The 68,638-nt window shown below is 48.3% G+C and overlaps 4 protein-coding genes and 1 long non-coding RNA gene across 13 annotated transcripts in view; 2 read left to right on the forward strand and 3 right to left on the reverse strand.

Moving 5' to 3' along the window:
• The first annotated feature begins 2,865 nt into the window (after window positions 1-2,865).
• ypel1 (yippee-like 1) lies at window positions 2,866-19,682 on the forward strand. Of its 3 annotated transcripts, none has more exons than XM_023958065.2 (5): window positions 2,866-3,326; window positions 7,908-8,192; window positions 10,308-10,351; window positions 10,807-10,915; window positions 16,444-19,682. In XM_023958065.2, exons 2-5 carry the CDS (start codon window positions 8,076-8,078, stop codon window positions 16,531-16,533), a joined length of 360 nt encoding a protein of 119 aa, XP_023813833.1. In that variant the 5' UTR covers window positions 2,866-3,326; window positions 7,908-8,075; the 3' UTR covers window positions 16,534-19,682. The 3 variants fall into 3 exon arrangements, with proteins under 3 accessions (XP_023813833.1, XP_023813834.1, NP_001188433.1); XM_023958066.2 differs by lacking the exon at window positions 2,866-3,326 and adding an exon at window positions 5,293-5,526; NM_001201504.1 differs by lacking the exon at window positions 2,866-3,326 and having other exon boundaries at window positions 8,033-8,192; window positions 16,444-16,595.
• Window positions 19,683-20,446: 764 nt separating this feature from the next.
• Window positions 20,447-21,087, reverse strand: LOC110014159 (uncharacterized). The gene is made up of 3 exons (XR_002289282.3): window positions 20,919-21,087; window positions 20,672-20,790; window positions 20,447-20,581 (listed from the first exon to the last, which is right to left on the reverse strand). It is a non-coding gene; the product is annotated as an uncharacterized LOC110014159 (long non-coding RNA).
• A 3,378-nt stretch (window positions 21,088-24,465) lies between these two features.
• On the reverse strand, window positions 24,466-35,356 carry ppil2 (peptidylprolyl isomerase (cyclophilin)-like 2). Of its 2 annotated transcripts, XM_023958113.2 has the most exons (20): window positions 35,191-35,356; window positions 34,976-35,025; window positions 33,871-33,916; window positions 33,727-33,789; window positions 33,599-33,650; window positions 33,464-33,515; window positions 33,282-33,373; window positions 32,619-32,708; window positions 32,470-32,545; window positions 32,228-32,388; window positions 28,503-28,578; window positions 27,820-27,926; window positions 27,455-27,544; window positions 26,353-26,386; window positions 25,607-25,724; window positions 25,429-25,485; window positions 25,285-25,357; window positions 25,104-25,166; window positions 24,712-24,854; window positions 24,466-24,635 (listed from the first exon to the last, which is right to left on the reverse strand). In XM_023958113.2, the coding sequence occupies exons 1-20, from the start codon at window positions 35,220-35,222 to the stop codon at window positions 24,533-24,535; spliced, it is 1,578 nt and encodes a 525-aa protein (XP_023813881.1). In that variant the 5' UTR covers window positions 35,223-35,356; the 3' UTR covers window positions 24,466-24,532. The 2 variants fall into 2 exon arrangements, with proteins under 2 accessions (XP_023813881.1, XP_078809544.1); XM_078953418.1 differs by lacking the exon at window positions 27,455-27,544.
• A 688-nt stretch (window positions 35,357-36,044) lies between these two features.
• Window positions 36,045-47,487, reverse strand: LOC101159405 (STAM-binding protein-like A). 4 transcript variants are annotated; one of them, XR_013658240.1, is made up of 10 exons: window positions 47,323-47,481; window positions 40,069-40,294; window positions 39,921-39,996; window positions 39,743-39,838; window positions 39,238-39,625; window positions 39,045-39,169; window positions 38,573-38,710; window positions 37,793-37,905; window positions 37,475-37,727; window positions 36,045-36,591 (listed from the first exon to the last, which is right to left on the reverse strand). XR_013658240.1 is itself a non-coding variant. In XM_023958114.2 (10 exons), exons 2-10 carry the CDS (start codon window positions 40,269-40,271, stop codon window positions 36,535-36,537), a joined length of 1,296 nt encoding a protein of 431 aa, XP_023813882.1. In that variant the 5' UTR covers window positions 40,272-40,294; window positions 47,323-47,487; the 3' UTR covers window positions 36,045-36,534. The 4 variants fall into 4 exon arrangements, 2 of the variants coding, with proteins under 2 accessions (XP_023813882.1, XP_023813883.1); XM_023958114.2 differs by having other exon boundaries at window positions 37,628-37,727; window positions 47,323-47,487; XR_013658241.1 differs by lacking the exon at window positions 39,743-39,838 and having other exon boundaries at window positions 47,323-47,474.
• A 4,020-nt stretch (window positions 47,488-51,507) lies between these two features.
• The window catches only part of slc39a14 (solute carrier family 39 member 14), a 19,178-nt gene continuing 2,047 nt past the window's right edge, over window positions 51,508-68,638 (forward strand). Inside the window, exons 1-10 of one of the 3 annotated variants that reach the window (XM_078953426.1) lie at window positions 51,508-51,717; window positions 58,125-58,234; window positions 58,825-59,130; window positions 60,826-61,003; window positions 62,611-62,780; window positions 66,320-66,442; window positions 67,371-67,523; window positions 67,597-67,828; window positions 67,908-68,092; window positions 68,489-68,638. The exon at window positions 68,489-68,638 is cut by the window's right edge and continues 2,047 nt beyond it. In XM_078953426.1, the coding sequence (XP_078809552.1) occupies window positions 58,840-59,130; window positions 60,826-61,003; window positions 62,611-62,780; window positions 66,320-66,442; window positions 67,371-67,523; window positions 67,597-67,828; window positions 67,908-68,092; window positions 68,489-68,638 (1,482 nt within the window). In that variant the 5' untranslated portion in view covers window positions 51,508-51,717; window positions 58,125-58,234; window positions 58,825-58,839. Of the gene's footprint in view, window positions 51,718-57,924; window positions 58,047-58,124; window positions 58,235-58,824; window positions 59,131-60,825; window positions 61,004-62,110; window positions 62,281-62,610; window positions 62,781-66,319; window positions 66,443-67,370; window positions 67,524-67,596; window positions 67,829-67,907; window positions 68,093-68,488 lie in introns of those variants that run through there. The other 2 variants (XM_023958112.2, XM_023958110.2) reach the window with 2 other exon arrangements.

Here is a 68,638-nt window from a genome sequence, read left to right on the forward strand (position 1 = left end):
GAACTAAATCATGGTAATTAGGAAATACAAATAAATTAGATAGAGAAATGTATTCAAAATAAAAACTGAAACTCAAAACTAAAATTGAAATTATTTCAAAATGTGGTTTTGAGATTATTTTACACAAAAAAGTATTTGACCTACACTACCTTAAAAATCTTTTTTTTTTTCCAGCCAAGACCACTTCAATTTGTTTTTTATCGTCTTCTCACAACTGAGGTCGTGACCACGCTCAATAATGACGATGCCTGCCATTATTTTAACACAAATTTGATCGCAAACTCTTCAGATGTGTTTGTGAAAGTTTAGCGTGGGTCCGCCAGTTTTGGTCTCTAGGGAAGCAAGTCACGCTGACCACGTGGTGCAGACAGAGCCAATCAGACCCGTCGACGCATCCGAAAGCAACTAAAACGTCCCGTCATTGGTCAATTAGGCCGGGAAGACGAGAGATGGCCACGACCATAGAGGAAGCGATCTGCGGAGAAATATAGAAAATAAAGCTAAAATTAGCTGATTTCAGACCATTTTCTAATCCGGAAAGCGATTTGTCCGTAGAGATCAGGTCTTTATTTCCCGGAAAGTACGTTCGGTTTGCTCAAAAACCCGGATTTCCGGGAATTCCCGGAAGACTTTCATCACTGGATCTGGAAAGGAGGAGAATGAAGGTCAGCTGACGGAAGGCGGAGCATCTCTGTGGGAATGAGAGGAGAACCTCTGCTCCCTGGAACCCCCCCCCCCCCCCCCCCTTTCCTCTCATGCAGGTGGAGGACTTTAAGTTCTTAGAGGTGGAGAGACGTGTGAAGCAGGCTGGAGGTTTCAGCCTGAGGAACCAGGATGGATCATTGAATCCATCCGAAGATCACATCATGGTGGATGTTCTGGAGATCAGTGCACGTTTGAGAGGAGGAGCAGTGATGATGATGATGAACGGATGCTGAAGGTGGAGCTACCACCGAAGAGGAGGTTGATGGATGAGGAGGATGCAGACAGATGGAGGATTGACTGTGGCGCCCCCTAAAGGAGGCAGCAGGAAGAAAAAACGTGAGAGGAAGAAGAGAAAGGAACATTGACGGGATATAAAGTGCAACAGATGTTAATGCGTAGAACGCAACTTTATTCAAATCAAAATCTACATTTTGAGGGAATAATCTCCCCAAACCGTCCTCTGAAATAATGACGATAGGAGAAAATGTAGACCGAGAGAAAAGTTCATGTTGACGATCTTTATGATGTAAACGGGAAGCTTTACAGGATCTGGTTCTTTTGATCCTGTAACAGTCATGAAAGTTGATCCCACGAGATTAAATCTTTGATCAGATTTAATTCTGAGACGTATCGTAACCCTTGTTCTATCCTAGGCACTTTAACATTGGGAGTGGGGTCATCTAGACCCACTAGACAGTGCTCTGAACCTTTCTTCTTCAATGATTTGTGATCTTCACTGGTGTCCATGGATTACATGAAATCTTTCCACCTTTATCCACCTTTGTCATGGTAGGGAGAACCAATGAGTTATATCATAGGATAGCACACGGGGTAAAGTGAAGAATGCTGAAAAAAAGATGGAGAAAGCCTCAGGAAACATAACTGTTAACAGTTTGTTTCCCTTTGTGGACTTTCAGGATAATAACGTTTTGCAGTAAAGAGTGAAATGAACCGACTGAGAGGCTGAACCATGTTTGTCTTTGAGTTCATGGCTGGAGAAGCTGTCAACGTTTGTTCCAAACAGGAGAAAAAGCCTTTCCTCCTCCGAGGCTCCACGTCATGTCGGGTCCTTCCAAAGCCGATCAGAAAAAGAACCGAACTGAGTCGCATTGTGAGTTTGAACCTGTCCGTTAGGGGGCGCTGTTCCCAAACCAACCAAACCCTGCAGTGAACCGGAACCCGATGAAACATATTTTCTAAATCCTGAACTGTTCTTTCTTTTCCTTAATCTGACTGTTATTACGTCATGATTTTACCCGGGAAACATCAATTAAATCTGTCAGATTGGGGAGGGGGGAGCCCGTTGTTTACCTTCTCTTTCGACCACGTGCTCATGTTGCGGCCGCGCGTGTGTCTTTAGACAACAATCGGCCTCATGGGCGCGCAGCCTCTTCCTCATTGGCTAAGGTCTCAGTGGCCCCGCCTCCTCTCGGTTTGGATTGTTGGCCTGGATATTGTTCTTGTCTCTGATTGGATGGTATTTCTGGAGCAGGCTTTGTAGCTATGCTGCTGCTGCCTTCACGGACACATGGGGTTTATCAGATTACACGTTACTGGTTGTTTACAAACATTGGTTCCTTTTGTAAACAAAGATAAAGTTTTGTATTTTAGAATGAATCATGGCGGACGGAAGCGATCGGGGAAAAGTTTCCCAGCGGGGTCTTTTAGGGACCGTCAACAAATGAACGTGATTTTACATCAAACCCAAGAATAAATGCTTTGCAGTAAGAAAGAAATTACAGTAAAACATCCTTTGATGTTAATGTCTTATTTATTTTGCAATGTTTGTATAAGAAAAATGGTTTCAAGTTAATGTTCTGATATTTGTCAATAGCTTCCAAACCACGTGACCTTCTGATTCCACATAGATGCCGGATGCTGGTGTTATTTAACCACTGAGTGCTGTTTTGCATTGTTGCGTATTGAATTGTCACATTTAATAAAGTTCGTTAAAAAAAACTCTGAGTCTTTAATTTCTGATATGAACAAAGATTAATAAAGATGAAAATCAGAAAAATACTTAACTTAATACCAGCAGAAGTATTTTGTCCGAATAATCTGACAAATGTTAGAAAATGTTTTTGACTTTCGACCGTCGCAAAATGAAGACGATGTTTTCATGTTTTGGTTTCCGGATGTCCCACAGCCCGTGAAGGCAGCAGTGTTTGTGAAAATAAAGCCTCTTTCCTGCACGTTTCCTCCACGTTCGTCCCCTCCAACAGCGGCGACTGACCCACCAAACGCGGGCTGCAGGCGGCGCGGGCGTGCGTGGATTCTTCACCGCATCCCGGACACTCCGGATTCGGGTCCAGACCGGGCCGCAGACGGAACCGATCGGCCTGTGCAGCTGCTGAGGGGCTGGAAGCTGGAGGCGACCAGCATGCACCCCCGCTGAGACCCCTCTCGGACGGGTCTCCTGTCGGCCGACCGCGGGTTCGCTTCACCGGGAAGAACCGGGACAGACGCGGGAGTTCGGGGCGCCTTTCCACCCGCCGCGGGCTGCATTCATGGGACCGTGAAGGAGACCTGTCCGATGAGAGGCGGCCTCCCGCGGGACATAGACGCGTCCTCACCGGGCTGTTGCGGTTCCCGAGGCGGGGAAGGAGCGGAGTTTTTGTGGGGTGAGTGAATCCGGTGACCCGCTGGCGGACGCGCGCAGGTTTCTAAAACTCCGTGTTTGTCAGAGAAAACCGGGTTTTCTGTTGGAATCAGTGTCCGGTTATGTGATGTTCGGTCTGTGCTTCATGTGTGACATGAAACTTGAACCTTCCTGCTCTCAGCCTCAGAAATTCCACAGCAGAATTCCCGGTTCGGCTGGATTCGGCCTAAATATTTCATAACCTGCTGCATAAATCATAAAGGTCAGAACATCCGCCTCAGCGCGGAGATGCGTTCAGGAGCGGACCTGAGTTCAGGAGTGGAGATGCGTTCAGGAACCCGAACGCGGTGGAGCCGCAGTGCTCCACATCACTGGGGGGGGGGGGGGGGGGGGGGTAAACTGCCACGTGAGCAGGCTACGACACAGCGCATTTCATAACATTCACGCGCACGGAGCGCGCGCGTATGGAGGGACCTGCGAAGCAATGGCTCACGCGCCAGCATCCTGACCGAGCCGGACAGCACTGAGCGCGCGCGCTGTTTTCCCAGCTTCATCAGACGAGTAAAAAGTGACGCAACGCGTGAACAAAAATAGGAACCGAGCCGAAGCGCGCGGCCGACAGAATAACTGAGCGGGCGGTGGTTGGATGGGGGGGAGTGGGGGTGTCACAAAGACCCTTGTCCCGCATCAGCTGCGGTTTCTAAGCAGCGTGTTTGATTTTGGACCGATCAGGAGTGAAAAGGGTGAAAAGAATCTGTCCGGTTCTCTGGACCTCAGATTTGCTGCAATGATCTGACTGAAGATCTGTGCTCAAACTTCAAACGGCTATGGACATAAATAAACTAAAAATGTTGTTTAAAAAACTTTGAACTTCCATCAGTGACTGAAAAACGTTCATTTGTGATGTTGGTTACCAGAAACAGACGCTAGTTTTAAGGAAAAACGACATGAACGTTGTAGAAAAAGACAGTTAGAAATGTAAAAAGATGTGAAATAATATGCAGATGATGTCGATCTCTCCAGTTTAGGCAGAAAAGCTTTGTTCTCTTCCAGCCGCTGCCTTCAGGGGGCGTCACAGAGCATCACCCCATTTGCCTGCAGAGACTTTGGCTTTTCTGACCCAACCCACACTTAGGCTCCAACTCTTCCCGGCTTGGGACAAGCACATGGAAAATAACCTCTGCATAAAAAATAAAAATGAGAATCACACGCTGACCTGGCAAAAAGGAAACCTAAATCATGTTAAAAATCCAAATTAAACGCTGGATTATGAAACAGCTAAGAAAGTCTGAAGACAAACACAAAACCGGAACCGAATAATGAAGCTTTGATGCTGAACGACGAGAAAAACTGAGACTAAAAACCGAAACAACAAACTCAGAAACGGATCCTCGGTGGGAAAACGTTGCAGAAACACAAAGAATTTTCTCCTCAAAACAATCAGAACATTTTGATCTTAAAGAACAAAAAACTGATCTTGTTCATGAACATCCTGAGCGCCCCCCACCCCCTCACCATAAGGTGGTGCGTTCAGGCTACATGGGAAACTCCAAACCACAACACATTTTTGTTACTTGGTGCAGAAAAATGTAAGGATTCTTGTAAAAACGTATTATTTGTTTTTAATCGTTTGTTTTGACATTTGTTGTTTGGTTTGCATTGTGATCATTTTATTTATGAAGAACCACAAACGGAACATCAAGAATGAAATCAAAGATGGCGTTTGGTTTGGTTTGTGGAAAAAATGTTTGTCCTTTTCTTTCATTAATGTTTATAAACGTCAGACTTAATTATCAGAAATTAAAAACTAAAAAAAAAAGAAAGAACTTTTTGGTTTTTACAAAAACCGGATAAACAAACGAAACCGTCTTGAACGCTGCTCTAGAAGACCGTGAATGCACCCTCGGCGCCCATTGGTCAATCTCCGTGTCAATCAGAGCGCGCGCTCCTCCCACACGCTGACGTCCTCTCTCCAAAGTAAGCAGACCAGTCCGTCACGCACACAAAGACAACAAAAGCCGCACTGGTAAAAATGATGCCTGCCAGCTCCCGCAGGACCCGCAGGAAGTTCTGACGCGGTGGGATCACGCGCGGAGCAGCGCGTGCGACGACGACAACCATTCATTTCCCTGACCGCATCACAACAACAACAACAACAAACGTCCCGCTGTCCGTCCGTCAGCACGCGCGTCCCGCCGAGCCGCGGTTCTCCGAGCCTGCTGGTGAGTACAGCAGCTGCAACCCAAAGCTGATCGGAACCGGACGGGGTTCTGCTGGCGTGGTGACTTCACGGTCCGCTCCGGGCTTCGGAAAAAGCATCAAACAACGCGAACAGCTGATGTGCGCTGTTGCTGTGCGGAGACCGAGGAGGAGGAGGGAAAAGTGGATCAGGGGGATTGCGGGCGCGTGTCACGAGACGATAAGCTCGTGCGGACGCGGCTCCGTGGAATCGTCGCTCGTGTTTTGGTCACGAGGGAGCGGGTCTTTGTTTGGACTCTGCGCCGTGCAGCCTCTTTGTCTGCGCCGCTTCACCTGCAGGATCAGCGGTTCTGATCCCAGAACCGAACCGAGCGAGCCAGAAACGAGTGTAAAGATCAAAGAGGCCGCCGCGTTTCCGCTAGAAAAAACAAAATGTTTAATCAAGAAAAAAAAAAGTTGTGGAGGGAGGGAGCTACTGCGCATGACAGGAACCCCATGAGGAAGAGTTCAGGTTTCTCTTCTGTAGACAGTTTCAACCAACACGGTGATCACTGGTGAAGCTCGTGCGCCTGCAGAGTGTTTACCTCTCTCGTGCACGTGCAGACTAAACTGTTCTGATGGGGAGGCGGGATTTATTCCTTTTCATTCAGGGATTAGGGCTGCAGCACCAGTGCCGACTAGGAAGTATCTCTTACCGCCTCCACAGAGCTCCTGCCGGGTCTTTGGAGCGCCTATTGGCTCCTCGGAGCTCCTGCCGGCTCCCTGAGGTCCTGCCGCCTCCCCAGAGCTCCTGCTCAGACAGGAAGCTCCTTTGTTTGTGCTGTGGCTGCTGTCTGGCCGGCTCTTCCTGTTTCAGATTGGAGTCGACCTGGAAGCTTCCAGAGCGGCTGCAGTTGTTCTAACTGTGCTGCAGCCTTTGTGATGAACACAGAGGCTGGTTCAGGACACAGGCATGTCCGTTACTTCCATACTGGAGTACAGATTACTATATACTATAGTATACTAGAGTACAGCATTACTATATATTATGATGTACTATAGCACAACTATACTGTATAGTATAGAATAACTACACTATACTACAGTATAATGTATGTCATTATACTATAGAACACAGTAGGGTCATGGCTCAACACACATGAGGATGTCTTGTTTCAGAACAGAACCAGAACCTTCAGAAAGCAGAACCCAGATGAACAGACAGACGCCGAGGCGTCAGACGGGCCTGAAGGCTCCGATGAGGAAGCTGAACAGGAAGTTCAGTTACTGCCGCTGAAACGTCTTTCTGCTGTTTCTGACACCTTCCTCTAGCATTTCCTCCAGATGGACATTAATAAAGACTGTTAAGATTAAAATCCTTTTCTGAGTATTTCTTTATTCAAGTCGTCGTGAATCCGGTGAAGACGAAGAAAAGGTCGTTGGAAAACGTTTGTAGTCGTTACGTACAGACGACGGTCAGCGGGCCGAAGTCTCCGTTCTGATGCTTCCAGCTCCAAACAAATGAAGTCCTCGTTTCCATGGCAACCACTCCCACCAATCAGGAGTGAGCTTGTCTGAAGGCCACACCCCTACCACTTGAAAGTGGGCTACACCAAATCCTTCAAACATTTTGGACGTGGGGGCCAGCAGGCTCCACCCACCATTATTGAGGCATCTGATTGGTCAGTTCATACATTGATTAACTTGAAAAAAGAGGATTATTAAGTTGGATCAAAGTATCAGATCCAGAAAGGTAGAAGTCTGTGGGATTTTGGCTTCTTGGAGCCACTTCCTGTTTAGAACGCCAGGGGGCGGGGCCACCCAGTCCAGGTCCCATATGCCGTCAGTTGAACCAGAGGAGGTATTGAACATGGAACAAATTAAATCTTGAAAAGCATTTGATGCCTTAAGATACAGCGTTACAGTAAAAAGTCATGCCCCCCCCCCCCCCCCCCCCCCCCCCCAACATGAAGCTCCTTTGACTGTTCAGAGGTCAGAGGTCATGAGTCTCCTAAACCCAGTAACAGCTCTCCTACAATCACGAGAATCACAGTCTTGGACGGTCAGAAAACGGACATGGGCCGTTGCCGTGGTTACAGTGTTGTTAAACAGACCAGTGTTCTGGATCCACGCGTTTATCTGACCTGGACATGAAGACGTGGCGCTGGTTTGATTGAACCGCCGCGGTTTTCCCGCCCCGGACACATGTTGACCTGCAGGCCCCCGCATGGATGACATGTGTCTGTTAGGGTCAGACTGTCCGGTACCAAGTGGGTTTGGGTTTAGGCGGCGCCGCGGATGGGCCGCAAACGCTTACCTGAGAGACGATTGTCATGACTGCGCTCAGACGGGAAGTGCAGTCATGCCCATGGGGTCTATAAATAGGACGCACGCCTCTCACCTCTGTGCCCCCCCTCTCTTGCAGGCTTGATTTTCTCCTGTGGCGTCTGTGTGGAGCGTCCCACACACCCACTCCACAACAACGACGGCTTTTGCCTGCATCTTCCAGTGTTTCTTCTGTCAGCAAGTCCAGCAGAGCTGCAACTCTTCCAGTGCCAGCCCTGACGCCTGCGAGGAGCCCCGCCCCACTGACATGGTAAAGATGACCAAGTCCAAGACCTTCCAGGCGTACCTGCCGTCCTGCCACCGCACCTACAGCTGCATCCACTGCCGGGCGCACCTGGCCAACCACGACGAGCTCATCTCAAAGGTACGCCGCCGCTCCGCTCCGCCGGTTCTTCCAGCTTTCCAAGAAGTCTGGATTTGCATGTAGGGTGGGGGTGGGGGTTAAAGCTCTGCTGCCCCGTTTGGGAGGTGAAAAAGGTCTAAAAATACCCCCATCAGCTGAGCCCGGGCTCCAAAGACAAGCGTGATGGAGCAAAACAAGCCAATGTAGGTCAGTGTGACGGCCGCCGCCGCCACCGTGCGCTCAGGGTCCGAACCCTACAGTGACACCAGAACAAGCCGGTTCTGTGAGCCCCCAACACGACCCGGATGAGCCCAAGTCCTCAAACGGGAAACAGGAAGGTCCTTTACGATCAGATTCCTGCTGGAAGCAGCTCCAGTTTTCTGTGTCCCCAGTCATTACAGAGTCAGGACTCGTCAACGAGTCAGGAGTCATTACAGAGTCAGGACTTGGTGCACAGCTTGGTGTTTGAGGTCTGAAGTCTTTTCCTCCATGACGATCAAATGTGCTGAAGCTCAGCTTCTTCCAGCCTTTGTTTGTGGTCCAGCAGCTTCTCCACCTCAGCGAGGAGATTCTTCCTCAAAGGTCATGTCAAAGGTCATGTCAAAGGTCAGGTCTTTGTCTAATGGGACTTGTGATGCGTTCGCTGTCACTGCAGCAGGAATGCTGGGAAACCTGTAGCTCCACGGAGCCTCAAGCTGCTCGTCAGAAGGTCTGAGTTTCCCACGCGGCAGAAATGTGGATCTGACAGACATGATGTTCCAGAACACGGACAGGAAGACAGCAGACCTGTTTGTGCAGAGGGAGGTGTGTTTCCATGGAAACACAGAAATCTGGGATCTTTTTTCTAGAATCAGTCTCAGGTTAACCGTCTAAAATGCATTTTTGTGGAACAGAGACGGATATTTTTGATAAGATTAAAAGTTTTTTTGTATATTTTTTCCAAAAGTTGAACAGTTCTGGTTGGACTGAATGGAGACTGGAGGTGCAACCAGCCCTCTAGTGGTGATCTCTGGAACTGAACTGGCTGCAGTCTTCACCCCACCCCCCCCCCCCCCCCCAACTGCAGAGGAAGTCTAGACCGACGTCTCTGGAAGGGTTCTTGCATCCATCCGGGCCTCAGTGGAGTTCTGGTTCTGGTTCTCCTGAAGGCTTCACTGCGGTGACATTTGTGGACCTCCTGGTCTGCGTTTGCTGCAGAACCATGAACGCAGCGTCTTCAGATGTTTTGGGTTTTTGCGGCGACCTTTATGCCGCAGCGAGCCCTAAAAAAGCTTCTTCCTGTTGCTTCCTATCTGGCTCGCCGGCGGTGGGCGGCGAGCGGCGAGCGGCGGTTCTCAGCATCAACCTCCTAAGCTGATTATGTTACTTAGAAGAAGATGACACCGCCGTCTTTCCACTGACTGCTGCCAAGGCCGCTCGCAGTGTCGGACTTTCTCACCGCTCCTTCTGGGACGACCGAGCTTCCAACCACACTCACTGCAGGTCAGCCCCCCCACCCGCGGTGCTGAGTGTCCACGGCGAGCCAGGAGGCGGGGCTGCGTGCAGATGGAGCGGCCCGAAGCAGAGGATTAACCCGAAGACAGAAGGAAGGCGAGCGGCCTCAGCATCCAGCCAGCCCCCCGATGGCGGACGGAGGAAAAGTCGCCGTCACGGAGCGCCGCGTGGATCATGGGGGGGTGAAAAGCTGCTGGAAGCTTCAGCTTCTGACCTTTAACCCGATCTTTGTAGACAACTCAAAGTCATCCGTTCCATCACCTGATGACCAGAACGCCGTCCAACCGCCGCGCCAGAAAACAGACCGAAACTCCAACTTCAGACCGACTCTTTGATTTGGTCCAAAATGGACGTTTTTGAGCTTCTGACTTTGCTGAGACCGGGTTCTGGGGGTTCGGTTCCTCATCACAGAACAACCGAACCCCCCAGCACCTGGGGGTTGGACGTCTGCTCTTTAAGTCTCCTGAGGATGAGACCTGGTCTGGCGAGACGAGGGTCTGAGGTCCAGTTCAGAAGGCGGGTTTGGGTCTTCAGGGCAACAGTCGGTGTAGGAACCGGACACGTGGGATTGAATTCTGTCTGCTGTGGTGCAGCGTCTGCTCACATGGCTGCAGCTTCATGCTCTCTCTCTCTCTCTTGCAGTCGTTCCAAGGCAGCCAAGGTCGAGCTTACCTGTTCAACTCTGTGTAAGTCTGGGGGCGGCGGGCAGATCCAGAACTGTGTGAAAAGTCAATCTTTAGAGGACAAATCCTAAAACATGAAGAATCAGAATGTTGAAAACTGTTAAACAGATTTGACAAAAATACATTTGGAAATCATTTCAGAATTTCAACAATAAATAAAGATTTCAGAAAATAAAGTGAATATTTTAAGAAATAACTTCTTTAAATGATCAAAAGCTAAACCTAAAAAAGTCCAAGAACAAAGTGAAAATCTGGAGAACTGATGAGCAGAAATCCATAAAATGTTGAAACCTGAAAATGTGGAGACAGGCGTCCGAACATTCGGGGACAGAGTCCGGATCCGACCTCTGAGAAATATTTCCTGAAGATCATCATCCAGAGTCCCAGAGAACCAGAACTGCATGGAGGAGAGTCTGTTGAGACCCCATGCTGACCTGAACCATCTGGTCTTCCTGCAGGGTGAATGTGGGCTGCGGTCCGGCGGAGGAGCGGGTTCTCCTCACAGGTCTGCACGCCGTGGCTGACATCTACTGTGAAAACTGTAAAACCACGCTGGGCTGGAAATACGTGAGTTTCCCTGCAGAACACGGTCCTTCCACACGGATCACGGTGTCTGCTCACGCGTAGAACTGTTCACCGCAGGATCCCAACGCACTTTTGGCCATTATGTTCATGTTTTGGATGGTTTGGTAGTGCAGTCGGTTGAAAAAAGTTAAAAGAAGGACCTTGACCAATATATTCATCCATAATACCAATATATTTAGAGTACAGTGTAGACGTTTGGGGAAATACTTCTGGAGGCATCTGATTGGTCAATCTATAACTTGAAGGACAGTTTCTGATTCTTTTTCCTGAGTTTGTAGTTCATAAAAAAATTCTCCTGAAAAACATCCGATTTGTTTGACTAAAGCAACAGTTCGGCATGACTCAACAGTTCTTTATATCATCATTCTACGCAAACGATGACGCCCGACGAGGCGCAAGCGACGTTAAGAAATTACTGGACGAGTTGTCAGGCATTGCTTACGTAACATCTTTGATTGTAGAAAGAAACACTGTGTACGTATTAGCGCGAGGGCGTTAGTGTGAACGCGTTAGTGTAAACACATTAGCCTGAACGCGTTAGCGCGAGGGCGTTAGTGTGAACGCATTAGTGTAAACGCATTAGCCTGAACGCGTTAGCGCGAGGGCATTAGCCTGAACACATTAGTGTGAACGCATTAGCCTGAACGCATTAGTGCGAGGGCGTTAGTGTGAACGCGTTAGTGTAAACACATTAGCCTGAACGCATTAGCGCGAGGGCATTAGCCTGAACGCATTAGCCTGAACGCATTAGCGCGAGGGCGTTAGTGTGAACGCGTTAGTGTAAACACATTAGCCTGAACGCATTAGCGCGAGGGCATTAGCCTGAACGCATTAGTGTGAACGCATTAGCCTGAACGCATTAGCGCGAGGGCGTTAGTGTGAACGCGTTAGCTTGAACGCGTTAGCGCGAGGGCATTAGTGTAAACCCATTAGCCTGAACGCGTTAGCGCAAGGACATTAATGTAAACGCATTAGTGTGAACGCATTAGCCTGAACGCATTAGTGCGAGGGCGTTAGTGTGAACGCGTTAGCCTGAACGCGTTAGCGCGAGAGCATTAGTGTAAACCCATTAGCCTGAACGCGTTAGCGCAAGGGCATTAATGTAAACGCATTAGTGTGAACGCATTAGCCTGAACGCATTAGTGCGAGGGCGTTAGCCTGAACGCGTTAGCGCGAGGGCATTAGTGTAAACCCATTAGCCTGAATGCATAAGCGCGAGGGCATTAATCTAAACGCATTAGTGTGAACGCATTAGCCTGAACGCGTTAGTGCGAGGGGCGTTAGTGTGAACGCGTTAGCCTGAACGCTTTAGCGCGAGGGCATTAGCCTGAACGCATTACTGTGAACGCATTAGCCTGAACGCATTAGCGCGAGGGCATTAGCCTGAACGCATTAGTGTGAACGCATTAGCCTGAACGCATTAGCGCGAGGGCGTTAGTGTGAACGCGTTAGTGTAAACACATTAGCCTGAATGCGTTAGCGCGAGGGCGTTAGTGTGAACGCGTTAGCTTGAACGCGTTAGCGCGAGGGCATTAGTGTAAACCCATTAGCCTGAACGCGTTAGCGCAAGGGCATTAATGTAAACGCATTAGTGTGAACGCATTAGCCTGAACGCATTAGCGCGAGGGCGTTAGTGTGAATGCGTTAGCCTGAACGCGTTAGCGCGAGGGCATTAGTGTAAACCCATTAGCCTGAACGCGTTAGCGCAAGGGCTTTAATGTAAACGCATTATTGTGAACGCATTAGCCTGAACGCGTTAGCGCAAGGGCATTAATGTAAATGCATTAGTGTGAACGCATTAGCCTGAACGCATTAGTGCGAGGGCGTTAGTGTGAACGCGTTAGTCTGAACGCGTTAGCGCGAGGGCATTAACCTGAACACATTAGTGTGAACGCATTAGCCTGAACGCATTAGTGCGAGGGCGTTAGTGTGAACGCGTTAGTGTAAACACATTAGCCTGAACGCATTAGCGCGAGGGCATTAGCCTGAACGCATTAGTGTGAACGCATTAGCCTGAACGCATTAGCGCGAGAGCGTTAGTGTGAACGCGTTAGTGTAAACACATTAGCCTGAACGCATTAGCGCGAGGGCATTAGCCTGAACGCATTAGTGTGAACGCATTAGCCTGAACGCATTAGCGCGAGGGCGTTAGTGTGAACGCGTTAGCTTGAACGCGTTAGCGCGAGGGCATTAGTGTAAACCCATTAGCCTGAACGCGTTAGCGCAAGGACATTAATGTAAACGCATTAGTGTGAACGCATTAGCCTGAACGCATTAGTGCGAGGGCGTTAGTGTGAACGCGTTAGCCTGAACGCGTTAGCGCGAGAGCATTAGTGTAAACCCATTAGCCTGAACGCGTTAGCGCAAGGGCATTAATGTAAACGCATTAGTGTGAACGCATTAGCCTGAACGCATTAGTGCGAGGGCGTTAGCCTGAACGCGTTAGCGCGAGGGCATTAGTGTAAACCCATTAGCCTGAATGCATTAGCGCGAGGGCATTAATCTAAACGCATTAGTGTGAACGCATTAGCCTGAACGCGTTAGCGCGAGGGCATTAGTGTAAACCCATTAGCCTGAACGCGTTAGCGCAAGGGCATTAATGTAAACGCATTATTGTGAACGCATTAGCCTGAACGCGTTAGTGTAAACACATTAGCCTGAAAGCGTTAGCGCGAGGGCGTTAGTGTGAACGTGTTAGTGTAAACACATTAGCCTGAACGCGTTAGCGCGAGGGCGTTAGTGTGAACGCGTTAGTGTAAACACATTAGCCTGAACGCATTAGCGCGAGGGCGTTAGTGTGAACGCGTTAGCTTGAACGCGTTAGCGCGAGGGCATTAGTGTAAACCCATTAGCCTGAACGCGTTAGCGCAAGGGCATTAATGTAAATGCATTAGTGTGAACGCATTAGCCTGAACGCATTAGCGCGAGGGCATTAGCCTGAACGCATTAGTGTGAACGCATTAGCCTGAACGCATTAGCGCGAGGGCGTTAGTGTGAACGCGTTAGTGTAAACACATTAGCCTGAACGCATTAGCCTGAACGCATTAGTGTGAACGCGTTAGCTTGAACGCGTTAGCGCGAGGGCATTAGTGTAAACCCATTAGCCTGAACGCGTTAGCGCAAGGGCATTAATGTAAACGCATTAGTGTGAACGCATTAGCCTGAATGCATAAGTGCGAGGGCGTTAGTGTGAACGCGTTAGCCTGAACGCGTTAGCGCGAGGGCATTAGTGTAAACCCATTAGCCTGAACGCGTTAGCGCAAGGGCATTAATGTAAACGCATTAGTGTGAACGCATTAGCCTGAACGCATTAGTGCGAGGGCGTTATTGTGAACGCGTTAGCCTGAACGCGTTAGCGCGAGGGCATTAGTGTAAACCCATTAGCCTGAACGCATTAGTGCGAGGGCGTTAGTGTGAACGCGTTAGCCTGAACGCGTTAGCGCGAGAGCATTAGTGTAAACCCATTAGCCTGAACGCGTTAGCGCAAGGGCATTAATGTAAACGCATTAGTGTGAACGCATTAGCCTGAACGCATTAGCGCGAGGGCATTAGCCTGAACGCATTAGTGTGAACGCATTAGCCTGAACGCATTAGCGCGAGGGCGTTAGTGTGAACGCATTAGCCTGAACGCATTAGCGCGAGGGCGTTAGTGTGAACGCGTTAGCTTGAACGCGTTAGCGCGAGGGCATTAGTGTAAACCCATTAGCCTGAACGCGTTAGCGCAAGGACATTAATGTAAACGCATTAGTGTGAACGCATTAGCCTGAACGCATTAGTGCGAGGGCGTTAGTGTGAACGCGTTACCCTGAACGCGTTAGCGCGAGAGCATTAGTGTAAACCCATTAGCCTGAACGCGTTAGCGCAAGGGCATTAATGTAAACGCATTAGTGTGAACGCATTAGCCTGAACGCATTAGTGCGAGGGCGTTAGCCTGAACGCGTTAGCGCGAGGGCATTAGTGTAAACCCATTAGCCTGAATGCATTAGCGCGAGGGCATTAATCTAAACGCATTAGTGTGAACGCATTAGCCTGAACGCGTTAGTGCGAGGGGCGTTAGTGTGAACGCGTTAGCCTGAACGCGTTAGCGCGAGGGCATTAGCCTGAACGCATTACTGTGAACGCATTAGCCTGAACGCATTAGCGCGAGGGCATTAGCCTGAACGCATTAGTGTGAACGCATTAGCCTGAACGCATTAGCGCGAGGGCGTTAGTGTGAACGCGTTAGTGTAAACACATTAGCCTGAACGCGTTTGCGCGAGGGCGTTAGTGTGAACGCGTTAGCTTGAACGCGTTAGCGCGAGGGCATTAGTGTAAACCCATTAGCCTGAACGCGTTAGCGCAAGGGCATTAATGTAAACGCATTAGTGTGAACGCATTAGCCTGAACGCATTAGTGCGAGGGCGTTAGTGTGAATGCGTTAGCCTGAACGCGTTAGCGCGAGGGCATTAGTGTAAACCCATTAGCCTGAACGCGTTAGCGCAAGGGCTTTAATGTAAACGCATTATTGTGAACGCATTAGCCTGAACGCATTAGTGCGAGGGCGTTAATGTGAACGCGTTAGCCTGAACGCGTTAGCGCGAGGGCATTAGTGTAAACCCATTAGCCTGAACTCATTAGCGCGAGGGCATTAATCTAAACGCATTAGTGTGAACGCATTAGCCTGAACGCGTTAGTGCGAGGGGCGTTAGTGTGAACGCGTTAGCCTGAACGCGTTAGCGCGAGGGCATTAATCTAAACGCATTAGTGTGAACGCATTAGCCTGAACGCGTTAGTGTAAACACATTAGCCTGAAAGCGTTAGCGCGAGGGCGTTAGTGTGAACGTGTTAGTTCAAACACATTAGCCTGAACGCGTTAGCGCGAGGGCGTTAGTGTGAACGCGTTAGTGTAAACACATTAGCCTGAACGCATTAGCGCGAGGGCGTTAGTGTGAACGCGTTAGCTTGAACGCGTTAGCGCGAGGGCATTAGTGTAAACCCATTAGCCTGAACGCGTTAGCGCAAGGGCATTAATGTAAATGCATTAGTGTGAACGCATTAGCCTGAACGCATTAGTGCGAGGGCGTTAGTGTGAACGCGTTAGTCTGAACGCGTTAGCGCGAGGGCATTAACCTGAACACATTAGTGTGAACGCATTAGCCTGAACGCATTAGTGCGAGGGCGTTAGTGTGAACGCGTTAGTGTAAACACATTAGCCTGAACGCATTAGCGCGAGGGCATTAGCCTGAACGCATTAGTGTGAACGCATTAGCCTGAACGCATTAGCGCGAGAGCGTTAGTGTGAACCCGGCGAGTTAGCGTTCAGGCTAACTCGTTAGCGCGAGGCCGTTAGCGTGAATAGGTTAGTGTAAGGTTGTTAGCGTAAACGAATACTATCTGTGAATCCTCTTCAGGAGAATCTAAAGCTGTATTTGATGACAAGAGTCCTGGTCACGTGATCTGGGGGGGTTGGTTGAGGTAAGGGGGGTGTCTGTTGTGTGGGGTGATGCTGACCCGGGTCTCTGCCCCCCCAGGAGCACGCCTTTGAGAGCAGTCAGAAGTACAAGGAGGGGAAGTTCATCATCGAGCTGGCTCACATGATCAAGGACAACGGCTGGGAGTGACGCCCACTTCCAGTTTGTGGAACTGTACACCCCCACCCACACTTTCCAGGTTCATGATGAGGACAGCCATGAACCTGCACACCCCCCTCCTTCACGTGCACACCCCTACGTTCTCATGGTGGAGACGGTCAGAGCGTTTGAGAGGGGAGCCCAGCAGCTGAGGAGCACTCTGACACCCCCCCCGACCATCTGAGTGTGGGGGGGGGGGGGGGTTTAGAGCTTTCTGCTGGTGTTTGGGGGTGTGGTCTCAGATGTTACTGGTTAAGCTTCTCTCTGCTAACCAGTGATGGGGGGGTTGAGAGGGGGGGTCTATTGTAATGTAGCAGAAATGTTTTCATTTATTAGGGGTGGGGTCGATGAGTTTTGGGGGTTTTATCTTCCTTTGGTTCCTTTCTGCACCAATACTCATCGTTTGAAAGAGATGGCTTTATACAGACATATATACATAAATACACACACACATATATATATATATATATAGATATCTATGGATATAAATATACATATAGAAGTATTTGTAGTGTTTTGCTGATTGCGATTGTGGCTGGCCCCATTTTGCAGAAGCACCAGAGGAGAACATCCGTGTCCACATGAACATGATGATGACATCATCACATCCATGACGTGGGGACCTTTGCCGTCGTGCACATGCGTGTACATGCATCTGGGGTGTGTGCATACTTGAACGACTGCTTTGTTTGCACTTTGAGGAGGCCTGCGGTCCATCTGGGTTTGAGGGGAGGGGCTTGTGCAGGAGGGGTCACTGTTTTTTGGGTGGGGGGAGCAGGTTGGGTTTTTTTTGGCGGTCTGTTGGAAACCTCTAAGCCAAATGGATCCAGTGCCTCTTCAAAACACAAATGCCCCCCACCCCACCCCCGTTTCTTGTGGGTTGTTGTGCAGCGCATAACTACAGTTGTGTCTCCCCTCCCCCTTTAAAGCTCCGCCCCCTGAGGGTTATATTTTCTACTGGAGGTCAAATGTATTTAAAGGGATTGAACTGTGACCGCAGGTGAGGGTGGGCGGGGCTGCAGTGATTGATTACTTTGCCGGCGAGGTCAGTCACGTCACACGACCTTTTTTGGTTAAACAAAGACAATGCAAACCCTTCTTAGCTACTTGAAGACGTGCGTACGGCGGCGGCAGAGGCGCCTCGCCGCCTCCGTCACACATTTAAGGTTTTATACAGATTTCTACGGCTTACGTTTGTTTCCCAAGTAGAAGCACTTTTGTTCACTGTAGCTCCGTGCGTGTGCACGTGTGTGTGCACGTGTGTGTGTGAGCGCTCACAGTGAATGTTTCCTCCCGCGTTCCTCCGTGGCGGTTTTCGGCTCTGAATCCTTCGCGCTCCTTTTGGTTTGTTAGCTTCCGGAGCGTGTGTGCGGGGGGGGGGGGGCGGTCCGGGGTCGGTGCCCGGGGCCGGTGCCCGGGGCCCTGCTGATCTTTGTAGACTTTCAGGGCGAGCTGGTATCTCCCATCATGTTGCAGGGGGGGCTTTCACCCCCGCAGGGTGGGGGTGACGCGGCCGCGGTGAAGGTCCACTGTATCTGACCACACCGGCAGTCCATGTCTGATTGTATCTCCAAACATGCATGCCGGATTTCACCCAAACAACCATGATTGTAGAGTTTGCCTTCTGATACCCCCATCCCCCAAAAAGAGTCAGACCAGCCTAGGGAGCCTCACCAGGCTGCAGGGGCCCTCACCAGGCTGCAGGGGCCTTCACCTGGCTGCAGGGGCCCTTAGCAGGCTGCAGGGGCCCTCAGCAGGATGCAGGGGCCTTCACCTGGCTGCAGGGGCCTTCACCTGGCTGCAGGGGCCCTCAGGAGGCTGCAGGGGCCCTCACCTGGCTGCAGGGGCCCTCACCAGGCTGCAGGGGCCTTCACCTGGCTGCAGGGGCCCTTAGCAGGCTGCAGGGGCCTTCACCTGGCTGCAGGGGCCTTCACCTGGCTGCAGGGGCCCTCAGGAGGCTGCAGGGGCCCTCACCTGGCTGCAGGGGCCCTCAGCTGGCTGCAGGGGCCTATAGCAGGCTGCAGGGGCCTTCACCTGGCTGCAGGGGCCTTTAGCAGGCTGCAGGGGCCCTCAGCAGGCTGCAGGGGCCCTCAGCAGGCTGCAGGGGCCTTCACCAGGCTGCAGGGGCCTTCACCTGGCTGCAGGGGCCTTCACCAGGCTGCAGGGGCCTTCACCTGGCTGCAGGGGCCTTCACCTGGCTGCAGGGGCCCTCAGCAGGCTGCAGGGGCCCTCACCTGGCTGCAGGGGCCCTCACCTGGCTGCAGGGGCCCTCACCTGGCTGCAGGGGCCTTCACTTGGCTGCAGGGGCCCTCACCTGGCTGCAGGGGCCCTCACCTGGCTGCAGGGGCCTTCACTTGGCTGCAGGGGCCTTTAGCAGGCTGCAGGGGCCCTCAGCAGGCTGCAGGGGCCCTCACCTGGCTGCAGGGGCCTTCAGCAGGCTGCAGGGGCCTTCATCTGGCTGCAGGGGCCCTCACCAGGCTGCAGGGGCCCTCACCAGGCTGCAGGGGCCCTCACCAGGCTGCAGGGGCCTTCACCCCTCAGCAGGCTGCAGGGGCTTTGATGAGACTCCCGATGGTCACTAAATCTGGACGTTCAAGCTGTTACACGCCGGTTTGCCCACACCGACCTCCACGGCGGCGCCGGTTCCTCCATGTTTTTCCCGTTCGATCCGTCAGAGCTGAAGCCACAGCCGCCACCGTGTCACTGCGTACCAAATGAAAAAAACCAGGCTCCGGCGAGCGCGGGCGCCTGACCAAAACCCGGAGAATGTGGTTTCTGAACTGATCCCGGCAGCCCGGAGGACAGATGTAGAAACTCGCTGCTGACAACGTTTACGGTTCCTGTTCTGTCTCCGGTGACGCCGGCGAGCGACGCTTGAGCCGTTTCAAAGCAGAGCGTCTGTCGGAGGCGGGAACGTTCTGAGGCCTGTGAAACTTTGCTTTAAGGTCTACCGCATGTTGTATTTATAAAGGCTGGATGTGGTGCCTGTTTTTCTTTCTCTCCTGAGTTTACAGATGAATTCTATTTGCTTTTCTTGAACTCCACGGCTTTGCATTGAGTCTTAGGACAGCCGCGTCACTCGTCTGTTTTCACTCTAATGTAAACTATCAGATATCACAATAAATTTTCAGTGGCATCCAGTCGTTGGTCGTCTTTTCTTCTAGATCTTTTTGATAGTGATGTCACACTTTCAAGAAAAGCAGATAAAAACATTTAGACATCTGTTGAGCTCTGGGTTGCCATGACAACAACAGGTGGTTGGCCAAGCCGGTAATCTGGTTACCAGTTTGGAAGTTTATAGTCGGTTCTGGATATGAGATGAGATGAAAGACACAGCAGACCTCCACTGAAACCACTGACGTATATGAGAACTAGACCCCGCCCCCCTGGCGTTCCAAACAGGAAGTGGCTTCATGGAGCCAAACTCCCACAGAGAACCAAACAGCTGTTCCTCAGACATTCTGTTGGTCAGAAGAACCGTTCTGGACCGGATTTACCTTTTTACCTTCTTCTTGATAATCCTGATTTTGTAACCCTTGTGCTATCTTAGATGACCCCCCCTTCCATTGAGGTGTTCTCCCTACCATGACAAAGGTGAATAAAGGTGGAAAGATTTCATGTAATCCATGGACACCAGTGAAGATCACAAATCATTGAAGAAAAAAGGTTCAGAGCACTGTCTAGTGGGTCTAGATGACCCTACTGCCAATGTCAAAGTGCCTAGGATAGAACAAGGGTTAAGCTTTTTCAAACAGGTCAGTTTATCTCTACTGTGCTAGAAAATGAACATTCCTTCAACCAAACAATGAAACCTTCTTAAGTCACTAAACCTGCTGCTTTCCACTCGGCAGAAGAGCAGAAAAGAGCGTCATCTGCATGACGTTTGGTAGAAAGTCGGCCGGAACGCCGTCATGGAGACCATGGTGAGGAAGACCTTGGCAGTTCTGCGTCAGGGCTCCTGCCCAAACGCTGCCTTACGGGCGCTGTGAAGCAGCGGCTGCCTCGTCGTGTCCTTAACATTTTCATGGAGCGACGACATCTGCAGGGGAAGAAGGGAACTGAGTTTGGACCTTCTGGTTGTTGTTGGCGTTAGTCGCGAGTTCAGAGGATCCAGATCACATGACCTCACCTGTTCCACTGCAGCAGCTGACAGGTCAGACTTCCAGGTAAACTGATCATCTAAACAGGGGGACGGTGGAAAAGACTGAAGGGTTCTGGACCTCCAGAACCTTCATGACAGAACCTCACCTGCTCATTTCAGCAGAAGAAATAGATTTTACTCAACGTTTGTGGTTTGCTTTTAGGGCTGTGGGGGGGTCACGTTGGTTTGAGGCAGTCAGCCCCGTGAGGTCAGCAGCAGATCTGAAGTGACTCACGTTCCAGTCTGAACGGTTCCTGCAGCCAGTGACGGATGAATCATCTGCTGGAGAACATCCTGACGACACTTCTTCTCTGGACACTCGTTGCCATGGCGGCTGGAAGCAGCCGGACGTGTTCCAGGGTCTGCTTTGACGAGGTGCTGGACCGGGCCGGAACTCCAGCTTTAGAAGAATCTATCTGTTTTGACCAGAAAAACAGACATCATTGAAATGATGCAAAGGAGGGGGCGGTGCCATAGCAGCAGGTGGCTCCTCCCCCTAAGCTCTGAGAGTCAGAATGAGCCTCCAGTGGCTGCTTTCTCTGCAGGCGAGCCGATGGAAAACTCTGGAGGTTCTCTGAGAACCAAAATGTTAAAAACCTCTTTTTAGATTAAAGTAAAAGCTGGGATATTTGCTCTCACAGCATCGGCCTTCATGCCCTAGGCCCTCCCTCCAGCTACCCTGGGCTGCAGGCCTCTGCAGGCTCCCATTAAGCTGATGCTATTTCCAGCTGTGTGATGTCATCTGACGGGGGGGCAGTGAGTCACCGTGCCAACAGGGATGCAGAGCGGGACAGCATCCTCATCATCCTCACCTGAGGTTCTGAGGAGAAACAGAGGAGTTATTGATCTTCGGATGCTGCAGCAAAAAGAAAGAAATGGTTAGAAAATATTCAAATGTTTTCCATAAATCCATGAAGGATCCTTCCAGATCAGCTGATGGCAGAAATGAAAAGATCACTTTATTGTCAAACTTTACAGAAAACTAGCTCATGCTTTGGGTCACATGACCTGATGTCATCATTAGCGCTTAAAATGCATCTTTCTTTTCCTGATACACGTCTCAGATTAGACAAAACGTAATCCCTGTTGGAGGCGGGAAAAGTTCTGTTCTGAGGCCTAACCCTCCCCAAAAGAAAATGTCATGTCATGTGTAAAAACCAGGCTCCGCCCACGTGGGGGCTCCGCCTCCCGTCAGCCGCCTGATTCGCTCAGGATCTGGTTTGTTTCCGGAGACGTGAAACCATCAAACCAAAGAGTGACGGCCTGTAAACATGGCCGCCTCACCTGTAGACGAACACCTGTAAGACCTCGTCTGATCCACCACCACGGGGGGGCTGACTAAACAATGACACCAGCACAGACCGCCATCAGCCCCCACCAGGAGAACACCCCCCCCCCCCCCCCCATTTTAAAGTGACCAACATGTTTTCTTCTCCTGAACCCTGAAGGAGTCTCAGACTGGAAGAGGTGACGTGCCTCCTGTCCACATTTCCTGCGTCTGAGCTGCAGCAGACAGCCAATGACTGGGGGGGGGGTCTGTTCTCTGACGCCTGAATCTGTCCCCCAACATCCAGAGCCTTAAGTGTCTGTGGAAACATCCAGAACATCAAAGATGCTTCCAGCAGACTCATGAGCAGGCCTTGTTTTGTTCCCGTCTGCCTGGATGATGTCATCCCCATTCAGACTCTGCCTCCACTCAGCATCCACTGTTGCCATGGATACTGCCCAGCTCCCACTGGCTGCCATTGGTAGGTGTGGCATAGTGGCAGCGGTTTGGTCCAATGACAGGGCCAGTGAGTGACCACATCAGGAGAGGGGACTGAGGCGGAGATGCTGCTGACGCACCACCTTCAGATGAGAGACTCCATGCATTTTCCTTCATGACAGCATCGTCTCAGCGGGCTTCACCAACCGCCAAAAACCTAAAACCTCATCTAAAGTCGCTGTCCTCCTTGATCAGCTGATGCTGCGGTTTGACTGGATTCACTCCAGTCCAGGATGATCCCACTGTAGGGCGTGGGATGGGGGTGTGGGGGGCTATTACACAAGTGGACAGGTCAGAATGGTTCTGAGCTTTGCAGACAAAGCTGTGGTCTCTTCTCTGACATCACTTCCTCCCTGAGCTGCACAGGAAACTCTCAGAGATAAAAAGGTTCAGGTTGATGAAATCTGTTCTGAAAACGAGTCGTTTTCTTTTCTGGAAACTCGGAACAGATTTCTTCATCCTCTGCTGATGGAGGAAGAGGCTTTAACCAGAAAATAAATCAACGACATGAACTTCCAGTTTTAAGAAACTATTACATGATTTTAGAGAAAAAGATGTGACGTCCCAGACTGAGCTGATGCAGAATGATGGTTTCATGCCAAGAAAGAGAACTACAGATGGAATCTTTGCTTTGAGGATGTTGATGGAGAAGAGGTCAGAGAGAGGTGGGGGGGTGGGGGCTGTAGGGGGACAGAGGAGTTCTAAGTGGAGGTGGGATCACATCAGGGATCAGCTCTGAGCCACTTCCTGTTTGCAGTGGTGATGGACAGACTGACAGATGAGGTTAGACAGGAACGACCATGTTTGCAGACGATACTGTGATTTGTAGAGGGAGCAGAGAACAGGTGGAGGAGAAGCTAGAGAGGTGGAGGTTTGTCCTGGAAAGGAGAGGAATGAAGGTCAGTGGCAGTAAGACGGAGAACATGTGTGTGAATGAGAGGAACCCAAGAGGAAGAGTGAGGTTACAGGAAGAAGAGATGAAGAAGGACGATAGGAAGGATCTCCAAAGTAATGGAAAGAGTGGAAAAGTGAAGGAGAGAGGAGCCATGTTGTTGGACACAGAGACACTGAGGAAGACAGGAAGCAGAGATGAAGATGCTGAGGTTCAGCATGGATCAGGAAGGAGGACATCAGAGGAACAGGACATGGTAGAGGTTCTGGAGATGAAGCCAGACTGAGATGGTTGAGACTGAAGGATGCTGAGTCTAGAGCTGCCAGAGGTCTAGAGGAAGACCAGAGAGGAGGATTCTGGATGAAGATGAAGACATGAAGGTAGCTGCTGGTAGATGATGATGAAGACATGAAGGTAGCTGCTGGTAGAGGATGATGAAGATATGAAGGTAGCTGCTGGTAGATGATGAAGAAGACATGAAGGTAGCTGCTGGTAGATGATGATGAAGACATGAAGGTAGCTGCTGGTAGAGGATGATGAAGACATGAAGGTAGCTGCTGGTAGAGGATGATGAAGACATGAAGGTAGCTGCTGGTAGAGGATGATGAAGACATGAAGGTAGCTGCTGGTAGATGATGATGAAGACATGAAGGTAGCTGCTGGTAGAGGATGATGAAGATATGAAGGTAGCTGCTGGTAGATGATGAAGAAGACATGAAGGTAGCTGCTGGTAGATGATGATGAAGACATGAAGGTAGCTGCTGGTAGAGGATGATGAAGACATGAAGGTAGCTGCTGGTAGAGGATGATGAAGACATGAAGGTAGCTGCTGGTAGAGGATGATGAAGACATGAAGGTAGCTGCTGGTAGATGATGATGAAGACATGAAGGTAGCTGCTGGTAGAGGATGATGAAGACATGAAGGTAGCTGCTGGTAGATGATGAAGAAGACAGACGGAGGAAGCTGATTGGCTGTGGAGACATGAAGGGAGACGACTAGAGGAGGGGAGGACAGATTTCTGCCCCGACCGTCTCCTTTCCAGAATCTAAGATTCAGACTTTATGTTTTCAGCAAAACATGTTAGAGGGAAACTAAACTGCAGTGTCAGCATAAATACAACAAACTTCAGTTTAAAAGCAGCTTTATTTACAGCTCAGAAAACATTTGCTCCAAAGTGGATCTGAACTTCTGCTACCAGGAGCTGAAGTCTCCAAAGCCACTCTTCCCTTTGGGCTTCTTGGCTCCTCCTCCGCTTGTGGACGGCGCGACGTCGTCCTCAGGAGCTGAACGCTTTCTGAGAAGGAAGCAGATGTTAAACCAAGCCATCAGGGCTCCCCCCGTGAGGACGTTCTCATGCCGCCTGTGCTTACGAGGGGGTGGGGTTGATGTATTTGCCCACTCCTTCCTTGAACGCCTTGGGTTTCTGCTCCTCCTTGGCCTTCTTCAGGTTCACATCAGCCTTCTGCGCCTCCTCCTGCTGCTTCTGCGTCTCCTTTTCCCGCTCTGCTGCGATCTAAAGAGCAACAGCGGCGTAAATCCACCGCCGCCTTCTCTCTGACAACATGCTACGTCTACAGACTGAAGTTTGAGTGACGGCGTTTCCATGCCGATGGAGGCAGAGGAGCTTCTGAGCTCAGGAGGAAAACATCAAACTGTCCGTCACTTCAAACAGCGAGAAGCAAAAGCAGCTTCAGCTCGCCATCCATCTGGGCGAGTTCTTTCCCCGACGCTCTGCAGACCTTCCCTCCATTCAGGGCGGTACCTGAGCATCAGCCTCTTCGTACGGATCCACGAACACCGTCGCACTCAGGAGCTGGATGTCCGTCTGGCGAGGGAAAAGCAAAGGTTTCCATGCAGAGCTGGTCCAGTTTCAGAGAAAACAAATGCATGGACAGCTTCACACCCTGTAGAAACGTGACCCCCCATGTTTGAAACCCCCCCACCTTTGGTTTGTCCGTTTTAGGGTCACAGGCGACGTTCTCCATGGCCGTGAGCGTCTCGAACCCACCCACGATTCTGCAGAGAAGACGACCAATCAGAGCAGCCCCAAAGCTGGATCTGTGGGAGATCAGCCTCTGGAAAGGTACCTTCCAAATATGGTGTGCTTCCTGTCCAGGTGGGGGCAGGACCGGAATGTGATGAAGCTGAGGAGGAGGAGGAGACGTTGAAGAAGATCTGCTCCAGGCTGCAGCCCAGAGAACATGAAGAACATAGATTCAGTTTCGTGTTTGGGTTTCCTCGGTTCCAGGGACCAAGGTTCCTTACAACTGAGACTTGTTGGTGTTCGGACCCGAGTTGGCCATGCTGAGGACCCCCCGGCCCGCGTGGGACAGGTTGGGCCGGAACTCGTCCTTGAAGGGTTTTCCCCAGAAGGATTCGCCACCTGAGCAGAACCGAACCCACAGAGACTTCAGAACCAAACCTGCCCTAAAGGAAGAGATCCAGCAGCCGTGTGCACGGACCACACAGGGTTCCAGCTAAGAAACATTATGGGATGTCCAGCTGGAGATGGAGCTTCCCTCTCTTTGTGGAGAGTTTTGTGCGTTTCTGCGGCAGCAACAGTCTCAGGTTTGGATCAATGAGGATCTTCATCTGATCCCAAATGCATTTTATACTAAAGACAACAGAAATACGTTTCCGTCTCATTAGAGACGAGCCTCCAGGAGAAGAGGAACGCTGGTCCTAGAACCCGCCGCCGCCGTTCAAAGAGACCAAGATGGGTGTCATGTGGTCGGGTCTCACACATATAGCGACAAACATGTGGCAGTCGTCGGCATAAGGTGGAAGTTCACCTTATGAAACAGCATTCCCAGTGGCAGCAAGTAGATAGAAGATAATGGGCCCGGTCCCCCCCCCACAGACAGACAGACTGCCCCCACCCCAAGTGCCCCTCGGTATCTTTGGCAGCCCTGAGTGCCTCTCTCAGGTCCCCACAGGTTCAGCATCTCTAAAGAGGACCTTCAGTCATTCAGAGCCGCTCCGCCACTGAAAGCGGTCCAAGCTCCGCCTACCTGTGCCGGTGCCGGTCGGGTCTCCTCCCTGGATCTGGAAAGAGAAAGGGTCAGCTTTAGAAGATGGAGATGCTGTGTTCCATCACCCGTTCTCTGGATGTGTGCAGAGCTCCTGCTCCACGTGGAGACGTTCAGGTCTGAGTGCAGAAAGGTTGACGGGTGGATCGTAGTGAAGGAGGAGCAGAGTCCATGTTCCTCCCCTCACCTACAGACTCTGGGTCGGACCAGGAGGAGATCCTGGATGCAAACGTCTGGAAGGGGGGAGGCAGTGGCTGCTCCTTAGAGGGAGGGTGAGGAGCTCAGCAAAGAGCCGCTGCTCAGGGAAACTCCCCCAGGAAGGAGACCCAGAGGAACCGTGTTCCTCAGCTTGCCTGGACTTTGGGGTTCCCTGACTGATCTGGAGAAAGGCTCTGGATGGAGGACTGGAGACCAGCGGTTAGCCTGCTGCCCCCCGACTCCTCATGAGGAGGAGGAGGACGGAGGGAGCTTGGAAAAGGAGCTGGACTTGATTTGGATCTGAACGGGTTTGGGTTGACGTTTCCTCTTTAATCAAAGTACCCAAATATGTGAATATCTATTGCAGCTTTTGATCAGCAGACGCTCCAAATATTCAAACCTTTGGGACCCGGCCTGTTCAGCAGAAGCAGACCTCCCCTCTAGGGCTGCACGATATGAGGAAAACTCGTGATATGCGATATTGGTGATTAAAATCGCGATAACGATATAATTTGCGGTATATAAACAAATAGCCAAACAACCAAAAACATCATTTCCATTTCACTGCAACAGTATAAAAATTATACTCCAAATGACCCTTGTCGACATAGGAGGCAAACATCAAACATAAAAGTGCTCATCTGATTGATCAAAAACGTAAACGGGTCCTTCTGATTGGTTAAATGCATAAAGGGATTACTTGCATTTGTTCACCATTTCAGGCTGCCATGAGTTTGTTTTTGCAAATTTGAGGTAACCATTTATTGCGATTTTTGCCGTCTTTTGCGGTATGCATGTTGCACAGCTTGATGTTGCGATGACGATAAATTTGCGGTATATTGTGCAGGCCTTCTCCCCTCATTTGCTAAAAGCGTCTCTTCCTCACCATGAAATTCCGGATGGACCTGTGAAAGGCGGTCCCGTCGTAGTAACCCTTTTTGCACAGACGGATGAAATTCTCTCCAGCTTTGGGAACCTGGTTTGGGGGGGGGGGGGGGGGGGGGAGACAAACACTGACGGTCAGACACGAACACATTCCAGGTCTGATGCTGCACCACTTCCATCCTACACTCCCAAAAACCAGCCGAACGCTCCACGTCGTCATGACGACGGTATTTAAAAGAAAGGAAACTGTGTTTCTTGTTTTATGGTTCTGATGTTTTTAGTACCAACAGAGAAAAAAGATCAAATAAAAAACGACTACGGCATCAATAAAGGCTGCATGGGTTTAAACGCAGCGTCTGACGTCACCTTATCGCAGTGCAGCTCCAGGTTCAGGTCTCCCAGGTTGGTGTGCAGGCGGACGTAGCCTTTCTTCTTCACGTACTGGTACCGCACAGCATCATCGGCGATGGCGTCTGCCACAAAGACAACGGTAAAAAAACGAACACCTGAAACGTGCAGACAACAGCGACCGCTGCACACATGGGCCGCTCCAAAGGCCTCAGACATATTGGGGTTCAGTCGTTCCTCTCTGAGCAGATTGGGTTCAGACAGTGGAAACGCAGGGCGAACTGGATCTCAGTCCGATTGGAAATAACCGAGACCACCTCAAACGATGGGTCCCAGTGGACCCTGATCCTTCTGGATCAGGGTCCACTTTGGTGTATTCAGACTAGTTCTGGTTTACTTTACGTGAACCAAGTGCGTCCAGTCTGAATCCAGCCTTAGAGGAGCGTCAGGACTGGACCAGCCGGTTCTGCTTCAGAGAGAAATCCAGTGGACCCAAAAAACATTGCCTTATTAGAATTCATAGAAAGTCTAATGTACCGCCTCAGGATACAATGACATAAACAATAATAATAGCTTTTATTCCCTTTCATTTATCTTTTTAAAGTCAGTGAACACGGCTGCATCCCAGCAGAAGCAGCAGACAAAACCAGGTCAGCGGCTGACGTGCAGAGGAGAACCCACAGGAACAGATCCTAGCTTACCGGCTTCATGGATGGTTGAAGGAGTCATGGCTGTGGAGGTGAAGGAGGCGGAGACTCGGCCTGTTGAGTAGTGGGCCTGGACGGGGACACAGGCAAATGTGTCATGTTTACTTTCTGCATGGACTCAATGATTTCTAAACCAATAGACATGCTGTTCTCTCAAAGTACAGACGGAAAAATGCAGAAAAACAAAGAAGGAGAAGCTCACATCAAAACCCATCTGCTGTAAACAGATTTAGAACCTGTCAAAGACCGGCTTCCATCACAACAAAGAACAAACAGGCAAACAACAAACAAACTAACAACCACCAAACAACAAGCTAACAGGCAAACTACAAACAACCAAACAACAAGCTAACAGGCAAACAACAAGCTAACAGGCAAACAACAAGCTAACAGGAAAACAACAAACAAGCAACAAGCTAACAACAAACAATAAGCTAACAGGCAAACAACTAGCTAACAGGAAAACAACAAACAAACAAGCTAACAACAACCAAACAAGCTAAAAACAAACAAACAAACAAGCTAACAGGCAAACAACAAACAAACAAACAACAAGCTCACAACAACCAACAAGCTAACAGGCAAACAACAAGCTAACAGAAAAACAACAACCAAACAACAAGCTAAAAACAAACAAACAAACAAGCTAACAGGCAAACAACAAACAAACAAACAACAAGCTAACAGGCAAACAACAAGCTAACAGGAAAACAACAAACAACCAAACAACAAGCTAACAACAAACAACAAGCTAACAGGCAAACAACAAACAAACAAACAACAAGCTAACAGGCAAACAACAAGCTAACAGGAAAACAACAAACAAACAAACAAACAACAAGCTAAAAACAAACAAACAAGCTAACAGGCAAACAACAAGCTAACAGGAAAACAACAAGCTAACAGGCAACAAACAAACAACAAGCTAAAAACAAAAAACTAACAACAAATGAACAACAAACGAATGAACAACAAACAAACAAACAACAAACGAACAGCAGGTGAACAGCTGGCGAACTACAAACAAAATATGAACACACGAACAACAATCAACCAAAAAGTACCATTGTAAAAGTACCAAGTAAGTAACCAGTAAATTCCATAAAAAGTACACATGTAAACACTGTAAGTACCCAGTAGTTACACAAAAAGTACCATGTAAATACCGCTTAAGTACACTGTAAGGACTGTACTGTAAAGGAAAGCGTTACTGAAAACCTTAGAGCCGGTTTCCAGGGGGGTATTCCAGACAGTAGGTTATGCTAGCTCTCACGGTAAGTTTGAGGCTAAGGAAGTTGATAACCTCAGCTTTCAGTTCCAAAAACAGAGGTATGTTTCAGGGTATGTCAAGTTGCCATAGCAACTCATGCTCTGAACATAACCTGGTCTGGAGCAGGTTTAGTTGAAGGTTAGTTTGTTTTCAGAGAGGTGAAGCAGCATGGCGTGTCCATTTGAAGATGATTTAGTGGATGAAGAAGCTCAGATAATACTTTTTCCACCATGAGAGGGGGATAAGACCACATATGGATGTTGGAAAGAGAAACTTTTTTACTTTGATCTAACTTAGTTATTTGCTTCAGTTAAGATAAATCCTTTGTTTGTTAAGTCAGTTTAAAAATAACACGTAGTTTTCAGACAGTCATTTTACTTTCATTCAAATTAATTCAATTAAGTAGGTTTAACTTTGGTGCTGCTGTTAGACCGGCACCGCAAGGGATTGTGGGATACCATTCCTTTTGCCTATCTGGACGGATTTGGGTTTAAGTGTGGCTTTTTGACCAAATGTGTTTAGTTGTTTAGCTGTTTTGCCGAGTTATTTTGTCCCACTGTGCTTATGTCTCTGCACCATGAGTGAGAGTGAAGGAGAGGATGATGAGTTTATAGAGCACCCCTACCGTTACATATTGTAATGACAAAGACGGACAATTCTTTAATGAATTTGTGCACAATGTGCATTTCTTTCCCGTCCTTTTTATTGTTATAAAAATGAACATATCTGCCGGCTCATACTTAGACATATGAGAGATCAAGAAATATAATTAATTAAGATGGAAAAATATTAATTGAATTGGAGTAATATGACATTTAGTTAGATAAATACATAAATTTGAGTTGTAAAAACAATTATTGAGTTTTATAGACGTAAGAAATTAGGTTGATTAAATTTAACTCAATTATTTGTTACCAATAGAAGTATTTCATTTAAGGTGGCAAAATTGGATAAGTTATATATATATGCGTCACAAGGAAAATGGAAATAAGATCAGAAACTCGTGCGTTTACTTTGTCTGTTCTTTTTCTCCAAGCAGAAACTTTCTTTTGCTGATGATGCAGCCGTGTCACTTTTTTGATGGTCGTATAATCTTCATACGCCGTCATTAATCTCAGACTCCGTCTCACTGAAGTATAGCGTTCTCTTTTTTTCTCCACGCGTTTCCATGGTGACTCCAGAAATCGGCGATCTATTGAGAATGTCTTTATGTACCTGCTGTGCACGTGCATTAACCCAGGGTTACCAAGTGGAGCGTAATTACACCAACTCATATCCGGTCTTTGGGAACCGACATACCCAGAGTAAGCAAGTTCAGGCAGATTTCAGCCAGAGTTCAGGCTTAAAGTCAGGGGAGTTTAAACATGCTTCCTGGAATACCCCCCTGAATAACTGCAATATTGATAATAAAAACATACATTTGTTGACTCCTTGAACATCAGAAAACCTGGTTTTCAGAGAAACGATCAACTATTCATTGAAGAAAAGCTGATGGTTTTAAAATGCCGACAAACTAAAAGGACATTAAAGGCAAGAGAGGCTTTCATGAACTCAACGTTTTGATTTAACATGATGGATGTAAACCTGGAGGCACGCCTCTTCGCTGCAGCGCTGAGGATTTGCGGCCCTCTCGTCCTCGCGTGCACATTTGTTGACACGGCGTTTGAGCAAAGCCGACAGCTCAGTGAGCAGAAAATGAACGTGGAGCCACAGACTTTACACGTTTCTGCTCCAGTTGCTGTGAAAGCTCAGACTTCACCTCATTTGCTGTGTCTGTTCTCTCAGACCACCTTCACCTCCAGACCGCCATGTTCAGGAAACCTCTGTGCCAAACGCAGCCCAGCAGCAAAAAGAAGCTTCAAAATGAGGAGAAAAGCTGCTCCAGTCTGACTGATTAGCTGTCATGTCAGTCAGTCCAACTCTGCTGTAGCTGCACACCTGTCTGTCTGGCTCCCTCTTGTGTTGGAAGCAGATATGGCACTTTTCATGAGCTGCTGGCTAAAAACGAACAGCTGATCTGACAGTGAAACGATCCAGACGGTTCATTTTACTGACAGAGCTCTGCTCCGTGAAGCAGCTTTCATTAGAGGAAAAACCAAACAGGTTGGCATCATTAAAAACCTGCTGTCCTTGTTTTCCAGTCAAACAAAAAGGCAGCAAGGCTCCTACGGTATTTATCATGTGACCAGGAACAGCTGAGCCATTGGCTTCATTTGTCTGAGTTGAAATGATGGATTTGAAAAACAAAAAAACAGCTGAGATCTCTGCTGCATGTGGGAGGGGCTGAGTCACTGCTGCATTAGGCAATTGTTCAGCAGTAAAAACAGAATCTGCTTCATAATTATTCAACAACTCTGAGGAGAAGAACAAGAAGCTCTGACGCTACGCCAAAACAAAGTGTGTCAGAACAACGTCAGGAGGAGTTTATTCCTATCAGGGTTCTACTCACAGCATTTAGTTTGTCCGTTTTCTTGGCCTCCGGCTCCTTCATGGTGGAGGCCAGCAGCTGATCTCCTTTGTATTCCTTGTAGAGCTCGGCTAAGGTCTCCCTGGTTTCCAGATTGGTGCTGTTCAGATGGTACGCTGGGTCCTGCTTGGCCTTCTCCTCGTCTTAATAAAGGAGAATTAAAATAAAAAATTCAGTAAAGCATAGATAAGCTTCCATAATCCATGTTCCTCCTGACGCCTCACCTGGATCAAGAACTTTTAAATTGTTTTTCACATGGAAGAAGTTGGAAACGTTGAACTTATCCAGGTTTGTTGGATCCTTCAGACACAGAAACCATCAAAAAAGAACGGACGTTTCAGGAAACTTTCAAAGGAGACGGGCTTGTGCTGACCTGGAGGGTTATGATGTCCTTCCTGGTGAAGGGCTCGTCTGTCAGGAGATCCTTAAAGCTCTTGGTTTTGATGTTTAGCTGCTCCACAGCCTGAGAAGAACAGGAACTGTGACCACAGTGACGCTGCAGCAGACTCCAGCTCCTCTTTACTTCAGCGTTTTCCAGAGACTGAACTGCAGAAGAACTTTAAGCTCTACAGACCTGTCAGTTTTACTGTAGCTGCTGACTAGAAATCCATGTTATTTGCTGCTACGTTTGAACATGAGTGACAGTGACTGAATGTGAATGAGCTCTGTGGACCACAGGTGAGCAGGACTCAGGCGGTCTGAAGACTCTGAACACGTGGAAACCAGGTTTTTGGTTCCATTTGCCTTTATTCTCCTGTTTTATGTTGTTTTCTTCATGGTTTTCATGGCGTAACGGTGCACAGACACGCACCATAAACGAAATAAAGGAATAAGAAATGGGGGTGTGGCTCCCTTCAACCTCGGGGGGGCTTTTCCAACAACCGACAGTCATGGTCGTCCCTTTATTTTTTGTAAAGGGGTTCAATGTCTTTATCTGGCCAACTGAGGGTCAGAGCTGCAGAACCGGCTCTGAATGAGGCGGGACCACTCTGAGAACAGAACCCGGGGGGGGGGGGGGGGGGGGGGGTCCACTGACCTCATGGGAGAACACGTTCCCCGTCACCTTGTTGGTCACGATGTGAGAGTTGTTTGTGAAAACGTTGTAGAGAACCGGACAGTGATACTTTCCTGAGAGCAAAGACACGAGTCAGGCGGCCGGCGGATGAAAGAATGACGAGAAGCAACGACTGAAGACAGTAAAGGAGTGAAGAGATTTACCATCACTGTTCTTCGCAAAGTTGAGTTTAATCAGAGACTTGGCTTCCAGTTTCTGTTTGGAAGGGAAATATAATTAATGCAATGAAAATGTCACCATTACTACTTAACAGAACTCTGGTCAGAGGCTTGCTCTACCTCTCCAGAGATGGGATTGGTTCCATACTTTTTAATCCATGGAACGATGCTCCTGAATGAGGAGGAAACCAGAAGAATGATACTAAAACGAGAAGATGAACTAGCTGACCGAAGAGAAATGAACTCACAGCAGGTCGAACACCACTCCGTCCTCGGTGCAGACAGGATACTCAAACGGCTGGAGCGACAAGCTGGAAGGTTTCAGATCAGAAAGAGGGACAGCGCTCAGCGTCTGCGGCCAACACGTCCAGAACCGACGGGTCCACGCTTACCTGCAGTGGTCAAACGGAAGCCTCCGGAAATTTGCCTGAGGGATTTCTACCGATGAAAAAAAGCAAAAAACCAGCCATAAATAAAAATCAGGAAGAATGTGAGAGTCTTCAGGAGAAAAGCCAACAAAAGAAGATATCCAGTGAAAATCTCCAGGATCTGCTGAGGTTCTCAGCTCTGTAGAACCAACGTCTCTGAAGCATTTCAAGCTTTTCCTTTGATTTTCAATTCAAGACAAAACCTCTTCATGTTTATTAAAATCAATAATACTATAAGACGGAAAACGAAAGATCTCCTGCAGAAGCTGAATGTTGGTAGACTAGAACCGGTGAACATGGAAGCATGAAGGACCCTTCTGGATCCCGGAGGATCCTTCTGGATCCCGGAGGACCATTCAGGATCCCAGGGGATCCTGGAGGACCCTCTCTGGATCCTGGAGGGTCACTATGGATCCTGGAGGATTAGTCTGGATCCTGGAGGACCGTTCTGGATCCTGGTGGTTCACTCTGGATCCTGGAGGACCGTTCTGGATCCTGGAGGGTCACTATGGATCCTGGAGGATTAGTCTGGATCCTGGATGACCGTTCTGGATCCTGGTGGTTCTTCACTCTGGATCCTGGAGGACCGTTCTGGATCCTGGAGGGTCACTATGGATCCTGGAGGATTAGTCTGGATCCTGGAGGACCGTTCTGGATCCTGGTGGTTCACTCTGGATCCTGGAGGACCGTTCTGGATCCTGGTGGTTCACTCTGGATCCTGGAGGACCCTTCTGGATCCTGGTGGGTCACTCTGGATCCTGGAGGACCCTTCTGGATCCTGGTGGGTCACTCTGGATCCTGGAGGATCTCAGAGTCTGAATGTTTCTCAGATTTCATTATTCCATCTTTGAAAACCATCTCTGACAGATTTGCACAAACATCATCACTGCTTCAAAGAATATCATCAAACAAGTTCACTAATGATACGACTGACCAAGAAAAACGGAGTTTGTTTATTTAGTTAAGTTATTCATTTGTTTTCGCTAAAAACTACAATCCAAACAAAACACATCAACCGTGTTGGCACCAGCCAGAAATGCTAACGCGCAGGTGAAACCACAAGACTCACCGCTCCTCTTCCCGCCATAGAAGTTGGTATATTCTGTACATGTGATGTACCTGCAAGGAAATGACAAAACAGTAACTACAAAAAAAGAATCGTAACTTTAAAAAAAAACACTCAGCAGAACAGAGAAGACGTGAGCTTACGCGAGTTAGCTTGTTAGCTGGCTAGCACCTAACGTTAGCTAACATGATCAAACATGGCGCGTTTTCAACACTTACATTTTATCTTTTTGGTGTTGTCTTTTCCCCATCTTTGCTGTTTAAGAGGAAAAATTAAAAATCCACTAGGAGAACGCTAAACACAGCAGGACCCGTCACCAGTAAACCACTACCGGTTTACTGGGGACGCTCTTCCCTCTACTTCGTTATCCAAATAGTGTGGAGTGGAACTCTACCGCCACCTACTGGATGACCAAATAACAGCTCTGCTCACCGCCTTCACCGTGTGTGGAGTCACAGCTTTGGTTCCCGCCACATCCCGTTACTGACAATCAGAACTGTATTTTGTATAGCCATGATCCCTTTATGGTTATTCTTACTAAGTGGGATGTTTAAGGCAGCAAGTAAACAATTATTTAATATGCATTTTAGGCAGAAAGTGGAGAACTGGAAAAGGTTTGATGAGCAGCAGACAGGAGCTGTAGAACGCTCCATTTCCTAAATGTTTTTTCTATTTCATCCCTCCTGACCGCCACGGGCACAAAACCATAGTTACATATGTAACTTTCATTATTGACAAATAACAAAGCACTAGAGAACAACAGAGATGATGAGACACTGAAGGAAACTGGAAAATGTTTTGTCTTATGTTTTCTGCACACCTGTTACCTAGTTTAAGGTGATTATCTGGATGACTGAGTCTGAGCTCTTCACAACCTTTAAGAACACAAACCCTTTGGACTGAGAGCTCAAAGAAGACAGCAGACCTCCATGAACCTGAGAATCACAACACTAATAGACAGAAGACTGCTGCCCCCCTCCCCAACCCACACACACAGACACACACACACACACACTACACAACACTACACACCATGCACATATTATAAGCAGAAAAGAGAACAGTAAATACATTTTACTTCCTCTTTTGTAGTCATTTTATTGATAATTATGGCTAATCGTTCAAATGTCCTCTGAAACAGGTACAGCTGCCCCCCACCACAAGCAGCTGAGGCAAAGGGGCATGTCCCCATTTCAACCAGCGTTTCATTTTCGGCCTAAACTCTGTTGGTCAAGGACACTCTGGAGTGATGAGGTGTAAAAGATGAAGCCCATCTGAGTTAGCGCTAAAAAGGGGGGGGTCCCGGCCTTGGCACTTCGTCTGTCCATCAGAACCAACCTGGATGTGTGGTTCATGGGTGTTAGCCGTCGCGGTTAAAAGCAGAGACGGGGGGGGGGGGGGGGGGGGGGGGGGGGGGGGGCAAACGATGGCCGGCGCTGCTGGAAGGTGCCGGTTGTGGGTTTAGTTCCTGCTGGCAGACAACAGCTGCTCCCGCTCTGCGTTCCCGTCTCCCACGTCTGTCTCCGTACTTTGATAAAAGAGTCCGAGTCGGAGCAAACGGATCAGCGCAGATCCATCACAGACACGCTGTCCGAGGTGATGGTGATGTGTGCGGCGTGCTGCAGACAGGAAAACAGGCTCTTTGAGGCTCTGAAAACGTCTGAACCCCCACATTTATTGGACTTCTGTTCATCAGTTCAACCAAAAGGTTTTTGAGTGCTATCAGTATTCTTTCAGTATAAAACATGACTACAAAGGCCTCATGTCATCTTTATAATCATTTATGAGCAGCTGAACTTCAGGAGAAATAAAAACTTTTAGATGCTTTGATCTAACAGAAAGTCTCACTGAGAAGCGTCTGAAGGAAACTGGAACATAAACAGATCCCAGATTAAATCTCACTGTTCTGTCATTCATCCATGCTGGTCTTGTGAAAAAGAACCAGCGACAAAGCCTTGAGCCTGAGATGCGCACTGACAGGGATTCGAACCTTCATCTCTGACTTGAGTCACACTGATGCCTCACATGCAGAGACTTGAGGTTTGAGGCTTCGTTTGTTTCTTCTGTTTGGTTTTAGTGAAAGGTTCTCCACATCATGTTTCAGCTTTGAGACCAAAGAAACAGCCGCTAAAGGAGATTTATGAGGACTCCTTTCAACCCTTCACTCTGAAGACCTGGACCTGAAACCAGAGACGTGCGAGTTCTCTGGACGTCATCTGATTCATCCTGTCCTTCATTTAAATGAAAGCTCCTCAAAGCAAAAGCCATCAATGTTTTATGTGTTTAATGTAATTAACTAATTCATCTTTGTCATGTGATTTATTGATACTTCAGGATTCTTAATTCTGTCTGATAGACGTCATGAACCGTATGATGATAGTTAATGTAATCACATGGTTACAGCAGAACAGGGTGGGATTCTAGAAGTTCACTTCCTTCCTCTAATCTTTGATTTACTGTCTGATTATCCTACGTTTGATACGTCTTTGTATGAATGGATACCTGATGATTGTTTTGTGCATTATTCTTGCTTTGATTGCTTGAAATCAAAACGCTTGCATCCACCAGCATTCAGCAGACATCTGGGGGCGTGGCCTCCCGCAAAAGGGAATGTGGTCCCTGTTGCCATGACGACAGCAGTGGCTTCATACACACCGTGAAAAGAGGCGGGTCTTTGCTGTGGGGGTGGAAGCCTTTCTGTTTACACGTGGAGATCTCGTCCACTCCCCGGTCCGTCAGCCTGAAGTAACCGATCCTGATAGACAGACGGGTCAGAACACAGCGTGGAAACAGGACGGCCCTCGGCTGTGCGGCACTCACTCGTTGAACTTTGGCGAGCAGACGATGGCGATGGACTCTGGCAGCATGATCTGGTAGGAGCAGTGAGTGTGGAGGTCCACGCTGGACAGGAAGGCCGTCTGTGTTGGGTGGGTCTGTAGGAAACATCCATCAAACACTGAGGACCAGCTCCACCCTCACATCCACCCGCCCTCCAGGGGAGGAGCCATCCGCTGAGGACCGGCTCAGCAGCGACAGAAGATTTAACGCGTGAAACCTTGGAGGCCTCGAGGGTCTTTTTTTTTAGAAAAGCCGTCCAGATCAAAGGATCTGCTGATTTACTGAAAATTAAAACCTGGATCAGTATGATCTGATCCGGTTTGAGCCTCTGTGGAGTTTATGTGAGTCAGACTTCTGTCAAACATGACGGTTTGTAGCATCAACCAAATTTATGATGCCTTTGGACCAGAACCTGGAGAACAACCTCCTGTTCTCAGGTCCAACAGTGAACACCAGCTACATACAGAACTGTTTCCATGTCATCAGGTCCACTGGAAAACAGAACCCCAGACAGGCTGAGAACTGCAGGAACCTGCAGAACCTCGGATCAGAACCAAGTCAGATAAAGACAATCACAGTTCTAATGGGATCAATGTTCCCACTTTTGGGATTAAACAGAAAATCTTTCAGTGTAAACAAAGGTCAAATCTTTTTTTGGTAAACATCTAAATTTAACAGAACCTCAGAGGTGAACTTTCTGCAGGTTTGAAGCCAAAATGCTTCATTTTTCCAGTTTGTACGCTCTGTGTAGCAAAGACTCACATGGATCCATCCCAGCGTGATGAGGTCGTACTGGTCCTGAATGAGGAAGAGCTCCTCCTCGTTTTCCGTGTCGCAGTAGTCTGGCCCGCCGCACTGCTTCGGGACGATGACGTGAGTCACAGTAAAAGCGTTTCTGGTCTGAAACAGTTCAACAGGAAAGAATGAGGAGCTAAGGGTCATGGACTGGAGGGGAAGGGCAGGTCAGCTGACAGGAATGCTGCTGACAGTATGTGTGTGTGTGTCTAAATGGGTGGGTGTGTGTGTCTGCATGAATAGGTGTTGGTATTTATAACATTCTGGGGACAACAATCTGTTTATACAGTCACAGGATGGGGACTAGTTTCAAAGTGGGGACCCAAAAACTTTTCTGTGTGTGTGTGTGTGTGTGTGTGTGAGGGAGTAAGTGTATGTGTGTGTTTGCACGTGTGTGTACATCCGTGAATGCATGTCTGCATGGTTTTGATTGTCTCACCAGTTTTCCACAGAGGATGCCGCAGGTTTCCACGGCGCGGCTTGTGTTGGCCTCGGCTAACCTCAGGAAGCTGCGGCAGAGCTCTGCAGGAACGGCCAGCTGCCGAAGCGCGTCCACCATGGAGTCTGCAGAGACGAACCAGCTGAGGAATCATCTCAGAGGGACAAACATTTAGGGGGGATTCACGACTTACTGTTGTTCTCAGGGGTGACCACAGACCCCGGCTTGAGCGACCGATCAAATGTGGGCGGGCCAGGCGTGCCGCCGCTCACGGGCTGCCGGTTGTTCTGGTAGGTCCCTGAAAGGTCTCCCAGAATCGGCGGCGCGGTGGGGGAAACCAGCGGGGGCCCTTGGACACCCGGAATGAGAGGCGTGTCAGGAGAGGGCACAGCTGGCGTGGCGAACTCCAGCAGCACCCGCTGGCGTTCCTTCTCCAGCTCTTGGCGGCGGATCATCTCTTCAAAGGCGCTGAACTGCTCCTGCTCCCGCTGCCGCCGCTGCATGTCGGCCACGCGCTCACGCTCGGCGTCCAATGCGCGCTGCCTGGACTGCTCCAGGGCCATGGCCTCCTCCTGCGCCTTCTGAGCACAAAACATGCCACAGTTTGTGGATTTGCAGATCTGCTGCAGAACCCTGACTTATAAAAAAAAATTCAACATCTGTAGCTCATCATGCAAAGACAAAAAAGTTTTAAGAACCTTCTTGATCAGATACTGAGCATGTTCTTCTTCAAATCTCCGCAAAAGAGCCTTTTTCAGAATCTCTGCCTGAGGAAAGGCCACATCCTTCAGTTTCTGATGAAGAAACCCGACAAGAAAGGTTGAGTTTTGGATCTGGAACCTTCCTTGAGACCAACAGACAGATACAAACTCCCACCTTCAAGGTGTCCTTCTTCTCAGGAATGTTGGCCGTCTTGTAGTCCCGATGCTTCGGAAGTTTTTCAATGAAGAGCCTTGAAGACAAGACCAAAGTGTTGTCAGGTTTTGTGCTGGACGTTTGCCAGCAGCGAGTCTTCAAACCTCACGTGATGTATTTGTTGTAAAGGACGAAGGCGTGCTCCACGTTGCCCTCCTCTGTGTAAATGAGGGCCATGCGGATCATCTCCATGCCTGAGCGGAAATACCGGCGGGGTGGAACGTCATCGTTTACCTCCACGGTACTTCCTTTCTTGGTGAGGGCGCGGACGCGCTCCTCCGGCGGCAAACTGACGTTGGTGTGGTCCGCCATGACAACACCTCAACCTGGAAGACCTGGAGAACAGGTTTCATAGAGGATGAGCAGCATTCTTTGCAGTCTTAGTGAAGGTTCTAAGTGATCCTAAACAGACATGAACAGTGTGTTTAGGCTTGGAGTCGGCACATCCCCAAGCTGACGTCATTTCCGGGTGAGCTATTCCCAGTGCTAGTTGTGTGACTGCTGTCCTCTTGTTTGGCATTAGCCTTACTACTATTGCTTACTCTAAGGGTTATCTGGGTTAATATTCACATCTAGTACCTTTTATTAGCTAATTCACCACTGTTAAACCGCTTTCTGTTCACTTTTCTCATTTTGCTAAATAAACCACTTCTCTTTACTTAAACACCGCTAGCCTTAGCTTAGAACCTAGTATGGCCACCACCACTCCTTCCGCCTCTCCTCCTCTCTCCTGCCCCATGTGCCATATGTTTAGTGATGATCCTGCCTCCTTTAGTGAAGATAGGGGTAGGTGTGTTAAGTGTAGTCTTGTGTTAGACTTGGAGGCCAGGCTGGAGCAGTTAGAAGCGCGGCTCCGCACAGTGGAAGCTAAGCCGGCTAGCCAGGTCGTTACTCGTAGCGCGGGCCGCGCTACCAGGGCTAACTTAGCTAGCACCCCAGCGCCCTCCCAACAGCCGGGAGACAGTCAGGGGTTTGTACCGGTTGGGAGGAAACATAGTGCTAAACGCAAAAACTTAGAGCACCCGAGACTCCACGTTAGTAATAGGTTCTCCCCCCTCAGCGACACACCCGCTGAACACTCAACTCTGGTTATAGGCTCTTCTGAAGTTAGAAACGTGGAGCTCCCAGCGGCTACAGTCAGGTGTTATCCGGGGGCCAGAGTTGGTGACATCGAGGGGAACCTTAGGATGTTAGCTCAGAGTAAGTCCAGGTTCCGTCGAGTCGTGATTCACGCAGGCGGTAATGATGCCCGACGGAGACAGTCAGAGGTGGTTAAGTTAAACGTAACTTCGGTGTGTAAATTGGCTAAGACGATGTCCGACACTGTAATTTTCTCTGGTCCCCTGCCGAACTTAGTCAATGATGAAATGTACAGCCGCTTTTCATCATTTAACCGCTGGCTTTCTAGATGGTGCCCAGAAAACGGCGTTGGTTTTGTGGATAACTGGAGCGCGTTTTGGGGGAAGCCCGGTCTCATGCGGAGAGACGGCGTCCATCCCACTCGGGACGGTGCCGCTCTTCTTTCTAGAAACATTTCTGCTAGCCTTAGTCTGTTAACCTGACAATCCAGAGACGAGACCCGGGCGCAGAGCAGCAGTGTAAAACGCTCCTCTGAGCCTCCCTTAGGGTTAGTGCCGGTGCAAAACCCATGCAGGGAAAGTCAAGCAGGTCCGAGCTTTAGCTTATGTGCTGAAAGACAAATGAAAGGAGCGCGTCATAGAAACTTAAAAGTGACAGACAGCAGTTCTCACAAGCAGAATTATGATGTCATTAAATGCGGTTTATTAAACATTCGATCCATTTCCTCCAAGTCCCTCTTAGTCAACGAGTTAATTACTGATAACAATCTTAGTCTTTTAGCCTTAACAGAAACTTGGCTCCATCAGGATGACTATGTTAGATTGAATGAAGCAACCCCCCCCACTTATGCTAACTATCAGAAATCCAGGATTTCAGGGAAAGGAGGTGGTTTGGCAGTAATATCACAGTCTAGCTTACTTCTCAGCCCTAAAGTTAAAAATGCTTATAATTCATTTGAAAGCATCATATTGTCTTTAAGTCACCCAAACAGGAAAACTCGAAAACCTGTTTTACTCATAATTATTTATCGCCCCCCCGGCCCATATTCAGAATTTTTAACTGAGTTTTCCGACTTCCTATCGACTATTGTCTTAGATTCTGATCAAATTATAATATTAGGGGATTTTAATATTCATGTTGATGACCCCAGTGACTGCCTAGGAAAGGCTTTTGCAGCTTTATTAGATGATGTTGGTTTCACCCAAAGTGTGAATGAACCCACTCACTGTCATAAGCACACCCTGGACCTTGTTCTAACCCATGGTATAGAGATCAGCCAGCTGAGTGTCCTTCCTCTTAACCCCATCATTTCTGATCACTTTATGATTACCTTCCAGTTTACACTGGAACATCCTTCTGCCCCAGTGAATAAGAAACAACTTAGAAGAACCTTAACTGACCGTTCTGTGTCTGAGTTTAAACACACAGTTCAGCCAGTACTTAGTGATATTCTGAGAAAATACTCTGAGACCAGCTCCCATAGTATCAGTCCTAGTATAAATGACCACTTTGTTAATGATGCCTTACAAGCCCTCAGGAGTACACTCGATGTTGTTGCCCCCTTGAAACCTAAGTTCGTCAGACAAAACCGAGTAGCACCGTGGTTTAACGCTGAAACTCGTTCTCTTAAACGAGAAACCCGTAAGTTGGAAAGAGAATGGCGCCGCTCCGGTTCAGAGCAGTCTCTGGATATCTGGAAACATAGCCTATTAAATTATAAAAAAGCTCTGCGTAGAGCTAGAAGCCAGTACTATTCAACCTTAATATCAGAGAATGGAAACAATCCAAGATTTCTTTTTAGCACTATAGCTAAATTAACTCGCAGTCAGAGCTCAGTAGAACCACATGTTCCTGTTTCTCTCAGCTCTGATGATTTTCTTACATTTTTCGATAGTAAAATCTCAAATATTAGACATAAGTTAAATCAAGTTATTCCTATTATCAGCCCAGAACAGGCTGAAGCGGTAGAAATGGAGGCATCCATAGAAACCTCTGTAACATTAGACTGCTTCACTGCTGTGGATCAAGCGGAAATAACATCAATTATTACGTCCTCCAAATCCTCAACGTGTCTGTTAGACCCAATTCCCACTAGACTTTTTAAAGAAACTTTTCCCCTAATTAATGATCCCATATTAACAATGATAAATGCCTCTCTGGAAACGGGTTACGTGCCACAGTCTTTTAAATATGCAGTTGTTAAACCTCTTCTGAAAAAGCCCAGTTTGGATCCTAGCATCTTGGCCAACTATAGACCAATATCAAACCTCCCCTTTATTTCTAAAATCCTAGAAAGAGTTGTAGTTAAGCAGCTTTACTGCCACCTACAGGACAACAGCCACTTTGAAGACTTTCAGTCGGGGTTTAGACCTCACCACAGTACGGAAACTGCACTAGTTAGAGTCTCTAATGACTTGTTATTGGCCTCAGAAAAGGGACTACTTTCTATTCTGGTCCTGTTGGACCTCAGTGCTGCCTTTGACACTATCGACCACGGTATTTTACTCCATAGATTAGAGCAGGACATGGGGATCAGAGGATCTGCTCTCCAGTGGTTTAAATCCTATCTGTCTGATAGGTATCAGTTCGTTAATGTAAATGGCCATTCCTCTCAGTGCACTCGAGTCAACTATGGAGTCCCACAGGGCTCAGTCTTGGGACCGATCCTGTTTACGCTTTATATGTTACCCCTAGGAAACATAATCAGGAAACACAGCATTAATTTTCATTGTTATGCCGACGATACGCAGTTGTATTTATCCATGAAGCCTGACCAGAATGACCAGATAGAGAAACTGAACGCCTGCATCAGTGACATCAAGACCTGGATGACAATTAATTACCTCCTCTTGAACCCAGAAAAAACTGAGGTCATTATACTTGGTCCTAAAAACCTCAGAGATGCTCTGTCTGCTCAGATAGTCTCCCTGGATGGTATAAGTATAGCCCCCAATTCCACAGTTAGAAACCTTGGGGTTTTACTTGACCAGGATTTATCATTTAAGGCTCACATATCTCAGGCATGTAGAACTGCCTTTTTTCACCTGCGAAATATTGCTAAGATCAGAAATATACTTTCTAAGAGTGATGCTGAAAAACTCATCCATGCATTTGTTACGTCGAGGCTGGATTACTGTAACTCCTTGTTAGCAGCGTGTCCTAAGAGTTCCTTAAGAAGTCTCCAGCTTGTTCAGAACGCAGCAGCTAGATTGTTAGCAGGAACCAGCAGAAGAGATCACATCACTCCTGTGTTAGTTTCGCTCCATTGGCTCCCAGTTGATTCTAGAATTAAGTTCAAGATCCTCCTGTTAACCTATAAGGCCTTACATGGAATGGCCCCGTCCTATATCAAGGACCTCATAGTCCCTTACCAACCAATCAGAACACTTCGCTCGCAAAATGCAGGACTGCTTGTGGTTCCTAGAATTAGTAAAAGTACGGTTGGAGGTAGAGCGTTTAGCCACCAAGCCCCTGTCTTATGGAATAAACTCCCAGCTCATGTAAGAGAGGCCGACTCAGTTTCTACATTCAAAGCTAGACTGAAAACATTCCTCTTTGGACAGGCTTATTGTCAGACTAGCTAGTATTCAGAGATTATTTAACTTAATGTTAGTTTGTTTAAATTAAACTTAATAATAACTATTTCTTTTAAAAGGCTGCTAGAAGTTGAAGCTGGGGTAACTATGGTGCACTGGGGTTCTGTCCTCTTTCCTTTTTTACTTCTACCCTTCCTCTCCTCTATTCTTCATCATAATTCATCATTTAGTTCTCCATGCCTCTGTTTGGTGCAGTGCGATTCATGTATTGTCCCTCTTTTCCTCTCCCCTCCTGGGGAGTGGGAGTGCTTCCAGACTCCAGTTGGCTCATCCGTGCTCCAGTTCCTGACCGTTTACCTCGCCTTTGCTCCTGCTCCTACACCTGGCTGTGGATCCTGCCTCTGGCTCGTCTCTGCTCTGTACCTGACCGAGTACCTCGTCTCTGCTCCTGCTCCTACACCTGGCTGTGGTTCCTGTCTCCGGCTCGACTCGCGCCTTTGACTGTCCCGATAACCACGGCTGGATGAAGCTCGTCTGCTGGACTTTTATATATGTAGTTGTAGATTTAGATAAGTTAATTTTATCTCTAAGATTTCTGGTAAATCGCCTGTCCGTCCTGGGGGAGGATCCCTCCTTCATGGGGGCACCCCTGAGGTTTCTTCGGTTTTTCCGGAATCCGTTTTTTTTGGGAGTTTTTCCTTACCGCGAAGGGGGGTCTAAGGGCAGGGATGCCAGTATAGCTTAGTCAGTTTGTTAGTTCATTTTAGTATTTTTCTATTGAACTCTTTGTATTCGTGATCCTTTTGATTTCATGTTTTACTTCGAAGCCCATCGAGACGACTGTTGTTGTGATTTTGGGCTATACAAATAAAATTGAATTGAAATACAAATAAAAATTGAATTGATCCGTAAACAGGGTCAATCAGATGCTTGAGCTCTAAAAAGCCTGTCAGAACCTGGCATGGGTGACCGAGCTTCTCCCCATCTCTAAGGGAGCGCCCAGCCCCCCTACTGAGGAAGCTCATTTTAGCCGCTTGTATCTGGGACCTCGTTCTTTTGGTCATGACCCAGAGCTTGTGAGAATTGGAACAACGATGGACCGGTAAATTGAGAGCTTTGCTTTCTGGCTCAGCTCTCTCTTTAACACAACGGACAATACAGTGACCTCATAACTATGGATGCTGCTCCGATCCGCCTGTCAATCTCACGCTCCGGTCTTCCCTCACTGGTGAACAAGACTCCAAGGTATTTAAACTCCTCCACCTGGGGCAGGGACACTCCACCCACCAAGAGAAGGCAAACTACCTTTCTCCGGTTGAGAACCATGGCCTCAGATTTAGCGGTGCTGACCCTCATCCCAGCCGCAAACTGCCCCAATGCAGGCTGGGGGTCCCGGCTCGATGAAACCAACAGGACAACATCATCTGCAAAGAGCAGAGAGGAAATCCTGTGGTCCGCAAACCAGACCCCCCCCCTGGGTGCATCTAGAAATTCTGTCCATAAAAACTATGAACATGACCAGCGATAAAGGCCCTGCCGGAGTCAAACATGCACGGAGAACAGGTCTGACCTACTGAATGGCCGTCCTCAAACGGGTTTGTAGGATTTTCCTGAAACAAACTGAACAGGCCTTATAAACCACCATGATTCAACTTTGAAACGGTCACTGACTTCACATTTGCATGGTTGCCATGGTGCCCTTTTCAGTGGGTGGAGTTACTGACAGAGTAAAGGTTGGCTCCATGCTTCAGGTGAGTCTGAACAAAGAGTGATGGTTTGATCTGCAGCTGGGAGGACAAACGGTTCCTTTCTACAAGGTCGGAGGAACCTTCGTTATATTCCTGACTGTAAGAGCGGGCCGCAAGGGACCTTTGACCCCCACACATTTATTTTAAGGGTTTCCAAAAGCGTTCACTTAACGTTTTCCACCATGACTCCTGAAGGTGAGGCCTTCAAACTGAACTTTTCTCAGCTTTATCTCAAGAGGTGCAGCACTGATAAAGGCGTGGAGGTTCATGCAGCAGTTGTGGCGTTTGCAGCTGCTGCTCTGCTTCTGACACGTCTGTGAGCAGATTTCCTGAAACATCCACGGATGAGAGAAACCGTCCTGTAGGACATCTACCATCTTTCAAACCAGCTGATGAAAACACATGAAGCCAACAAGGGACAGAAATCCACATCAGCATTTGTCTGTTTGGATTGATGTGCATACAAACCCTTATGAACAACAGACCGCTTCATTGTTTGGGTTTAGAAATGAATGAGAACTTTTTCGACATAATAAATAAATAAATCATTGTTTTCATCCCAAACTGACTCGAGAACCACATCCATGTCCTCAGTTCCTCACAGTCTGCAGCACTGACGGAAGGTGACTGAGTGCAGGTCGACATGTTTCTGTTCGCTCTCATTCTCATAGGTCCGCGTTCCCGCAGCAGCAGCCGCGCGAGGAACCCGCGTGCCATGGCATAAGGGCGGAGACACGACAGACCCGAGTTCAAGTCCCAGGCTGGACGCTTTTTCCTCTGACCTACAGCTAAATAAACGACACGTTCAATCTAAAGGGAGGTTTTAAGATACTGTTTCATTTTCCGGGTGTAACGTCATAACTGTTCAGAGAGATGTGTGGCCTCCCGACCACCAACTGTCGCGTCGCTGCGGCGCTAGCCGTGCTAACGGGGCTAACGTGGCCCCGGGGCCGGGCTGAGCGACAGGGACCGGCGCTGGAGCCCCGCTGTTCTTCTTACCTGACCGAGCCGTGAAGCTGGAGCTGCCAGAGGGCCGCATGCAGCGGGGAGAACCGATCGTTTCGGCCCTGGAGGCTTAAAAGAGCAACAGCCACAACAACAGCGCGAGACCACTTCCGCAATCAACACAAGCTACGCGTCGTGACGTAAGCGGAAGCAGCGAACTTTTTTTTTTAAATCAGAACGCCAAAAGGTTACACAGACATGTTCACACGAAAAGAACACAGATAAATAAAGAAGAAAAAATAAAATTAGGATTATGGTCTAATAAAAATGTCATAATATAATATTAGTGATTGTCATAAACATGGTATTTTGAAGGAACGTGGACAGTTGTCTTGCATTTTTGTTTTCCATGAACTTTAGTGATTTCAAATATAAACAGATCTCTTTATGGAATGTATTAAATAATGGTTTGATTTTTAAAAATCTGCTCTTGTGAATGAAATATTTCTCAGATATTAATAAAATATTAAATAAATCAAATAATTTATCACCAGCACAAGCACTCCAAATAATAAGAAATGTGTTTTTATGTGTTTTTTTTAATGTGAATAAGGAACTTTGAGCAGGACCAACAAAAGAAATCTTCCCAAAAACTATGCACATATATAAATTGCAAACATTAAACTTTCTGTTATTGTTTTTATAATATAATATAATATAATATAATATAATAGTCACAAAAGCAGGCAGATGACTGGATCCAAACGCAGCAGGTTTATTAGTTCAGGCATGAGATCATCAGAGGAGACAAAGGGGAGTCAGAGTTCAGGTGAAGCTCAGGACAAGCAACAGACAAATGGAGTCAGAAACAGAAGATCAGGTCCAAATATAAATGCTCGGTAATGAAGGCAGAATAGCACAAGCAATACTTCACACTGAGCTTAGCTTAGGGCAGAGCTTAACCCTTGTGCTACCTTAGATGACCCCACCCTTACAAACTGACCTGCAGCAATATTTAAAACTAATTTCTGCAAAAAATACAAAGGCTCAAAAAACGATTAACATCTGTACACTTTTTGATTAGTGACATAAGTTTACTCTTGCATTTCTATTTTTTAATTCCTCTGTTATTTTTTTTAATATTTATATATTATATTTAATATATTATTTTATATAATATTTTTAATTTTCTATTTTTTGTTATTTATTTCGTTTTGTGATTGCTTTATTTGGTTATTATTGAACACCAGTTTGTTTTAAAATCTAAATTAATTAAAATTTTGTTCTTACTAGTTGAGATTTTATAAGGTTAAAACAATTTTATTCTGTATTCAGAATTGTGTCTTATTCTTATTTTGTATTGTTATAAATCTTGTTTTTTTTGTTTTATATTCTGCAAATGTTCAATAAAAAAAAATAAAAAAAAAGGTGTGTGGCATCCAGGAAGTGTGTGCTGGGGTTGCTGGGAGTTGTGGTGTGGCTAAAACTCCAGGAACGAGTCCCACCCATGACAAGAGGGGGAGACTTCTGACTATACTATACTATACTATACTATACTATACTATACTATACTATACTATACTATACTATACTATACTATACTATACTATACTATACTATAATATAATTAATATAATATAATATAATAATATAATATAATATAATAGCAAAACGACGCAACGCGACGCAACGCGACGCAACGCGACGCAACACGACGTGACGCAACACGACGTGACGCAACGCAACGTAACGTAACATAACAATACATTTCAGTTTCCAAATCCAACCCTCTATACACAATGACCTATCGCAAAATCAATTGTATCGACATAGTCCGTCTGTTCTCACACATTGACAACCTCCCCAGTCCTGCCAATCTTCATACACCATACTACAATAATCACCTCCTTAAACCTTAAACTGAATGGTCTCTTTAAGATAAGATAAGATAAAGATACTTTATTGATCCCAGCTTGGGAAATTCAGTTGTTGCAGCGTCGGCGTTAGGCTCAAGATACAAAAATACACACAATAGACGACAACAGAGAAACAGAACAATCAATCGGAAAGAAACATAAGTGAATTAGAACAGTTGTATTGCTTGCTACATCAGGAGAGAAAAACAGACAGACCATAAATTACTTTATCTATTGCACATGGATGACAAGTTCTAGAGTCCAATGGAGTGAGGTATGAAAGATCTCCTGAAGCGGTTTGTGTGACAGCGAAGCTGCCTTAGCCTGTTGGAGAAGGAGCTCCGCTGACCATCCAGTACAGGATGGAGAGGATGCTCAGGATTATCCATGATGGATACAAGCTTATTTGAAGTCCTCCTCTCCATCACAGATTCAAATGTGTCCATTTTACAACCGATTATGGAGCCAGCTCTTCGGATCAGTTTGTTCAGTCTATTACTGTCCCTAGCCGATATGCTGCCCCCCCAGCAGCACCTTTCAGTGTTACTGCCCCCTCATTCACTCCCACCCTCAGGATATTAAAATCAAGTGGACGCCAAATGGAAAGACTCTACAGGAAAACTGGCCTCTCTACCCATAAAGACAGGAACTCCAACCACCAAATCCTCTACAAAGACTCAATTTCCAATGCCCACATCTTTCCAGCAATAATTTCTATGAAAAATTCGAGTCTGGCTTCTGCCACTTCCCAGTACTGAAACAGCTTTCCTCAAAATCAGCAATGACCTCCTCCTGGCAGCTTACTCTGGCTCACTCTCCATTCTTCTCCTGCTGGATCTGAGGTCGGCCTTCAACACCATTTCTCACCCCATCTTCCTGGACAGACGCTCTAGCATCGGTCTCACCAACACTCCTCTCATCAGGTTTTGTTCAGCTGCTACTTTGGAGTCTTGTTCACGGGTTTTGTTCTTATCTTATCTGGCTATGCTTCGACTACTCAACTAAAGTCATTTACTTCCCCCACAGTTGCCATCACCACAGGCGTGCCTCAGGGCTCTGTCCTGGGACCCCTGCTGCTTATCATCTACCATCTTTCCCTTGGCCATATCTTCTGTCAACATCAAACACATTTTCACTGCTATGCAGATGACATCCAGCTATACATATCCACCAAACCAGAATCCACCCTCCCACCCACCCACCTCCCTTACCAGCTGTCTTCTCTCAATAAAATCCTGGTTCACTTCTAATTTCTTCAAACTAAACAGCAATGAAACAGAACTTCTACTTTTAGGGACCAAGTCCAGTCTTGGTAAAATAAATAATTCTTTCATCCCTTTTGACAACTCCCTCATTTTCCTGGGTGTCATCATGGACAGCACTCTTTCCTTTACTTTTCACCTCAACAACATCACTCAGACTGCCTACTTCCACCTCTGGAACACTCGCCTTTCCCCCACCCCTCTTTGTACTGCTGTACTGGTCCACAGCCTTGTCACATCTCGCCTGGATTATTGTAAGTCACTTTTGTTTGGACTAACACAAAAAACTCACCACAAACTTCTACTGGTCCAAAGCTTTGCCCCCCGCATCGTCACTCAGTGCCGGTCCTTCCATCACATCCCACCCGTACTCAAGCAGCTTCACTGACTACCTGTCACCTACTGGATCACCCACCGGATCACCTACCGGATTACCCCCCGGATCACCTACCAGAACACCTACCGGATCTTCCTTCTAACCTACAAAGCCATTCATAACCCCCCCCCCCCCCCCCCCCATTTCTCTCTGACGTCTTTAAAGTCACCACTCCCCCCGCTCACTCAGGACCTCGTCCTCTCCTCAACTTGTTATCCCCACTGCCCCCCACTGGGAAAGAATGGATTCAGTGGCTCTGCCCCACAACTCTGGAACTCCCTCCCCCCTGACCTCCGGATTATGGACTCACTCCCTGACTTCATCTCTAGCCTCAAAACTCACCTTTTCAGGCTCGTCTACTCTTCCTGACTGCAATTCATTCATCTGTTTAAACTTCTAACTTAATTTCTGTGTTTTTTTATCTGTGTTTTTAATCCCTGTTCTGTGAGAGAAAGGTGCCTAGTAAAAATAATAATTATTATACTATGTTGTTTCATAATATAATTTGATATAATATAATATAATATAATATAATATAATATAATATAATATAATATAATATAATATAATATAATATAATATAATATAATAAACTGCATTATTATTACTGATTACTACATGGATGTAGTACCAGAACTGACCACGTGGGGGAACACGTGCACGGCAAAGAACAGTGCACAGATCCATCAACGTCATCACCGAGCATGAGCCTATCACATCCTGCAGGCGCTGCTGTTCCTTGGCGCTTCAAGCGGCGGACACCGGCAGACAGCGGCAGCGGCTCGTGCGCAGAATAACGAACCGCGGATTACGAGCCGCATAGATTCGGGTTCTGGCCGCGTGTCCTTGGTGTTTGGGGGAGCACAACGAGGGCAGAGTGACGTCATCATCACCGGTAAGCTAACGGCCGAGAAGAGCTAGCTGAGGTTTGTCTGAGCTCTAAACGGAGGAAAAACGCGTCCGTTTTCCGGTTCGCGCATGTGCAGAGTCTGTCCTCAGACCGTAAGGGTTCTAAGTTGGTTTCAGAACCGCTTCGTGGTGAAGTTCATGCTGGACGTCGCTGCTGCTCAGCATCCGGGAGGACGCGGATCCTCTGAGACCCGCGTACTGCAGTAATGAAGCATAGCAGTGGAGTTGTAGTGATATGGGCTTATCCTCTAACCTGCTAAAGACTTTAACGTGAACAAATTCAGAGAAGAAAGAACGACCCCCCCCCCCCCCCCCCCCCCCCACGTGCTGCCGACGAGGAAGGTCCTTCAGCTCTGAGGTCTTCAGCAGTCCATCACCAGAAAAACCCAAAAAGAGGTTCTGGTCCAGGTTTGGACTGTGACATTAGATCAGTAGAACCTCCGAGCCTCAGTAATGAGTCTGAATCCGTGGATTTCTGAAGAAAGAGAAGACCTCCTCCAGGCTGGGTCAGGCTGGTTCTGTTCTTTCAGGGTCAGGCGGGTTCTGTTCTGTCAGGGTCAGGCTGGTTCTGTTCTTTCAGGGTCAGGCTGGTTCTGTTCTTTCAGGGTCAGGCGGGTTCTGTTCTGTCAGGGTCAGGCTGGTTCTGTTCTTTCAGGGACAGGCTGGTTCTGTTCTGTCAGGGTCAGGCGGGTTCTGTTCTTTCAGGGTCAGGCGGGTTCTGTTCTGTCAGGGTCAGACGGGTTCTGTTCTTTCAGGGTCAGGCTGGTTCTGTTCTTTTGGGGTCAGGCTGGTTCTGTTCTGTCAGGGTCAGGTGGGTTCTGTTCTGTCAGGGTCAGGCGGGTTCAGGTGGGTTCTGTTCTGTCAGGGTCAGGTGGGTTCTGTTCTGTCAGGGTCAGGCGGGTTCAGGTGGGTTCTGTTTTGTCAGGGTCAGGCGGGTTCTGTTCTTTCAGGGTCAGGCGGGTTCTGTTCTGTCAGGGTCAGACGGGTTCAGGTGGGTTCTGTTCTTTCGGGGTCAGGTGGGTTCTGTTCTGTCAGGGTCAGGCGGGTTCAGGTGGGTTCTGTTCTGTCAGGGTAAGGCGGGTTCTGTTCTTTCGGGGTCAGGCTGGTTCTGTTCTTTCGGGGTCAGGCGGGTTCTGTTCTGTCAGGGTCAGACGGGTTCTGTTCTTTCAGGGTCAGGCTGGTTCTGTTCTTTCGGGGTCAGGCTGGTTCTGTTCTTTCGGGGTCAGGCGGGTTCTGTTCTGTCAGAAACAGTCGTGGTCAGAAATGTTTTAGTGTGATACGATAACTCTCTAAACGTGGTTCTACTGGACTTCTCTCAGTTTGAACAGAGTTCTGGTTTGTGTGGGACGAAGGTTCCTGTTGGTGGTTTCTGATGAACTCTGGGTAAATGGGGGTGTGAGTTTCCTGAACCCTGTCATTTGATGGCGGGTGCTAGTTAGCTACGCCCTCAGGAACGACTGAGCGTGCTCAGTGAGTGCTCGCCGGTCTGTGGCATAACCGCAGGCTCGCCGGCTCATATAATGACGGCGTTGAAGGCGGACCTCCAGGAACCATAATGACGGGTTTGGGTTTCTGAGTGGGAGCAGCTTCACCTGCTGAGGTATGTGGGGGGAAGGAGGACGGCCTGTGGGGACGAGGGGACAGACCTCTGTCCATGAAGGTACCAGCAGATCCTGGAGCAGGATTGATGTCGACTCAAACTCAGATCTGATGTTTTCTGATCCGAGGTGTTCCTGATGGGACCCTTCCTGCTGGACCGGGTCCATCAGGAAGGGTCCCATCAGGAAGGGTCCCATAAGGAAGGGTCCCATCAGGAAGGGTCCATCAGGAAGGGTCCCATCAGGAAGGGTCCCATCAGGAAGTGTCCAATCAGGAAGGATCCCATCAGGAAGTGTCCAATCAGGAAGGGTCCCATCAGGAAGGGTCCATCAGGAAGGGTCCCAACAGGAAGGGTCCCATCAGGAAGTGTCCAATCAGGAATGATCCCATCAGGAAGGGTCCAATCAGGAAGGGTCCCATCAGGAAGGGTCCCATCAGGAAGGGTCCCATCAGGAAGGGTCCCATCAGGAAGTGTCCAATCAGGAAGGGTCCCATCAGGAAGGGTCCCACACTCAAAAAACGTTCACTTTGAATGAACATAAAAAAATTATGGAAAGGATTTCCACATGATTAGATTGCGTTACTTGAACAAAAATGAATCATGTTGGTCCTACTTAATTTATTTAGGTTGGCTCAACTTAATGTATTTAGGTTCAAACTAATAAATTTAAGTTGATTCAATTTAAATAGAGCAGTTGCACCCAACTTTAAATTGATATTGTTGCTCACTCTAAAAAGAAAAAAGTTGATCCAATTTAATTGAATCACTTCAATTGGTCACACCTAAGTAAATTAAGTTTATTTTTAACTTGAATTTCTATTTATTTCTTTAATTTTATTTATTCATCTGTAATTGATATGTTGTTCCAAAGTTACAACCAGTGGGTCTTTTAATTTTCACATCAAAGACATGAATTACCCAGCAAAGTCCCACATCACAAGACAGGAGCTCAATTACCGCGAACTCTGTGTTAAGTATTGGAACATTAACAGTTTGCCACACAGGGGGGTTGGTCATCATCCTCTACCAAACTTTAACTCATGGTGCAAAAAAAAATAAACATAACAGTTTAAATCACTAGTTAAAACAGAGTAAAACAGCTAGACAATAAAACCCATGGACAAAAACTCACACTTAGACCCCAATCTGCCCAGATAGACAAAGAAAATGGTATCCCACAATTCCTTGCGATTACTAATGTATCCAATTTAATGGTATCATGTTGGATCAACATGATTGAAATTAGTAACTTTTAAATGGATTATTTTTATGTACAATCGACATGATTCATTCACGTAAGATTTACAAACATAAAATTTTCTGGTTGAAATGACAAGTTACTTTTTCGTTAACTTAATTGGCTGGTAATTTCCTTTTTTTGAGTGCATCAGGAAGGGTCCCATCAGGCAGTGTCCAATCAGGAAGGGTCCCATCAGGAAGAGTCCAATCAGGAAGGGTCCCATCAGGAAGAGTCCCATCAGGAAGGGTCCCATCAGGAAGGGTCCCATCAGGAAGGGTCCCATCAGGAAGGATCCCATCAGGAATCAAACCGCCAATCGTTCTCTGGGACCAGAAAGGAACGCCATTTTAGAAGAACATAAACACTCACCTGAGCACAGGTGTTAGCTCACCTTTGCACTAATAGTTTGCGTCATTAAATGAAATAAATATTTCACACTATTTGGTTTAAAGGCATAGGTATGCGTTCGTGAACACTATCTGTTTTGTGTGCATGTTGACATGTGGACATTTTTGCAGCTAGCAGGTGTGTTGATAACATTTCAGTGTGTGTGGACAGGCCCCGCCCTTTTTGTACTACATTTGAACCTTACCATAATGATTAACAACCAGTAAACTTGTTGCTTTATGCTGCTTCATGGTCTTATCCCCCCCCCCCCCCCCCCCTCCTATTATCATCCTCCTACCCCCCCCCCTAACATCCCTCTCTCTTCTTCCCTTCTTTCCTTTTCCGTCCGGTCCAACACCAAAGATTTTCAAACATGATTGAAATTGAATTGAAGATTAATAACCCCTCTTGTTAAAGTAAAATATGTCCGACACAAGAGGCCTTCAGCTCTCATCTGTCTGCCCAGCTGTTGGACAGGACAAGTTAAAAAAGAAAAAGAAAGGAACGCCGAGCTGCAGCTGCTTTCGTCACTGAACTTTTGTGGTCAGGCGGTATTTCGGTCTGGTCATGAAACTCGTCTTCAGGAGGTTGGAGGCGGAGCGGCTGTGTCTGTTGTAGCTACGGGGGGGGGTTACATGAGGCCGTCTGCTGCTCCAAATGCGTAGAGACGGTTTTCACGGTTCTCATGAGGTCGTGGTTCTCCGGCTGGAGGGGTCGGATCTCCGGTCTAGATCGTTCTGTAATCTGACATCCTGACAGGGAATGAATAGACGGAGCAGAAGAGGAGGAAGATGTGAGGAGGCGTCTGGAAGGAGGGACGTCTTTATCTCCTCAACCCCAAACAGGCCTCAGATTGGAGCTGAGCGCAGACGGAGACGATCACAGATACCCGTGTTTGGACTGATGGTCAGCTGCTATTGGCCCTCGCCGGCTCAATGTCGCTGGAAGCGAGTCTGGATCTCCGGGTTCCAGATAAAACCACCAGCGGCATCGTCCCAGCGAGGACATCCTGAGGCGGTCTTTGGTTCCTAACGTTTAACGTCTTGTTCTGAACATTTGAAAACACGTAAAAACCATGAGAAGAAAGACGGATGTGAGTTCTTTCTGGTTTTGCTCCGTTTGCAGAGCGGTCCAGGATCCGCAGGGAAAGCCTCCAAGCTCTGAGTTCTTCATCTGAAACTCTTCATCAGTGAGAAGATGAGGAACAGAAGTGCCCAGATAGAAGCGCTGAAGGTCTTCCAGAGAGTCTGAGGAAGCGAAGCCCAGCCGATCCTTGGATCTGAAAACCGTCCAAACCCGTTTTTAAATCGGTCTCAGCGGTTTTTCTCTCCAGACTTGATCTCTGGTTCTGGTTCTGGTTTGGAACCCCAAAGCCCTCGTCTGTCCGTGTTGGTGGTTACCGTTCTCCATCCGATTGCTACCGTCGGTGTTCAGTCTGCGTACAGACAGGCTGCTGTTCACGCAGTAAAGCTCCGTCTTTCTGCTTCAGTCGGGTTTTGACTTTTCCATCCCAACATTTTAACATTTTAGCGAAATGCGGCGTTAAAATGTTACAGATGAAAACCTGAAACGTGTTCACTTTCAGCGGTTTTTCCCAACTTTAAGACAACGAAGACTGGATTTGGATCATACTTTCTCTGAATATTGATCACTTTGACCAGACGTTTTTATCACCTGAGTTTAAACTCCTCATGAATCTGTTTGACACGACTAAATGAGGTTTTCCAGGTGCGACTGTAGCCGTAGACGGTCTGCGGTCATTGGATGTTGTTTCATTCTTAAAAGCAGTCGGTCTTCAGCCTCGCCTTCATGATTGTTTGTTCTGTCTTTCCTGATCGCTGACGCCTTTTTGAAGGCTCAGCAGTTTGTTTCTGTCTGTCAGAGCTTTGAATCTGTTTTATCTGATGTCTGTGGAAAGTTATGCTAGTCTGATAAAAAGATCAACCAGTTTTTTCACTTTAAAACGAGGTCAGAGTGAGAAAAGGTCACGTTTACGGCCAAGACAGAACCGAGGAAACAACTGTTAGCATGTTTGTCTGACCTCCATCCATCCATCCATCATCCATCATTCATCCATCATCCATCCATCCATCCATCCATCATCCATCCATCATCCATCCATCCATCCATCATCCATCCATCCATCCATCCATCCATCCATCCATCCATCCATCCATCATCCATCCATCCATCCATCATCCATCCATCATCCATCCATCCATCCATCATCCATCCATCCATCCATCATCCATCCATCATCCATCCATCCATCCATCCATCCATCCATCCATCATCCATCCATCATCCATCCATCCATCCATCATCCATCCATCATCCATCCATCATCCATCCATCCATCCATCATCCATCCATCATCCATCCATCATCCATCATTCATCCATCATCCATCATTCATCCATCATCCATCCATCCATCCATCCATCATCCATCCATCATCCATCCATCATCCATCCATCCATCCATCCATCCATCCATCCATCCATCATCCATCCATCATCCATCCATCCATCCATCCATCATCCATCCATCATCCATCCATCATCCATCCATCCATCATCCATCCATCCATCATCCATCCATCATCCATCCATCCATCCATCCATCATCCATCCTCCATCTATCCATCCATCCATCCATCCATCATCCATCCATCCATCCATCATCCATCCTCCATCCATCCATCCATCATCCATCCATCATCCATCCATCCATCCATCCATCCATCCATCATCCATCTATCCATCCATCCATCCATCCATCATCCATCCATCCATCATCCATCCATCATCCATGCACAGACAGATTTCTATAAACCTCATCCGTCAGCAGTAGGTGGAGTCAGAAAGGCGTGACACCAACACGTCAGCTCCTTCAGCTTTGCGTGGGAAGGACGTTGCTCAAGGGCAGCATAGTGATGACGGTGTGGAAAGTCTTCTGCTGGTTTCTCTAATGCTGCTTCAATCCAAACAAGACTGCTGAGCTAAAGTCAACAGAACGGGTTGAACTGCTTGAACTTGCACTGATAATAAGGAGCTCCATAAATGTGACCTGACGGTTTCCATTTCAGGTCTCTTTCTTAAAGGCCTTTTTTCTTTCTGCGCCTCTCCGTCCTGTAACCTTAAATCTGATCCGCTTGTGTCCACAGCCCTCTGGCTTCCAGGAGGCTTTTCTTCTCCTCCACTGACTGCGTCTCCTCCCAGGAGACCTGAGGGTTTGGAGGAGACGCGAGCCGCTGGCTGTCATCAGTGAGAACAGGTGAGCTTTGTTTCTCAGGAAGCTGCTTCCGTTTGGAGCCGATGATCATGTTTGAACCTTTTATAAGCTTCTTCCTTCAAGGCTTTTGTGTTAGAGCCGAGTCTGGAAAAGGCTGAGCGTTTGATCCTGTCGACTGTCTGCAGGTTCTTTATCACCAGGATTCACTGGAGACTCCAAGGAAACAGCTTGAACCTTTTTTAAACCAGTTTAGTTTAGTGCTCCATACAGCATTTACCATTCACCAAGAAAAAAAGGAGAAAGGCGTTTAAGAAAAAAAAAGATTCACAAGCTCAACTCTTTGACGTTGATGTTCCTTAAATGATGGTTTAAGGACCGCTTAATCTGATCTAAAAGATTCTAAAACCGGATTTTTTCAGCTTTCAGGATCCGTAGGAATTATGTTGATTTTCTGTCGGAATCTGGAGAATCGGCGTTAGATTTTATATCGCAGGATGTTGGAATTACCTTCATTTTTATGCTAGAATCAGTTGGAACCCCCCCCCCTACATACATATATATACGTATAGATATCTGTTTTGTAGTTTCTGTTTCACAGAGTTGATCCTAAAGATGTTTTTCTCTGTCCACAGAGAACAGCCGCCATCATGCTTGGCCGGGGCGCTCATGGACGTCCGACATTGCCGCCGGCGTTGGTCTTTGCTGTGGTCGTCTTACTGTCTTGCATTGGGCGGATGACGGGTCAGGGGGAGGGCGAAGCACAGTCGGCTGCTCAGGTTCTGCAGGACCTGCTGGCCCGTTACGGGGACAACAGCACCATCACGGTGCCTCAGCTGCGCTCTCTGCTCGCCATCCTCAGCCAGGGTCACGGCGATGGCAACGGCAGCGACGTGGCTGAGAGCACGCCCGCTGCCCCCCCCAGAACCAACAGCTCAAAGGTACCAGTTCTGTCTATTCAGCATTTCTGGGAACCTTCTAGGCACCGCAGCAGCTGCTGTGATGAACCGGTGTAGGTACCGTAACCGTTTGGCCTGCAATAACTGTTCAGGGTCCTTTCCACTGAGGATAACGTCACACTACGGTGGCCCCACTTGGTCAAACTACGTAGCGTCCACATCTGCTCGGGCTCTACATATTTTTATTTCACGTTTTCTTTTGTAACCTAAAGTTATTTTCCCTCATAAATTGTGTCTGACATTATTCTTTGTAATTTTAGACATTTATCCACGATCTGCTTCTTATTCCAGTTTAAGTTCAGCCGTGGCTGAAATGTTCTTAGCACGGCTAAATGTACACATGCACACACATGCACACACACATTCACACCCACTTGCACACACATTCACACCCACTTGCACACACTGATGGCGACTCCGATGCCGAACACTGGCGCCAGCCTCCCATCAGAGGCAAGGTGGGGTTCAGCGTCTTGCCCAAGGACACTTCTACTCATGGGCGTGCAAGGCGGGAATCGAACCTGCAATATTACGATCATTGGTCGACCGCCCTACCGCTCCACCACGGCCGCCCGTAATAAAAGCACTTTCAGAAGATCCTGTTGGTGTATGTTGGAGCTCTGTTTGTTTACAACAGACTTCATAATATCTTCTTCTATGGTCATTTACAGACCAATCACTGTCTGACACGTCATCAGACCAACGGACAGACAGTCACATCATGTGACCTCAGCACTAGTCCCAGGACCCCGAACGGTTGTGGTACCGACACCATCATGGCACGAGCAGAACACAATGCGTTTGGCCGTGGCCCTCTAGTGGTCATGTGTGGAAGTGCACATTTGGTTGTTCCCGGTTGGTTAGAGTGAACGGTGGGTTTGGACAAAGGTCATGTGTGCGGGATGTTCTCCTCGCCGTGCGTCACTGTGGATCCGTGAGGAGGTCATTAGAGCTCAGCAGTTCCTGTCTTTGTGGGCGTGGATGACGCCCAGCAGCTGCAACCGTCTGCAGTGAGTCACACAGCAGCGCCTTAGATCAGGTAATCAGGTGTTCACACCTGCCGGTGGTTCATTGTGTCTGTGCCCCTCTGCTGCACAAACCCAGAAAACACCTGACCCCCCCCAGGAATGAAGGATTAGCCTGAAGATCAGGGAATCTCTGGAAAAATCCAGCAGAGATCCACAGCTCAGGTCAGAGACCCGGTTCTCAGACGGACCAGAGTTCTGTTCGGTTCAAACTGGAGTTCAGGTGAGCTTCCACACCTGCAGAACCAAGAGGACTTTGATCTGACGTAAAGGTCGCCTCCGTTCACTCATCAGAACCTTCCGTCTGTTCACCAGAACCTCTTTGTTCTGCACATTCACCGTCTAACAGCTGGTCATTTTCACTTCAAGTTATTAAAAGAAGGAGGCACTATATAGCAGGCTCGAAAGGGGGCGTGGCCTTTTGACTGACACCTTTTGAATGAATGTATGGGCGTGTCCTCTGTTATCTTCTATTGGTGCTTTCAGAACTCGTACCTGCATCCTGGTGTGTAAAACAGAGCTGGAACGACATGCTAACCTTCTACCTGTACATGTGTGATTTCATCTTATGTTAGAATCCCTGTATTCCATATTCGCGCTCCGTCTCTAGCGTGCAGACACTAAGGCCCCGCCCCCTGGCTTGTGTCCGCAGTGCCTGCCTGCAGACACGCTGGCGCTCTACAGCATCAGCGAGCGCTCCCGGCTGGACGGACGCGGTTTGCAGAAGCTCTGCCCCACCATGCTGCAGCAGCTGTCTGCTGGGAGCTGCAGGGCGGAGCCAGAGGCGGGGCTGAGCACTGACTCCGCCTCCAGGCCAACAGACGCAGAAGGTGAGCCTTCTATGTACATCACTCTGCTTTGCTGGGGGGGGGGGGGGGTGGTTTTTGCTCTTCAGGTCAGATTAACACAGATCTGAGTTTCTTTTAGGGTCACGTATCAGAAGAAAGATTTCCTCGTTTTAGGATCCCATCAGAACCGACAGAGATCCTTCAGGAAAACCCTTTTCCCTTAAACCGTTTCCTCCTTCAGGTCTTTGCCTCAGAAGATTTAGCGTCTCCTTGCAGCCGCCCAACGCCGTTTTCTGAGGCGGGATGATGATGTCGTCATCTGTGTTTGGCCTTTCTGTCAGATTTACGTGGAGATCCTCAAAGGAGGATCATCTTAAAGTGAATGAAAAACCAGAACACAAAACGTTTACCAGCTGAAAACTGCAGCAGCAGCTGTGGAACAGCGTCACCGTGGCGACGATTCGCCACATCAGAGCAGCTATGACACAGACGGCGCCAGACGCCGTTCTGGAGCGGAAATTCGTAACCTCTGTCGCCAGCGTCAATCATGTGTCGGGGCCCCGCCCCCACGTAGAATTCAATTCCAAAACCAAAAGTCTGAACTGAACCTGAGAGCAAAGAGGGAGAAAAACGTCACCAGTTCAAATCCAAATCAGAAACTGTTGAGGTTCATTTAGGTTTGACGTTTCTGTCTCTGCTCTCCAGTTAGCTTTGATGTTTTCAGTCTGTGTCTTCATGGACTGAGGTCGATCCTGATTTGACCCCAAACGTCGTCTTCGTCACATCAGGATCCACAGCCAGACGTCAGAGCAGTTCAATGCAGGATGTTTGGAGAAACCGGTTCCTTCCTTTTTACCTTTAAAAAACCCTCCAGTAAACCATAGGCCACGCCCACTTTCTTCTCATCAGAGAACACCCCGCCCACCTGCTGGTGTTCTGAGTGTCAGTCAATGATGTCAGGAGAACCAGGACGCGTTCACACTGAGCTGTTTCGTCCACACCGAGGCTTTGAACCCTCAACCCAGCTGGACGGGGGGGGGGGGGGGGGTGTTCCCCCTGGCCACGGGGTCAGCCTTGCCCACTGGAGTTGGCTCCGCCCACCTCGGTGGTCCCAGTGTGACGTTTGTGTGTGGTGTGTGTCCGCCTCAGTGTGGGGGTTCTCTTTCCTGAGCGTGACGCTGATTAGTGCCTTTTCCCTCACCGGAGTCTTCGTTGCGCCTCTGATGAAGACGCGTCACGCCAAGCACGCGCTGGCGTTCTTCATGGCTCTGGCCATCGGCACGCTGCTGTCCACGGCCGTCCTGCAGCTGCTCCCCGAGGTTTGCTATGAAGCTCCTCCCAGAACCGCCTCAGAGGCTTCGGTTCTGCCGCTTCTGGGCTTTCTCCTGGTTTCCTCTGAACTTGGGTCCCTTCCTGTTTTCTGAGAGCTTTGGGTGTTCTGGGTGGGGTCACGCCCCCCCATGAGGACCAAGTGGCGAGTGTTACTTGCTCTGAATAACCACTTCCTACCCAATGAAAGGTGGCGGAGAACCAAGCGCCGACTTTCCTCTTCCTCTCCTCCAGGTTGATTCCTGTCTGTAGAGAACTGTCTGGTGTTGTTCTGCTCCTAACCTGATCCTCTCTGCCCCCCCCCTGCTGTCGGACGTCAGTGTGGGGTTATGGGATCCTGTGCGTGACGCTGATCTCGCTGTGCTCGCTGATCGGAGCCAGCGTGGTGCCCTTCATGAGGAAAACCTTTTACAAGCGGCTGCTGCTTTACTTCATAGCCCTGGCCATTGGCACGCTCTACTCCAACGCCCTGTTTCAGCTCATCCCAGAGGTAGATCCTGAAGCCGCAACACGCCAGAATCCACAGACCCCTCCCACTAAACCCACTCCTGAGGTCCTTCTGCTATCAGACACGCTTTTGCCACATGCCTGACGTGTTCGTCAGAGTCGACTCTCCGTAGAAATGTGTGAAAAAATGTCTGATGACAGGAAACCAAAGGAGTCTGTTAATAATAATAATACAGACACTATGAAGGTTGTTGAATGAAAACACGTCTATGGTGCCTGACGGGGTCCCTCAGTACAGAGGAGGGCCCCCCCCTTCACATTTGGGGCTTTTCAATGGAACCAACAGTGTTGCCAGATAGAGTCACGGTTTTCAAGCCCAAAAGTCGTCTAAAAGTCCCCCCCCCAAAAAAAAACACCCAAAAAGTTCATCAGTTCAAAGTTAATCATCCGTTATTTATCACTTCCTGTTTTAATTGAAATTCCCACCTGTGTCTGAATTCCTTCCCTCCTCCCTCTACAGCACGTTCTCCATGTTCTAGTGTGTCTGAATCTACAATCCAACATCCAGAGCCCTAACATTTCCCAGAAGTCTCTGCTAAAAAACAGTCTGCATCCATGCTCACTGGATCGGTGAATATAGACCACAATGCATTGCAGCGGAACAATTCTTTCCCAAAAAATGTATTTAAATGTATTTTTTTAATAAACCATCAACGTTTTTATCATCAGAAGACGGTGGATCATAAATAATCGTCACAAAACGCTCATATCTACTAGATGTTTACTTTGTGAAATCAATGACGTCATAAACAGTGTTTAAAACAAACAGCAGTGCTTATGGAGTCTGAACTGCTTTAGAATCCAGGGCACTGAGACATTTGAGTGATTCTACATCCAACGTGAAAGACATTAACTGTTAAAGGAGATGTCAGGAAATGAGTTACAATCTCAAGAAGTCATAACAAATAAGAAGGCATGAATGCTGAGCAAACTAAACGCACACGACCAATCAGAGAGTTGGAGAGTCAGAGCTCTATGTCGGAACGGGAAACCCGCAGAATACAGCAGTTTCTGTGGACGAAACCCATCAGAATGCTACACACACACACACACACACTGCATTTATACAACAGGTAGAAAGGCGTGCTGTGAGGGGAGGCAGGGAGGCACCGGCCCCCCTGCCTCACAACCTGCCCACAGTAACTCTGGCCGCAGCATTAGAGTCTAAATCTGTCAACACTGGAGACCAAAGGTGAAGGGGCGGGGCTCTGGGGATCAAATCAATGTGCGTTTCTCTGGTACAACAATTCACTTGAAAGAGTTTGTAGATGATTGAGAAACATCTGCATCTCTGTGACTTTGAGAAGATTCAGATCATCCAACAAACGTTCTCACAGACCAGAAACATTTTAGTTTGTTGATCAGATCAGTGGGAGATCTCAGTCACTCAGTTCCTGCAGCTCTGAGACTCCAGAGAACCAAGACGAGTCCAAGAACACGAGGAGGATCATCCAGGAGCTTCTGACAGAAGCAGAAGAAAAAAAGCCGGACTTTAGGATAAACATGGATGCCACCACAAGGGGGCGCCGGGGAGAGCCGTACTGGGTTGGTCCCACTGACTGTATGTGAGAACTGGACTGAGTGAGTGTGGAAACCCCCCACCATAGAACATGAAGTCAGTCCTGTTGCCATTTTTTCATGATACAGACGCCGCCATGTTGGAGCCAGGCGTTGTCAGTAAGCAGGTCTGAGGCAACATTTCTACAGCAACCACTCACACCAGTCAGGAGTGAGCTTGCTAGAAAGCCACGCCCCTTCCACTTGAAAGCGGGCTAAACCAACTCTGAAACGTTGGATGTGATGGTCAACAGAAAAAAGAGGATTATCAGGAAGTTCAAGAAGGTTTCAGATGGAGGGAAAGAAGAAGAAAGACAGCAGGGAAGAACAGAAACTACAGGAAGGACCTCATGACGGCTCCACGGTCCTCAACCAACGTCCTCCAGCCAAAAGCTGCTTCTGTTCTGCTGAGGAACTGCTGGATGATCTGAATCTCTGAGTCTGAACGGCGCCAACACTTCTGAAGGAGGATCAGAACCTGCTCTCCTCTTCATCCTTTCTCCTTCTCAACCTGCAGCTCCTGAACCTCCTCATTCTGATAGAAGAGTCGTCCTGAGGTCAGGCCGACCTTTAACCCTTGTGCTATCCTAGACACTTTAACGTTGGGAGTGGGGTCATCTAGACCAGTGTTTTTCCACCAGTGTGCCGTGGGAAATTGCCCACTTGGCGGGCCGTATGTTTGACACCCCTGGTCTAGACAGTGCGGGTCTATGTGGTGCTCTAGATCAGTGTTTTTCAACCAGTGTGCGGCACACTAGTGTGCCGTGGGAGATGGTCAAGTGTGCCGTGGAAAATTGCCCTCATTAACTGATCTAAAAACATTTCCCATCTCCAGGATTTCAGCTCTGTGTTCATCCAAACAGGCCCTGATAAAACACTGAGGAGTTAGGAATATAAAAGATCATAAAATTACTTTTTCTTTGCGTTTATTTTATTCTATTAAAGACATTTTGATAAGAACGACGTACCGCGATTCAGCTGCAGCTCCGGCTGTATTTGGGAAAAGTCCCGTCCCTTTAACTGTCTCCACCAATCATTCCTGGGGGGCTTAATCACATGTCATCAGTCTGACCAATCAGAAGTGGTTAAAGTCTTCACTTCCTTGTCCCGATTTAGCTCGTAAAGTCGCTCAGTTCTAAAAAACATAGCAGCTAAAGCTCGTCTTTAGCGGTGTAGCTTTCCACAGAGTCCGGTATCAGACCGTGGAACAAGTGAACAAAACAATGAAGCTCCGAAAACCGATCTCTGGCCGTTTTATGCACTACATCTCCCATGATGCATTGGGTTGTGAGAGTGACAGCGCACAAGGAGATCTGTTGTTAAACGTCTTGAAACCAACGAACACACAACCAGTTTTTAAATCTTCTAACTTAACTTTTATTTAATCTGTTAGAAAAAAACAGTTTCCAGCTTTTTCTGACACAATTATCTCAAAAATGCACGTAAGATTGTGGAGGGAGGGGCTGTAGATCAATACAGACTAGAGTTTCTCCTTTTTTTAATTTTTGGATGCTGGTGTGCCGCGGGATTTTTTTTAAGGTTAAAGTGTGCCGTGGCTCAGAAAAGGTTGAAAAACACTGATGTAGACCCACTAGACAGTTGGGTCATCTAGACCCACTAGACAGTTGGGTCATCTAGACCCACTAGACAGAGCTCTGAACCTTTTTTCTTCAATGATTTGTGATCTTCACTGGTGTCCATGATTACATGAAATCTTTCCACCTTTATCCACCTTTGTCATGGTAGGGAGAACACCTCAATGGAAGGGGGGGGGGGGGGGGGGGTCATCTAAGATAGCACAAGGGTTAACCTTTGACCCAATAGGAAAGCTTTCCAGAAGAATCAAACAGAAACCAAAACCAAGTGAAAAAGTTTTGACTGATTTCTTCAGGATCATGTGAAGCTAATGCCCCCCCCCCTCCTCCCCCTCCCCCCCCTCCCCCTCCTCCTCCTCCTGTGCACTAGGCCTTTGGGTTTGACCCCTTGGTGGACTTCTACGTGTCCAAGTCTGCTGTGGTGTTTGGAGGCTTCTACTTGTTCTTCTTCACCGAAAAAGTCCTGAAGGTTCTTCTCAAGCAGAAACGAGGGGTGAGTTCAGCAGCCGTCTTTGAAGAGGTCGGTGGGCGGAGCTACAGCAGGAAGGATCGACCTCCTTCGCCTGCTGCAGCTGAGGCCACACGTGCACGCTCCAGCACGTGCACACTCCCGCAGAGCTCCTGATGACTCAGTAGGAACGTCACCGACAGGGACGGAGGGTTCTTCTGAAGGTCACCTGGATGCAGAACCTGGAGGGTTCAGGAACCGGTTCCTGCAGGGTCCAACGGAAGAACCCTTCCAGACCCACAGCCTGGTCTCAGCTCCTTAAGCAGACTCCAGGAGGCGGAGCTAAACCGATCCTGATGTTTTCTCTACTCTTATTCTGCTTTGGGTGTTGAGTCTGGACAGGAAGTCGTCCCTTAAGTTTTACTGTCAAAGCTCTCGTCAGAACCAGGCGGTTCTGCAGAACCTCGGCTCTCCCCTGTAGGAGGAAACTAAACGTTTGGAAAAGCTTTCATCCGTCTTTTTACCGCATTTTCTGTTTTAAATCTTTTTCTTCCTCTCAAATCTGAAATGTGGCTCAGAAGAACCCTGCTGGTTGACTTTTCTGAAGTTAGAAAAGTGCCGTACGGCGTGGAGAAGTGGGCCGCCGGCGCTCGTCATATTTCCGTGTTTCCGGTTTGACTGGTTGAATGAAACTGGAACCTCCGCGTTCCTCTTTCTGAAAAACAGCGACATGCCTGCAGGCAGACGCGGCTCAGACGTGCTGACGAGACACAAACCCGGTCCTAAGCACAGAGGGGGGAGTGTAGTGGTCTGTTCTGCTTTTTAACCATAAAGGAAGAGTTTAGCCACTTTTGTCCTTCTGAAGAAAATCCCTGTTGTCCCGGCCCCCCCCTCCACACCCCCACGGCGGGAACAGCAAATATTTGGCGCCCCCCACCCGCCGGCGTATGACACCTGTGTGTCTGTGTCCCAGAGCCACGCCCACTTCTCTGCTCCGGACCATTACTCCGCCCCCGACGGCGACGCGGAGAAGCTGCAGCAGAACGGGGAAGCCGGCGCTTTGGCTCGAGACAAAGTGGACTCTGGGGAGGGGGAGCTGATGCTCAGCCCCCCGCAGACGCTGCAGGTATGGCGGGTTCTCCTCCGCTCGAGCCGGCGCCAGAAGACTGACACCTTTGTCTGTGGCTCGGTTCCCTCAGGACCCGCAGAGTCCAGACACCAGGGGGCGCTCCAGCAGCCACGGGGGCTGCTACTGGCTGAAGAGGACGGCCTACTCGGACATCGGGACGCTGGCCTGGATGATCACGCTGAGCGACGGCCTGCACAACTTCATCGATGGGCTGGCCATCGGCGCCTCCTTCACGGCGTCCGTCTTCCAGGGCGTCAGCACCTCCGTGGCCATCCTGTGTGAGGAGTTCCCTCACGAGCTGGGTGAGTCGGTGGTGGGCGGGGTTCCAACCGGCAGTTTTTTGGAGAAGGGGGGGTTCAGCTGTTTGGTCTGGGCCTCCAGGAGACTTCGTGATCCTGCTGAACGCCGGCATGAGCATCCAGCAGGCGCTCTTCTTCAACTTCCTGTCCGCCTGCTGCTGCTACCTGGGAATGGGCTTCGGGATTCTGGCCGGGAACAGCTTCTCCCCCAACTGGATCTTCGCCCTGGCGGGGGGGATGTTCCTGTACATCGCGCTGGCAGACATGGTGGGTGGTTTTATGCCCCAACATCTAGTCATTTGAACCTGAACGAAGCCAAAGCTTCAGCAGAACCAACAAGTGCGGGAACAGAACCCACAGTGTGACGTGGTTCTGCCTTTAGCTCAGAACAGTTCAGCGCTTAAATATGTCAAATGATCGTTTACGTTTTTATTAGTCCTCTTTAGAGCTGGAGGACCAATTTCACTGAGTTGCTATGGCAACCACCAACCAGAGTCAGGCTGTAACGTCTGTGAAGGTTTCTTTCCGAAACAGAACTTTGTAAAACGTTCTTTAAACGTGCAAAGGTCAGAAACAAACCAGCAGTTAACCCCGCCCCCACGTCTGCTTTGCTCCTCCCTCTGTGCTTTCCCGCCATCTTCACTGCGTGCTCCTTTGTCTCAGTTCCCAGAGATGAACGAAGTGAGTCGGGAGGAGGAGGACGCCGGCGGGAAGCGCTTCCTCATCACCTTCGCCATCCAGAACGCCGGCCTCCTGACGGGCTTCTCCATCATGCTTCTCCTCACCATGTACTCGGGACACATCCAGCTGGGG

Source organism: Oryzias latipes, chromosome 9 (genome assembly GCF_053564925.1).
Source record: "Oryzias latipes strain Hd-rR chromosome 9, Olatipes_Hd-rR_3.1".
NCBI lineage: Eukaryota > Metazoa > Chordata > Actinopteri > Beloniformes > Adrianichthyidae > Oryzias > Oryzias latipes.

Bases quoted from the DNA above. Each gene is read 5' to 3' on its own strand.
- ppil2 (XM_023958113.2), bottom strand. From the start codon at position 35,222: ATGGGGAAAAGACAACACCAAAAAGATAAAAT. The intron at 32,389-32,469 runs GTGAGGCGTCAG...TCCTTTATTAAG, and splicing joins TTTAAAAGTTCTTGATCCAG to ACGAGGAGAAGGCCAAGCAG. The intron at 25,725-26,352 runs GTAGGCGGAGCT...GGTTCTGCTCAG, and splicing joins CCCGACCGGCACCGGCACAG to GTGGCGAATCCTTCTGGGGA.
- ypel1 (XM_023958065.2), top strand. From the start codon at position 8,076: ATGGTAAAGATGACCAAGTCCAAGACCTTCCAGGCGTACCTGCCGTCC. The intron at 10,352-10,806 runs GTAAGTCTGGGG...GTCTTCCTGCAG, and splicing joins GCTTACCTGTTCAACTCTGT to GGTGAATGTGGGCTGCGGTC. The intron at 10,916-16,443 runs GTGAGTTTCCCT...CTGCCCCCCCAG, and splicing joins CCACGCTGGGCTGGAAATAC to GAGCACGCCTTTGAGAGCAG.
- LOC101159405 (XM_023958114.2), bottom strand. From the start codon at position 40,271: ATGGCGGACCACACCAACGTCAGTTTGCCGCCGGAGGAGCGCGTCCGC. The intron at 37,728-37,792 runs GTGAGTGCCGCA...TCTGTCTATCAG, and splicing joins TGCTCGCCAAAGTTCAACGA to GATCGGTTACTTCAGGCTGA. The intron at 36,592-37,627 runs GTGTGTATGAAG...TCCTGTCTGCAG, and splicing joins AAGACCCGCCTCTTTTCACG to CACGCCGCACACATCACCAT.